At 41.4% G+C, this 66,197-nt stretch overlaps 1 protein-coding gene across 1 annotated transcript; it reads left to right on the top strand.

Moving 5' to 3' along the window:
• Positions 1-493: 493 nt before the first annotated feature.
• On the top strand, positions 494-55,498 carry CNKSR3 (CNKSR family member 3). The gene is made up of 13 exons (XM_058019995.1): positions 494-575; positions 29,603-29,766; positions 36,335-36,537; positions 37,756-37,843; positions 40,353-40,394; positions 42,247-42,366; positions 43,979-44,038; positions 46,766-46,834; positions 47,536-47,682; positions 49,225-49,349; positions 51,759-51,967; positions 52,425-52,514; positions 53,983-55,498. Exons 1-13 carry the CDS (start codon positions 524-526, stop codon positions 54,279-54,281), a joined length of 1,668 nt encoding a protein of 555 aa, XP_057875978.1. The 5' UTR covers positions 494-523; the 3' UTR covers positions 54,282-55,498.
• The last annotated feature ends 10,699 nt before the right edge of the window (positions 55,499-66,197 follow it).

A 66,197-nucleotide genomic window follows, 5' to 3' on the forward strand; every position in this document is an offset into this window, starting at 1 on the left:
AAGTGAGCAAAACAGAAGTAAACTCTTAAGGCGAAACAGCCTCCACACCCAAGGACGCTTTTAGGCGCGGAATTCAGAAACAAAAACCCCAAATGCCAATTCGGGGACAAGCGTGGTCCAAGGCACTCTGCTGCTAAAACTGCCTCAAGGCCGTGACTCACTCTGAGCCACCACCGAAGCAGGGCGCAGCGCCTGGCCGCCGCTCCACCCCATGGCCCGCCCGCCGCTCCCGGGGAATCATCCCGGGAGACTCCCGAATCGCCCTCTCTCCGGACCTGTCGGAGCGGGAACCCCTGGAAGTTTTTTCTCGGCACTTTCCCAAGCACGAGGCCCGGGCGGGACGCGGCACCTGGGGGCGGAGCGGCAGCGGGGCGGGCCCGGCCGCGGCCGGCGGGAGGAGCCGGGCCGGGGAGGGGGCGGCCCGGAGAGGCGCTGCCGGGATGGGAGCGTGAGAGGGGGCGAGTCCGCGGCCGGAGGAGCTGCGGTCTGAGCGGGGGCTGGTGCCGGCGGGCTCGGACCCGCCATGGAGCCGGTGACCAAGTGGAGTCCGAAGCAAGTGGTGGACTGGACTAAGGGTAAGAGGGAGCCGGCCCTGCCGTCTGGGCGCCGGGGGAACTTTCGGGCGGCGCGCCGGGGGTGCTCCGCTGCCGCCGCGGCTCCTCTGCCCGGCGGGACGGCGGCGTGGGCGGCGGGGGAGCGCGGCCTCTGCCAGCGCCGGCCCCGGCCGAGCCCCGGGACTGCCCGGCGTGGTGCTCGGGAGCTGGCGGCTTCCCGCGCCCTCCTGCCGGCGCTCCTCCGCGCCTGCTGGAGCCTGCTTCGCCTTGCGGGATTTTCGGTGTTCTATTGGTTTTTTCTTTTTCTGACGCTGGGGAAGAGAAAGTTTTGCAGCGAGACTGGCTAACTCCAGGTCCGTGTGTGTGTATATATATATATATATTTATATATCTGGATATGTATGTATCTGCCGTGGGGTCTCTACCCGTGGCTCGGTCCCCTTCTCCCTGTGTTCGTCCTGGCCAGCCCTCTTGCATGGAGCGGGGATTTGCCGCGCTCCTTCAGGCAGGTAGGAGGATCGTAGAATCAGAGTAGTTCAGGTTGGAAAAGTCCTGTGAAAGTTAACTTACAGCTTTTCAAGCGAACGCCGTTGACAGTTCGAAAAACTTCAGGTTTGTAAGTTAAGCAAGAAGTTTTTAAACTAGCTCAACTAAGCAAGAACTCTTTATCCTGTTCAGCGGTGATGGGACTGAAGAGAGTCCCATGTCGGAGAGGTGAATAGCGGCCCCTTCGTCCGCCGGTCTGTCCGTCCATCCCTCCCACCCCTCATCTCTCGGGTGCGTGCTTGTGTCTCTCCCTCTCCCGCTAGCAAAAGCGCCCTCCTCTCCTTCGAGGTTTGTTGGCAGTGCTGACAGAGCAGCGAAAGCCTCGGCGGGGCTGCAATGTGCAGCCCGCCCAGGCCCGGGGGGCTCCGGGGGTCAGGATGGCTGCGGGCGCCCCGCTCCTGCCCGGGCATTTCGGCAGCGCTTGGTGTTACCGGGGCTTCCTCGGAGGGCAGGTTCAACCCCGTGCTGTCATATCATACTGCGCTTGGACCCTGCGAGCGCTTTCCGAATGCCGACCGGGGTGTCGCAGTTCCCGCTCTACAGGGAATGAATCAAAAGGGAAGTGGAGCTATGGGCTAGGTGAGGGATTTATGGCTTCTGGAGCGCGCGTGTCTTTTTTTTTTTTTTTTTTTTTTTCTTGCGGCATTAGGTTTTAGTGTGATCCTCTTTGGTTACATAAAGTATTTTCGCAGGCTTAGCTGGAGTTTAATTTGCTGAGAAGTTGGGAATGCTGTGAGGGGTGCAGGTTTGCCCGCGCTGGGAGCGGCGCTCTCTCCCTCCCTGGCTCTCAGCAGCCATTTCTGCCCGCCGTGCCTCGCTCGGCACCAGCGGCCTGCGGTCAGCGCTTGGCGGCAGCGCGGCCCCACACTCACTCCGGCAAGTCTGGAAAGCAGACCCGTGTTTTCAGACAGCCAGAGATGGATACTCCCAGCCCTCCTGAGCGTGAACGTGTGCCTGAAGGGGCCGGTGCCAGTGAGCGACTGTCCAAGCAGGCTTTGTGAGGAGAGGATTCCACACAAACGTGCTGTGAAGTTATGCGTTAACATATAAATAACTTTACCAGAAAGATCTCTCTTTTTTTTTTATGCTTGGAATTGGTTTAAAAGGAGTGCATTGTTCCAATGAAATAAGCCTTTTGCTTTGGCATGTGGGATATTTATATAAAGCTTTTCCCTCATTGTGTTTTTTCTCTTGGGTGCTGAAAGTTTGTTGCCTTGCCAGATTAAAGAGTAAACCTGCTAATCATTTTAAAAGCCTTTATTATTCTTAAGCATGCTTGGCTTCCTTTCTTGCATAATTTATTTTACTTGCAGGTTCCTTGAACAGGTAACTCTTCAGCTGGACCCTCAATTAGTATTATGCAGAATAATTTGAGGGCTGGCTGTAGTTGGGGGGTGGATCTTCTGACTAATGCAAACACGTGTACTTTGAAATGTAAAGGAATAAATTAAAGACTCCTGGTGACTTTTGTTTGTGCTGTTGTTTTTCAGTTTCTAGGTAAGCGTTGGACTTGTTTAGTACACAGAGTCATTTTATGTCACTTCCTGCATGACAAGACTGTAATAAAGAAATGACATGTGGAAAATTCTTCTTTATGGTTATACTTTCATCTCTGAACATGAAAATAGAGGCTTTAATGGCTAGCTAACAGCCTTGTTAGCGCTATGTCTCATAGTTTATTTTCAACCTGAAGTAGTTATTTACTGTGTAGTTCACAACCACTGGGTTTCATGTTTGACCAAGACCAATTTAATTTTACCTTATGAATATTTCATTTGATTCTCAAGGTTAGTTTTATGAACAAGTGTTTGGAGGGGAGCTTAAACTCTTTTTTGTCTTGCACGTGCCTTCTGTGAGAAGTGATGCCATGATCTGGTTGAACTCTGGGCAAAATTATTTGGCTGGTGATATCTGCTGCCAGTAGTCAGTGCTGTGGAGATGTATTTTAGGAGCATGATGTAAAAAACTGCTGGGAGATGCCAGCTCTCACTGGGGAGATTGGTTTTGCAGATAATGATTCTTACTTAATCACACAATGATAAAAAATATCTCGGCAAAAATGTAGAGAATGGTGGAAATAAGTGGTCTGACTCAGTCCATATTAATGTTCAATGTGAAACTGAGCCCCTTCTCGCCCCCCCCCCCCCATCAAACTTTGATAAATTTAATATTTTTTATAACTTTTCCAGACCAAAAGAAATCATGGAAACTTACCCTTTTCCATGAAGCAAACTCCTAAAAAGCAAAATCCCAAAGTAGGCTGTATGACCACTGCTGGATGCTGGACAGCTTATTTGTTCCTGGTCAGCTTACTTTTTTGTTGCTCTTAAATAACTTTTTTTACAAGGTAACTCTTGTTCTGAAGAGTTTTGCTCTGAGATTTTGAGATGTTCAGTCCTTGGAAAATACCGTAAGAAACATTTATCTAGCATTTAAAATGGAACCTATCAAGAAGTAGTAAGCTAAACATAAATATTTTTAGATATTTGTAGTCAGGTTTTAAATAAAAAGGGCTCTGTTCATTGTTACCAAGAGCAGCTGATACAAAACACAGTTGCTTGTCTTCTCTTGCTAATTCAGACTAGAATGCTGCTATTTTTTGTGAACAAGGGTGTTTTTTCTGGCACAGGGTGCTATACTGGCAATTGCAGGCTATGCAGCTAATAAGAGCTGGTCTAGTTAAACTGAAACTGCAGAGGAAGACTTCTGCTTTTATTGCCAACAATTTTCTGTGTACATGAAGCACTTTCAAGTAAGGATGTGATAACTTTTTAACTACAGCATCAATGTTTGAAAGCAATCTGATTTTTTCTATAAGCACCACCTCAATTTCTGTCTGAAAGAAGTGATGGTGTAGTTAAAGGTTTCTCTTAGACCACAATGAATTCAGATAGTATTTAGGGGCCATATTCAGCCATTAAAAGGTATGCATTTTCCTAGGATGCTGTTTTGATTTACTTGTGCCTGGGCTGGTGTGGAGTTTGTGCTCTTTGAACAATATTGTCTGCACTGTTTCCTAACTCTGCTGAGAAGATGTGTTAGGGGTTTGTTTCTCTGGGTTGCTTTGAGTTGATTTTTGTTGTGGTACTGACTAACATCTGGGTAGTGTTGTAGTTGGCCTGTGATCTTGCTTTTGTGCAGTGTAAGATGCTTGGGGGCTCAAAGTCTTCACCTCAAAGTATATCACAGCACTTCCTCGTGTGCCTGAATTTCTTGGGAGTTCCTCAAGAGGTATTCCTAGAGTTGTTCAGCTTCTTGCAGGGCAGGTGAGTGGCCACAGAAGTTGCAGCACATTTGCAGTACACTGTATAAAAGTGACTTAATTTTACTGGCATAATGACAATTGATGGTATGGTAAAACTTTTCCTGGTCTCAGAAGTCCCTGGCTACTGGAAACCCCTCAGTTGAGGTCATTCCTCAAAAGATGTGAGGAAGAGGAGGAGGAAAGCAGCATTTGTCACAGAGCTCCTGTGGGAGAAATGTCATGGCTGTGCCTCCTCTTTGTTTGCTGTAGCCTGATCTGTCTCTTCCCCCTTTCCCCAGGCTTCACATGCTTGTGTGAGTTGTGACTTCAAGCAGAATTTTACACGGTAAAGACAAGTTTGACATGCTTGTGGTTAGAAGCCTCTGTTGTTGTGGGGCTCCATTGCAGCCTGGCCTTTGTCACTGCAGCTGTAGACTCGGCTGGCTGGGGATCACATCTGCTTGGGGCTCATTATTGCACTCCAGGTTCAGTTGTTCCCTTTCTCAGGAGTTCATGGACATTACTTATTCCTGCATATGTCATGAAATACTCAGATTTCCATTCCTGGTAAAACTGTTGGGCAGCTACATTTATAGGTATGTCTGGGAGAAGAGGGAGAAATATGCTAATTTATTAATAGGTAGCAATTAATCGTGAGGGCCTGGTGTTCTTTTTTTAGTGCTATCTTCCTTACCCAGGGAGATTTCAACAAGGTCAGTCCTGTTAACTGTGTGTGCTGGGAGCTGGAAAAGACAGCTGGATTTTAGAACAAGTTATGGGTGATGCCTGGAGTTATTTTTTAGCTTTTCTTTTTAGGCATTCTCAAGTGAATGTCGTTGTGTTCAAGTTATTTGTGAAGATCTAACACCAAGAAACCCCTGGTATTTTGCTTTCAGTGAGGAATAGCAGGGAGAGCTTCCCATGCCTGGGATACAGAACAAGCTCTTTCCTCTTTTCTAATCTTTTCTTGGTTACCTAAAAAATACTCTATATGAGTATTTGTTAATTAGATCAGAGAATGGTATTGCATAACCACTCTTTGCACGTCCAAGCTTGCCCATAATGTTTTACTAGGAAAAGGTGAAATATACTAAATGCATCTATTTATATTTATTTGTGGGCTGAAACAAAGTAAAAACTAGCACAACGAGTTTGTACTACTGCAGTCTTAAAGTTATTCATGCATTGTTGCTGAGTGAATATGTATGAAAACACAAGAACACAGAGGCCAACTTTGATTTGTGTTTAGATCACATTTTCATGGGTTTTTCTGTGTTGCGCTTTCTTGAGCTGCTTGTGGGTGATTTTTTTTCCCCTTGATCTTTTTGTATTCACAGTCCGCTCTGTTTCTTTGCCATTAAATTGCTGTTCAAACTACTATAATAAAACATCGGGACCTCTGAAAGTTGAATGCTCTCAGCATCATGTCTGGAAAAGCAATATTTGAAAAGCTAAAAATCACAATAGGCATTAGTGGAAAGTTGATTGTAACTTCACAGAATGTAGTCTAGTTTAAGGTGCAGGGATTGGCCACTGTGCAGGCTGCTTTTCTCCTTTCTTTAAAACTTGAGGGTCAGGAAGTAATTTGTATCTGTTGTTGGACACTTCTATGGGAAAAGGCTCATTTTTGATGAAATATTGCTTGGGCTCCAGGTTTTCAGAGCTCTTGTTATGTGTTCCTTCCTTGCACTTCTTGCCTGGTACCCTGTGTTTTCAGCATGCAGAACTTCTTAAACGAGAATCATGCCTCTCCTTGTTTTTACACTCATTAGCACATTGCAAGAGCTACAGGAAGACGAAGTACTGGGGCACTGGATAAAAATGTATGTTGAAATTTGCCATGATGATTTATTTTCTGTAGTGAAAGACCCCAACAAAAAGCTGTTACTCAACATGTGCTACAGGATGAATTGCAGTTATGAGTGATGTGTGAATACAGCCTGTTATCAAGTACTCAAGAGTATGTGGGGGTTTTTGGGTGGCGTTTGTTTGTTCTTTTTTGTCTCTTAAATCAAAATTTCTGAATTGCCTGGTTTAAGACCTGGAGCTCCTTCCAGGCATGTCTAACAGATGATGACTGGTCAGGATTAGGGAATTGCAGAAGAGGTGGCAAGACTGCTCCGTGTTTGGTTTACTCCATCGTCTTAGGGCAGGATTTTCACTGATGCTTCACACAGAAGGCATGTTAGTAAGTCTAAACAGTGCCTCTGTGAATTAAGTGAAAGACATTGATTTCTGTTGGATATTTTCCATAGAAGTGATGATATTGTTCTGAATTTGCACCTTGTCTTTGCCTAATGGTATCACACAGTCAAGCCATGCCTTCCTAGAGGAATGGTGTATCTGCAGTGTTTCTCCTTGCTCTGTCCTCCACACATTCCAAATAAATCCTGTCAAAAGGAGGGGGTAGTGAGGTACTGACCAATGACAGGGCACATTTGAGGAGAGGAATGTAAGGGTAGACAGGAGTTAATTGAACTGGGATCTCTATAGCAACCTCTCACACATTTATGGGAGTTCTTCAGGCCCCAGCTGCCTGTGGTGTTGGGGTAGCTCAAGATTTTAGTGTATTTGTACACAGGACTGTTGTGAAATAAAGGAGATTCAAATAAAAATGCTGTTTGACTGTGCGTCTCTGGCTGATGTTAGACCTGGTATAGAGTCCTTGTGTCATTTGGGCTCTCATTACCAGAATGGGATAGCTTTGGAGTCTGAGTCTATCATTCAGGTCCCTGGGCCATGCTTCCTTTGCATGAGGAAATTGTCTGTGGGTTTCCATATGCCTGCCTCCATCTTTGCAGAGTACAAGCAATGACATTTCACAGCTTGTAGGATCTGCAGGAGGTGCACTGAATCAGCCTGATGTGTTTTGCTGGCTTTAAACATTCATTACCTATTAAAATAGATATTTATGGTATTATGAAATGTAGCTAATTTTCATCAAGCATCACACATGCTGGACAAAACCAAGCATCTGTGTTTGATTTGGTGAGATCAGATCACTGACCTCTGTAACTCTGGTCTACAGTCTTGTGTTCAGCACCAGGCTGAATTCTGTTATAATACTGTATCAGTGCTGTCTTAAAGTATGCTCCTTCTCTATACAACGTTTTGAATGAAGAATGTTCTTTGTCACTGTAATGACAAAATGTATTTTTGGACTGTTTCTTAGACTAGTAGTTAGGTGTAGGAAAGCAAAGTTTATGGTGTGTTGTTGCAACCAAAGCTTTGTGGCATAAATGTGATCTTATCTTACTCCTTGATCAAAGCAAAGAACTTAATTGGTGCTCATCAAGGGCTAAGGCTTCTGCTAAGCAAGTGTTGGTACATGCTTCTGGGCTAATCATCCTGATGTCTCTCTCTTGGGTGTGCAAAATGAATGTTGCTTAGGTTGCCATCCTTTTATCATTGTGCTTATTTATCTCATAGTCTTGTTTTAGTGAAATGAAGTTGGCTGGGTGAATGCTTTATTAAAAGCTCTGCAATAAGCCCATTTTATCATTAAATAAAGGAGACCTTCTCTGGTACATGTGCTTTTCAAGCGAGAAGAGAAGGACTCAAAGCTTTGCAGGAGGCTGTACCTGAGCAGGTCTCTTAGCACTGCACTGCTGGCTGTGTGTGCTTGGCCGTGCAGGTGGGGAGGGAGAAGGGATCAAAAAGGGATGAAGACTTATTTCCCCTCCTCTTCCCCCTCCTCACCCTCCCCAATAAGACTTGCCCTATGTAGAGGGCTCTAAGAACAAGTTCAGGCATGCCTGAGGAATGTGGCCTGAAAAACATGTAGAGGATGGAGATGTGCCCAGAGAGTACTGCAGAGGAAAAGTGGGAACCTAGAGAAATGCAGATACCTACTCTGATGTGAAACCCTTTTTTTTCCTCCCTCCCTGTCTTGTTCTAGTCACTGCTTCACTGCGTCTTGTGCAAGGTGTTGGATTCTGTTTGTATTCTGTCAATTTCACCAAACAGAATTATAAAGTATTATGGTGAAAATTACACTTAATATTGACATTCCTAAGGCGAGCTGTAATGGAAACTTTGGAAGAAAGAGGAGACAAAAGATACAAATGCTATAAGTTCTGTGTGTTTGTAGTCTTTTTCATCCAAATTTGTAGTATGTCTTGTGGTATTTGGACTTTGTTTTTACTAGAGGGTGTAATGTTATACTTCTTGTGAAATATAATCCCTGTGTCAACATAAAAGCATTGTAGTTGTTTCCTTGTATTTCAAAATAGTTCATCTTTTCTCTTGGCTATACCTGCTTCACACTATTTCAGACAATAACATTGGATAAATAAATCTATATGTGATTGTGATTGAAACGAGGACTTAGAAATCAAACCTGCCAATAACATTTCTATATCTTGCTGGTTTTTGTTTTGTCTTCTCATAACAAATTAGGCATCATTGCACTAAAAAAAAAAAGGTAAGAACATATTTTGCCCTCGGTTATGATTATAATTTAAAGATAATCTTGGAGGAACATGTAATATTGGAGTTTGGCTGAGGATGAGTTTCATTGCTTATTTGTGGGGGGTAAGTGTGGGTTTGATGCGGCAGTGCCGAGGCTGGAGCATTCAGATGGACTGAGGTGGGTGCTGTCCTTCCATAGCAGGTACTCTCTGCCAGTGGGTGCTCTGAGGGGTGGGGGATCTATTTTTATGGTTGGTCTTATGACAGTTTCATGGTAATTTAATATTTGGGACTAGGCTACACCTAGGCTTTGGGACTGGGTGTACCAGAGTGATGCTGACTGCTAGGATTCTGGCCAATTGTACTTTTATTCAGATTTTAAAACTTCAAGAGAAGATGACTGAAGTAGAGCCTTGAGAAACAAAACCTGTGGGAGCTGATGAAGTGTTCTTTTGTTGCCTTATGCAATTATTGTCTTAATTTAAAATTAACACATTGTTATCACAGTGTCCCTGGTGTTAACCCTTGTTTTATTCTGTTCTATTTCATACAATAACATTGGACAAATAAATCTATATGTGGTTGAAACAAGGGCTTAGAAATCAAAGCTGCCAATAACATTTTTATATCTTGCTGGTTTTGCTTTTATCTCCTCATGACACGTATTTTTAGACCACAGCATGGTGTGTAAGTTCCAAGCTAGTTAGCATCTTTGGTCTATAAAATCATCTCTTCAGACAAGACAATTAATAATAATTATTAATTAATTAATTAATAATCCCATTGGATGTTGCCATGGCACCAGTAACAGCAATATGTGCCATTTTTTATTGTAGTAAGATTATTGCTGCCTTCTCAAGGTGATGTATTTGGAGAGGAATTCTAGCTCTCAGTAGAGTCAGTCATGTGCTAGGCATGTCTGGAGACTTTTGCTGATCTGCCTTTCATGGAAATGATAATTTCCAGGATGGTCAGGTTGTATGCACGCTTGCAGGTTTGTTCAAATTAACATGGCTTGGCTCCTGCAGGATACCGAATGGACTCTGTGGTTTCTAACACATGTATAATTGAGCATAATGCATGTAGATTTTACCGTCCAATATCATCCTTAATTTTCCAAGGGTTAAGAGAGCCTTGAAATGGTAGTTGGAAACTTAATTATCTTTTGCGGCTTTACTGAATTATATTTTGCTCATTATTATTCTACCCTGTCATTGGGTGTTCTCAAAAATGTGTCAACTTGTGAAAACTAATTTTCAGGTAAGGTTTAAACTATTTTCATTCTGCCCCTTATCCCCCTAGCAGCTTTGTTAGTTAGACATGCATGGGTCTTCCCTTGAGATGCTTCTTACACCTAGGAATTATGCACTGTCTGGAAGTTGCACCAAAAAAATTGTATTCTGTAAGAGATTTGAAAATAAAAGAGCCCAAACCAAATTTAGCTGTGAGAAAGAGGCAAATAGCCATCAATCAAATTGCCTGACTTCCCAACAAATACCTGATGGTGCTTAATACCAATGCAAATACCTGTGGCTTAAAAGTATCAGTGACTCTTGTCTGGAGCTTCAGCAGAGGGTCAGAAATATCTTGACACCACCCCCCTAGGAGGGTAGAATATCTGCTCACATTCTTGCCTCTTCACCATCACAAAAAATGAGCATGTCAGATGGACTGACTGAGGTATTTGTAGGACTCTTCCCTGCCCTCTCCTGTTTTACTTTTGGTCTGGGAAGGTGGTAGGTCTCCTGATCAGTTTAATGCTATTTTAGACCTGCCTATGATTCAGAGTCCTCAGCTTTGCCACTGATGATCTTAAGACACCTTTGGCTTTGTTATGGCTGGGGTGTTGCACTTGAACTCTGAGGTCTCTGCTGTTTTAGGGAGTAGCATCACAGCTAGGGCTGAAAGATATAAAATTATGAAAATGGGTCAGGCAGCTAATTGTTTCAAGCAATTGCTTTAGATGTTTAAAGTGATTATAAAATTATGGAGAAGCTCAAAGACTTGGTGTTCGACTGCTCAGTTGATACACCTTGTTTTCTGACCCAGTTGTGACATGCTTTAAAATGCCTGTTTTATTTGGTGCCTCAAGACAGTGTGGCCTGGTTCATGGAAGGCACCCTGAGGGCTGGGTAAAATAATGCAAGGAGTAACTTTTAAGAAGATAGAATTCCTGATGGAAATGTTGCAGAGCTTTTTAAAGTGAAGTCATTTATACATCCAAGTAATGACAGCATCTCCTAGGAGAATCCAGTAGGGACTCCTGGGGATCTGTCCATGATGGAAAACTGTATGCACCATCAGCTTCTTTCTGTTAATGTCGTGTCATTCAGCTTGTCGTTCATCAGCAGGTGCTGATGGCTGGTGATTCTCCTGTGCCTGTGCTTATTCCTCCCTGGTGACTGTCAGACTGTAAGGTGCTGGGCATCCGTGTTTCCTAACCGAGCAGGAGCTTGTCATCCCAAAGCTTGGCTATCTGGCAAGCGCATCAGCTGTTGCCCTGCAGCAGGCTGCTCCCTGACTCGCTCTTGGGTGGAACAGTAATCACAGTGTTTGCGAGGGTGCGCACACAAAGGAGAGGCGCATGTGAGTAATGGACCTTGCTGCAATCAGCCACAACAGCTCCACATGGCGCTGCGAGAAGGCAGCCAAACCAGATTAAAGGGATCACCCCATTTCTTCTTGGGAGATAAGAGGCAGGCAGTTTTGCAATGTTTTTTTTTTTTTTTGTTTCCACTGTGGGAACAGGCAACAGAGTGTTAATTGCCAGAGTTCAAGAAAAGGAGCTCTTGTGACTAATGAACTGTTTCTTCAGCCGCAAAAACCTTGTAACTTTGAAAAGGCAAGCTCTTAATTGTGTGGTGGCTGTAGGGCGGGAGGGGTTGTTGCTTCGCATTAAGCACATAAAGTTATCAGGAACACAAGGTTCATGTGCTACACACACAAGTAATGTAGAGTGTACTGTTGCTGCTTTTGGAAAATGAAATTACTTTGTGCTTGACCTGTTGAAGTATAGTATTTATTTTTAGGGCCAGCAAAGACCAATAATGAGTATAAAGTTTATTCTTGCTGCAAAGATGTTGACTTATTTTCCTCATGGAAGGGTCATAACCTAATACAGCTGACAAGGCAGGGAAACAGCCACCTTAGCAGACATGCTTTGAAGGGGACAGTGCTTTTGTGTTACCTGCAATTATCATGTAAATACTGTGATTAATATTAATATTGCATGTGATTGAATTCTGTACTCTTACTTACTTTCATTTTATTCCTTTGGAAGTGTAATTCTCTATGCTATTGTGAAGTTCTTTAGAACAATAAACCAGATGGGCAGAGGCTTGGTGATGAGATGTATGTATGGGCTGATGGAAGCCCAGCTCTAAATAGAATAGACTGAAGGTTGTTTTTTTTTTTTTTTTCCTCCAGGTGGGATGGGTTTTCTGTTTTACAGGTTGACTTTTCCTTTGCCAGGAAGTTTTGCTGTGCAGCTATCTCTAAAGGCTTCCCTTGCTGGGGGTTTTGGCACGGAGGTGGGTGGGGGTCTGGCCTGTCCCCTCTATCCATAGGCTCTCCAGGCCTGAGCAGTTTGCTGCCTAGGATTGTCAGGGATTGAGGAGCTGCTCTTAGCTCTGGCTTACAAGTATATACATGCTTTTGGTTCCTGTGGCTCCCATTCCAGCATCTTTTCAGCAGGATTAGTGTGTGTGCATGAGATGGGTAGCAGCTGAAGTTTAGTGTCTGTAGACCAAGAGGTTGATGACAGTTTTATATCTCTTAGGGTTGAAAACATTGGGCTAAAAGAAATGTCTTTCATATTTCACATGAGTGGGATGGGATATCTGGAGAGAGTAACTTTGGGATAAGAAGGCTTCTATGTTGCCCTGTTTGTTATATGCTGTAATGTTCTCCCGTGGATTGCTTGCTTTTGAGATACTTCTACTTCTGTTGATTTGAAATCAACATTAAGAGGGAAATAATGCAAAGAAATTTTTTGTGCTTGCTGCAGTTGGAGCAGCATGGCTGTCTAAAGGTTTGTTAAATGGCCGCTTTGGGGTGAATATCTACAATGAAAACTTTCAGTAGTTATTTCTGATCAACATTACTCTTTTGACTGTACTTTCCTTTTTTCCTTGTATTTTCCTGTTAATGTGATCTTTTCTAGATGATATTCTGTTGTGTTGGTCTTACTTGGGTAACTTATCACTTACTTGACATAACTTACTTGTCTCCTATCTGTTTTACAATAATTTTCGGAGGTATTTGGACTTTTTTTTTTCCCCCCATTGTAAAGAAGATGCTTATAGATGTGACAAAAGAAAGCATTTTTTTTTAAAAAATTAATTATTTTAGCCCTTGTGTGGAGAGCCCTTATTCTTTTCCAGCTAATGGTAAGAAGAGGGGAGTGCTTGGTGGCTTCTGTGAGGATAGCTTGCAAATAAGTTGTTCACAATTTTCTGCTTATGGGTCTCTATTACTGGTGCAGAGGGCACTGCTGGAGCTGGTGGGTTTCCTGGTAGTTGTAGTTGAGGGGATGTGGAGAAGGTGTCACTCTCAGCAGTCTCGGTTTGGGGATGCGAAGCCAGGTCTGCATGAACAGAGATTAACGTGTGAGACACTTTCTTTGCTCTTTAATAACTTCTAAATATCGCTAATGCCTTTAATTCAGAAAATAAACCCTCCTCTTTCTGCCTCTGCCCCCCCTTCTCTTCCCTTCCCCCACCACTCCCCAGCCCGTGTAAGGACCTAATGATTAACTCGGGTGTAAGTAAGGTCACTGCAGTGCCTGTAAGAGAAGAATAAAACGTGATCAAACAAGCTTCCATAAATCACAATCTTAAAAGTCCGTTTCCATAAAGTTGACAAATAGGGGCACTCTCAGGGGTTGAAGTGGTACAACCTGGTTGCAGGTTCTGTCTTCCCTTGCAAAGTACTGCACCAAAGTATTGCTTCTGAATTTATGTTTGCAGGTACTTTGGGCCCGGTGAACAATTTCTTATGATTTGGAAGTTTGAAAAGTCAGTCTCTGACTGGAGATTGCTACTCAGCAGTGACCACGTGGCAGATTGACTGCAGAAGTCCAATCTGAGGACTTGAAGAGGTTATTTCATCTCCTAAAGTAGCTTGAAAATAAGGCTTTGTGATACGAGAGATACAGTATGCATCCAGGAGAGAGGCTGCTAAGACAACTTGGAGTTGGTCAAAACAAATAAGTACATTTAAATAAAACTTCTGATATATCTAGATAGGATGTAATATCTTTTTATTACTGGGCAAACATCTGCTTCTAAGTTTTTGCACCTTCCAGTTTTAAACAGCCCTTATATCCAGTAGATGACATTTTTAAAAAACAACATAAATGTTAGGAATAAATGTCCTGGCTTCTTCTAAATCAATATTTCAGGGACCAGAAAAGCATTGAATATTTTACAATGCATGTGAAATATAACCTAATTCTTCTTTCTATCCCATTCTTTAAATGTAATGTTAGTCACAGAGCTATACAAAACACTCAGTTTCACATGAAACCTTGTGTTTACTGCTTCTCATTGCTTATGTTCTTGATACTGATTTACAAAGAAATATGAGCACTAAGAGGATGCTTGTGTGTTCTCCTTTAAACTTAATGCTATTTGAAATGCAAGTGGAGCAGAAAGTAGAAGAAAAATAAGAAAATGTCTAGGTGAACCTAGTAATAGAAATTAGGGAGCAAAGTACATTGCATTGGAAAAACTGGTGTGAAAATTATCACAACCATTGTTTTTAGGACAGCATTTGCATCTGTATGTTTCTAGCCTGTTTTCCACTCGTTTATTGCAGCAGGGGGACAATAGGTTATTTTTGGTGTTTCAAGTAATGTTACAGGTTCCAGCATCAGGGCCTTATTGTGAAAGTTTGCATGCCATCTTCCACATTCATGCACACACACATGTAGGGTGCTCCCAAATTGTGTCAGGCATTGCAAATGCAAACCTTTTATGGGATTTTCATCCCTTCTTGCATCTGTTTTGCAAATACAGAACTTAAAGCTTTAAGGGGAGAGTGTCCATTTAATAATCTCTTGGAAGAGAGGCTGTTTAGTGGTTATGTACCACTTTCACAAATGCTATCCAATCCATTCAGTCTTATTGAAAACCCAATTTAGAAAATCCTTCCCCTTGGTTACTATACAGAAGTAGAGTGGCTGATGTGAAGTTTGGCATAACTGAAATAGAGAATAGTTGTTTTTAGCATGCAGGAGAAGTATGGTGCTTACAAGGTGGATCAACCACTAGAGGAGCACATTTTCTCTGTGAATGGCTTGAGGGTTTTAGGAGGTATCTACCAGTTTGTGCCTCTTGTAAGGGTTTCTATTATCTACCAGTTCATGTTCTTTCAGCTATTGACTTTGTGTACACTGACACAGTCATGGGAATTATGTTTATTTTTTTAAACTTGAATAATTAGTTTGGTATGAAAGCCATCCCTAATAAAAAAAATTAACCTACAGAGAAAATGATATTTTGCTAAAAAAAGTTTTAAGTGTAGCATTGTTTTATAATAAGAAAAACCAAACAGAAAACTCACACAAAATCATACAGGTCAAACACAAAAACCCCCGCCCAACTGTATAGTGGCACAGAAAAATCTCAGTATGAGGAAAACTTGATTATTCATAAGAATTCAGTGATGCCTTGTAGACAAAGAGAATAGTTAAATGCATTAAAATAATGAACTGAAGAAGCACTGCTTTGAAGTGTCAGTAGGTGAAAGATAATATAGGTGGAAATACAGATGACTGTTCTACTGGAGTTACCTCTCTGTGAAGCAGAAACCCTTCCTCTTTCAGACACCTTTGAATTTTTGACACCTTGCAGTTTCATCTTGTGATGGCGCTGGTGTAAGCTTCATCTTACTGTGAATGCATTAACATTACAATTGAAATTCCAAGAGTCTATAAGGGAAAAGGCTCATTAAGTTGTCCATGAGTATTCCTATGTCTGCTGTTGTGAAAATTGTTTGAATTTGATTGTGAATTACTTTATAGAAATAACGAAGTTAGGTAAACTGGAAAAGTACAATGGTAGGAAGATGCCTTTTGTAAGTTTAACTTCAATGTCTGCTGCTTGGAAAACGTGATTAAGGATATGTAAGAGTTGGAGTGAAACCTGCCAAACGTACCCTTTAGTAAGGAGTTAAATGGTTTGGGGTTTTTTTTGCAAGCAGTGCAACCCTACATCCCATACCACACTGGGTTCCTCGCTGTCCTCTCTTTTGTAGCATTCACTGTTGTAGAGGAGTTCTTGGCAGAACAAGGGCATGGTGCACTCCTGCAGGGACTGCACCACCCTGGCCTGCAGATTACAGAGTTACTTTGAAGACCATGTATCGTCCTCAAACACACAGAACAAGGAAGAATGAGCATTGTGCAAGGACAGAGCCGGATGCCAAGCAAGATATGAAAAATTAGCACACCCTAGCCAAAGCGCTTACAGTGTGACAACCCATCAGCAAGTAACGTGTAGGTGTGATTGCAGCCTCTTAACCAATGAGCATTAGGCAGCAGTCACGTCAAGCAGTGTATGGAAGCATAAATATGACAGGATTGCCAAATGAAGTGGAAGGACATGTAGCCATATTGGTGTGGTTGTCGTTACTCAGCTGACTCTCCGCGGAACCCTCTTCACACTGTCTTTTGTCCAATGTCCTATCAATCATTAAAGAGCCGTATATTCTGTTGGTTTCTCGGCTGTTTAGGTGACCTGGAAAGGCTCGGGGTGGTCTTGGGCAGCCTGCGCTCCAAAGGACGAAAAGAGGCTTCAGGTTTTTTCTCGGTCTTCAGTGTTTATTAGTTTTTTATCTAAAAGATTTTCTCTCGGCCCGACAGAGGTCTGCACAGCAAGCCAGCCATGAGCACACTGAGAGCCCCCAGGGAGGTCACCTATCTTATACTCAAAACTACGTATACAATATTTACCTATTTCCCCCAATACCTTTTACCCTTATTGACCAGTGCACTTTTAGTAACAACCAGTCCCAAAGTGCCAACATCACCACAGAAGATGGAGGCCAAGAAGAAGAAGAAGGACAGGACACGCCCCAATTCCTCCATCTTGCTTCTTTAGACCCCCCTGTACAGAAATCCTAAACTCTGTGTTTTACACTAATTAACTTATCCCTTCACCATTTACCCCAGTGAAATCCTCCTATCCTCATACAGGTGTCATCTCCTGGGTAGGATCAAAGTCCAGCCACCAGACACTTCTGGCAACATTCCAGGACTCCCGAGCCCCCCAAGGGTGGTCTCGGTCACTCTGCACATCAGTCCCGAGGTGCTGAGATCCCACAATATTCCTTAAATCCATGGTGCCCAGCGCAGTCCTGCTCTGGTTCCCCCCTGTATGGCACCCATAATTCCCCAAAGCTATGCCTAAACCTGTGCCTTGCATGGTGTAATTTGCTGCCAGGTGGTACACTAGTGTGCCAGGGATGGGGAGTGTTGGTCCAGCCTGCTGTTTGCAGTGTTTCTCTGGTGCCCCGGCATTCCTCCCACAGTATGCTCGGGTACAGCCGGAGAACATGGTGAGACCCCCTCATCACCTCTAGTTCTCCTCTCTTTGCTATGGACCTGGTGGGTTTCTGGCAAGGTGCAGGTAGTGCAGTGCTGGGATGTTGGATCAGGAGACCCCACCGTGGTGCTCTGTCATTCAGAGGTGAGAAAGTAGGGGACCAAGGGTGTTGGAGAGAGGAGTGAGACTGGACAATGGGAAGACTAAAGAGGTGGTCTTTAGCCATACATCATGAACTACAGGCTGAGTCCAAATTTCATAATTTCCACAGCTTCTAGAGTTTTTGCCTCTGGAGATTGAAACAATTTCCTATTCCTGCTATGGATTAAGCCACAATATGTATTCCACTTGAACAATAAAACAAAATTAAATTGTTTCCCTTAAACAAAAAAAGAATCTGGTTCTTGTAATCTTGTGAATGACTCCATATCTAACATTGGAACTATTTTATGTCCAGTGCTATTATATTTCTGTAAGCAAAATGGTGGTGTTTTAAGGACTTGTTTTGAGTAAAAATTCTCCTGTAAGATGTGTGTGTTAGAATAGTGGTATTAAAAAGAAACCACACAACAAATTCAGCATAGTTGTGTGAGCTGGAAAATTCTGGGAAATGTATTTCCTCTGTGGTTGCATTGATTTAGTGAAAACAGCTGTATCTGTTAGTAGCAGCAGTGAGATTTCTTTTGGGCTTCTCTTTGGAGCTGTTAATGGTTGTGAGGAAATGCACGTCTCTGAGTGGGGTCTGCAGCCGGTCTGGTGAGGATTTGTGGGGGGTCTCACAGAGCACGAGCCAGGTTTCAGGTAGAGGAGCTCTCCTGGTCACAGCTGTGCCATTTTCTGCTCTCTGTCCCCCACCCCCTGCATCTTTTGCCCTTGTGTTTTGCAGCAACTCCACAGCAGAGATGGCAGACTGGGTTGTGTCCTCCTGTGTGTTTTTCCAATTTGCAGCCCATTATACTGGCTGAAGCTGCTGCTGCTGAGCTTTTAGAGTCCTATTGCATAGTTGAGGCACAGGCATCCTCATGGATTGTGATATGTTGATGTTACATGGCTGGGCCAAGTCTCTCTGGTGATCTGGGGGAGCTTCACCCCAGGTTTTGGTGAAGGTGAGTCAGCAGCAGCCACCTGTACATCTCTTTGTGCTGTCTGGGATCCAGTGAATCTTTTGAGGTCGTGTTTGGCCTCCTGCATGAGGCCCCCTCACTAAGAGGGTGAGTCAGGGTGCTGACCAGCCTGAAGCTGCCATGGTAGTTGTTCTCCCACCCCTGTTCCTGTTGCCACCGAGCTGCAGAAGGGCACAAATGGGCTGTGGTGTGCCCATGGGCGCTTTGTTTCTGCAGCAGTCATCCTGTGTGCCCTGTGCAGGAGGGAACACATGGTGAAGGGGAGTGATTCCCTATAAAGTCAAGCTCTCTGTGGAGGGAGGGAGAAAGACCTTGTTTGTAGATTTTTCTCAACTTCAGCTTTCAATGGCCAGATAACAGTGTGCTTTCATTCTTGCCAAAACTCTACTGTGCCTAGGCAAAGCTTTATTTGCATCAATGAAGCAAAACAGCTTTTTGGTGAACAGATCTACTGGGACTATAGAAGTTGCAAACTCCTGTCTGAGTGCAATTTAAAATGCCTTGACCAGCATGTCTTAAAGTGTACTTAGTGTGGAAAAAAAGCCTTAGTGGGCTGAGAAAAATGAATACCAGAATCATCTGGTTTTCTCCACTTTTTGATTTTGCTTTTACTGCTTGCTTTTTTTTCTGCTGGAGAAAGACTTAGTGTTTCTTTGAGTTGTTGGGAAACAACTTGGGGGTATCCAAGAGGAGTGTGGTTTTCAAACTCAAGAGTGGAACAGATTCCCCACATTGAAACTGCAATGAAAGTTTCATTGTCAGAGTTTTGGCACAGTACATGAGGATGATATGTTGTGTCACTAGCAGTCCATAGGACATATTAATATATTCTGATGTATGTGGAGCAGTTCAACACTCAGTGTGTGAGTGAAATTGATGTATGCTGGTGTAATAAAGTAACTCACTTCTGGTGGTGCCCTGTTTAAGCAATATCTTTTGTTTAGTCACCATATCAGTTGCAAACCATTTGAGAATTCTTTAGGGTGTAGGAAGAAGCTGGCAGTATTTTAAGTCCTGTTGCATCTCTCTCAGTACAGTTATTTGGTTGTCTTTCTTGCCTCACATAATGTATGCAATTGTAAAGTCACACCAAGTGATTATGCTTCTACTGTGCTGAAAGCTCTGTATTTGCTGACATTGTCAGTCATGTCTTCACCGCAAAACCATTTTATTAGGTTGTGACAAACATAAGGTTTGTTTCACTGGGCATGATAGCTATCAAAAGTTTGCATGAATTAGTTCAAGAACCATCTTTTTTGTTTAAAACCCCCTTATTTTTCATTAAAATGTGCAATTTTTTCTGCCATTGCAGTAGTCTGCTACAATATGCTCTGTGGGTTTAAAATAATTTTTTTGGAGGGGTGTAAGTTGATTGCTAGATGTAATGGTAAAGAATTAGGATGAGAAAGAATAACAAGATCTGGGTCATGCTGGCTGAAGTGCTTGTGTGTCAGCTGGGGGCCATTCTAAACTCATGTAAGTACCACTGTTTCAAATGCAACCAACAGATAAATAGGCACACTTCTCCATTTATATTGGGGAAAAAAAATGATTTCTTGTTTCAGTTTGGAGTTTATAGTCATTCTTAAGTGATACTGGAGCAACAAATGAATGGCCTCATTACAGCTACAGCATACTGCCATTGTATTTGGTTCATATTGCCTTGCTTGTGCTGCACCCAGCAGAGGAATACGAGTTGCACCTTGCCACAAGTAGGATATTGTTTTTACTGTGAGGTGGGGGAGGATGTTGTCACAAGTGTCCCTGATGACATCCTGTGGCATTATTAGCTAGGAATCTCTTTGGGCTTGTCTGCCTAAAGCAGGTGTGTTCTCTGTTTTAATGATGTGTTTGCATGCATTTGCTGAGTGTTGGCTTTTATTGCATGTTCTGTTGCAACTAAGAGTGCCAGGTCTGTGTGCACAGAACATGTGGATATGCTCTGCTTCCACCTCATTCATGTAACGTGCCAAACAAAACCTGTTAAAGGCTGGAAAGATTGATTTTGCAACACGTAGCTGGTCAGTGAGTGATGCGGTTGATTCTTAAAAAGGGAAAACCAAAGAGTGAGTGTGGCTCTGTGTGAAGCTACTGCATCATATGGACCTTAATCCCTGATGCATGCAGAGCATACACCAAAGTCAGCAGGAAAAAAAACAGTTTGCATCGTTTCTCTTATTTTTTCACCCTTCATCTTTCTCTGGTCAGGAGTCCTTTTTCTGGTTGTGTGTGGGATTAGCAAAGAGTTACAGCTGAAATGCTGGCAGCAAGATATCATGCTGCTGGTTTTTTGAGTATGAACTCTTGTTTGTGGTTTCTGTTCTTTCTTGGAAACCCATTTTTCCCCAGGATAGGTATTTGGGGTAGCACCATGGAGTGTGACTGCCTGGGGCTGAGTGGTAACTCCTCAACAAGGGGGTGTCTCATCTCTTCCCTCTCTCTCCCTGGTGAGTGAAGATTTCACCCCTGGAAGCCAAATGATATTTAATGGCTGAATTCTCACAGATGAGTCAGTCTCTTGGGGAAGTGGGTGACACCAGTGAGTGTGATGGCACCAAAGCCCCACGGGGTTGTGGCCTAGGGCCCCACAGCTTTGCACAGATATCCAGGCCAGTTCTGCTAGTGAAAAGCATGACTGCATGTATATTCTGATGCCTGCTTTTTCTGGTTAAACCTTTATGATGTTATACTGTATTCCAGTTGTATTTTCCCTCTTCCTTTTTTATTTAGATACGTGACATGCTATCACTACTCACTTTTCTGTAACATTGCATTTCTATTTTGCCTTTAATTTGAAGTCTCAAAGCTATGTCATAATATGAACCCCCCTATGGAAAATGTTAGAAATAAGTTTCTCTTTCTCCACCCCAATTTTTTCATGAATTACCTGAAAAAGAGCTATTAAAAAAGAAAGAAAAGTCAACTCTACTTTGAATTTTAGTTGAAATTTTGAAATTAAATACCATTAACTTCTCAACTATTACAGAGCTGCCTTTATCACTGCTTATTGTGCTACCATTTCTCCATGTCAAATCTCTTTGGAGTTCTGATGCAAATTCACTCATTGTCAATCAAAGCTGCAATTTATAAATTAATTCACTCTAGCAATTTTCCATTTGCTGTTAATATCTCAATCTAGATTACTAAACCCATGAGAGCAGCTGTGTGATTCACTGTGATCTATTTCCTAGTATTACTAGGGTAAATTTTTGGCTGTATTTTTTTAAACCAGTCTGAAAAAGATTTGGATCTATCTTTGGCTTAAATTGACATCACAGTTCAGTATTATTATGTAGCTTTTTCTTCTTCCTCTCTACCTCCCCAACTCCAATTACTCTATACAGAGTTTTGCCTTTTTGGGAAAATCTTGTGTCACTCTTACAGAAAATGTTAAAACCAAGAGTAGCTTTCACAAGTGAAGAGAGACAGTTTTCTCAAGTCTTAGAATAGGAGCTCACCCTTGCTGTGAGAATGGTGAGGCACTGGAACAGGAAGATGGGTGCCCCATCCCTGGAAATGTGCAGTGCCAGGTTGGATGGGACTTTGAGCCATCCGTGACCAGTGGAAGATGTCCCTGCCCGTACTGGGGGGCTGTGGAGAGAATGATGTGCAAATTGATCATCTTTAAGGTCCCTTCCAACCCAAACAGTTCTATGGTTCTAAAAGTAATTAAAAGGGAAGCTGCCATCTATGTTTTGGTGCTGTGTATGGCACAGCTGTGATAGTCCTGTGTTCTGTGCTGCCTAGCTAAGTGTCCTGTCACGAATGTTTGCCAAAAAGGAGTAAATTAAGCAATATAAGAGGAAAGATGACACACTGTGTTTCCTCGTGCATTTCCCATTCCTCAAGCCTTAAACCATCTCTGTTTGCGTCTGTCAGGATCAGACTTGGCTTCTGTGGCACTTTCTTTCATGAACCTCTTCACCTTTCCCTGAATCTGTGTATGGATGTTGAGCATTCATTGCATACTGCTGTGTGAAGGAAGAGTCACTCCTTTATGACTCGTTTGGACCTGTTATATGCTTGCTTCACTCTGATTCCTGTGTTGGAAGAGATGATGAGCAATCTCTGTTCTTTCTGGCCACTTCTGGCTTTCCAGGCCTTTATCATGTCCTTCTCCCCAAAGTATTTTCTTCTGTAAAACTTGTCTGTTTAGTTTCCTGAAAATATTTTTTGAGGAAAATTTGAGTTAATTTTTCTGGCTTTTGTAGAGAGAAGTCTTGCCTTCTGAAACTTCTGGAGTATTGGAAGGGTTCGAGCTAATTTGACTCTTTCTGAACATACTTTATGATTGTCAAGTGTTAAAGCTTAGAATTGTCCTCAGATTTACTGTCTGGACCAAGGCAATAGGCACTGCCAGAATGGCTGCAGTCAGTGGCTTTGTAGGGAGCACTGATAAAAAGTGTAGAATAACACAAGGGCTGTCAGTCTGAGATTGTATCTATACTGAGCAACTAAAGGTTAAACATAGTCTCTGTTTCCCTTCTGGTCAGGATAGCTTACAACCCAAATTTACCCACGAGTTCTTTTATTACAAGGCAAAGCTTTCAGTTTTGTGCTAAAAAAAATAAATAAAAAGCTAAGGGATTTATGGATGGATTTGAATGGAATGAATGGATTTATTTTGAGGTAACATGAATGCATGAGTATGGAGCCTGTTTTTCCAGGCTAAATATATTAGTTGAAAATACTGAAAATAGAAACATGTTGCAAAAGCCTTTCTGTAGAACTGTCAGTCAGGGGGGATTACAGAGGGGACAGTAAAGCACTCATTATCGAGGCTGGAGGCTTCACCGTTTCCCTCTGTCCTGCTGTGACCTTAGTGAGAGAGCTGCCCTTTGCATCCCCACTGGCAGGCAGGGCCCAGCAATTTGTCTGGGACCATCCCTGTGGATGGGGGAGACTGACAGGAAACTTCTGCCCAGTTCTGGCTGCTCTGGGCAGTGCCTGTGCTCAGCAAAGCTGTACCTGTGCCTGCTGGTGAGGCAGCACGTTGTGCCTGCTTCATCAGGATGCAGGTGCTCAGACAAAACCGTAGAAGAGTTGCTTACAATTGACTACATGAGGAGAGCTTACTTAATAAACAGTCTGGTTAGGCTGGAGACATTTTTCCGTGGTGCTAGTAAGAAGCTCTTGCTCTCTGATTTTGTATTGTTTTGTTTTTTAAGTGATTGATACCTCAGATGGTGTCAGTGTTATGACTGATTTTAAAATTACATGAGAGTAAAAAGTGGAATGAGGAAATTTTTTCACGCTTGTACTAGACAATAATACAAAGATCTCTTGAAGGCATTTTCTTGGAAAGCTAAGACCTTTGAGGTCTTTTCTGGCCCCTAAAAGTGGCTCACACTAGTTGATAACTAAACTTTTCAAAAACTTTTGGAAAGATTTACATGAAAACATTGATGGTAGCTAACAATCAGGCAGCGCATCCTCGGAAGTCAGTTCCTACCTAGGATCAAATTGTTAGTGAAATAAGTTTCTACTGACTGCTCTAGATTTAATTTTTTATCCTCCTTTAAAATAACCTTAAATTCCTCTGTTAAAGTTATCCCTGGTTCTGTTTGTGATACTGCAGGAGGAGAATGGCATCTGTGATGTTATTGTGTAAAACCTTCCCACTGTGTTCTATATTAAAGAAAACCATGTATTTATTTTCTTCTCCTTGAACTTTTCTTACTTCTTTTCACCCCGTATCTGTCCTACTGAGCTGCTTCAGCTTTCAGCTGCCTTGCAGACCCTTTTTCCTTATTTTCATTTGCCATCTCAGATGCTGGTTCATCTGCTTATGAATTAGTTATTTTCTCTTTCTAGTGTGCATTTGCTGCCTTGATTCCCTCCTGCTTTATCTTTGATTAATTTCTTCCAGTTCTGGAAATAGAGGAAATGATTTCTGATGGAGGAAGCTATCACAGTAGCTGTTATAAAATGATGTGGAACGTAAATGACAGTATAATGGCATGTACCATGGGATATGCCAAAGATTCTCATGCAACTGATTATCTTGCAAGGCTTGGGAGGGATGAAGTTGATGTGTGCAGGGAATCTTTAGGTACTAAAAGTGTCAATGATATAGACCCTGAAGATGAGACCAGAATAAGAGTGACTTTTTCAGGTGGGAGGGTCAGTTTAAAGCTGAAGAGGCCAAGATCACTTTGGCAGTCCTATCCTTACAGGCCATCCAAGGTCCCAGGGAGCCCCTTAATGGGATGAGGGTTGTAGTTGAACCTTGGTTCTGTGCTGAGATGCCAGGTGCTGCCTGCTTGTTAGAGTGGCCCAACAGAGGAGAGAACATGATCATAACAATGCTTTATTTCCTTGAGGCAGTGAGCAATGATCCCCATATTCCTGCTTGGTGAAGGAAAAACTTTTGTACTTGTGAATTCTTCCTCTTTTCAAGTGGCTTGAGCTCCTCCCGCTTCCTGCTGTCAACTTTTGGCCTTTTATGAGCTGTCCTGAGAATCTGTTCTTAAATGTGAGGAAATCAATCCCTGTCACATGCCGGCTTCCCCTCCCCTCCTCAGTCCCTTGCCCTGTCCATCTCCTCTTCCTTGCTCTCTGCCCCCCCTACCCTGCTGTGTGGGACAGTTGGCTGTGCTATCACAAGAAAAGAGATCACAGATACCACTGTCTGTTGGCTGTAGTATCACAAGAAAAGAGAGTGAGGGAGGAAAAAAGAGGTGGTAAGTCAGCTGTGCCTGTGATGGATTAGCTAATTGTGGCTTTATGGTAAGTAAATTGTTTTGTAGTGTCCAGCTCACGCTTTTTTAAGGACTTTGCTCACAAAACACACCTCTAGTTTTTGGGGAGTCAGGTATGCCACTGCTCCATGGCTGATATCTCTCAACTATAGAAATGTTAATTCTGTCTGAATAGAAAACCGATAGTTATGGCTGGGACCCAAGCCTCACCCTTAACTCCCTCCAAGTTGTCTCTTTCCTCCCCTCAATTCTTATACAAAATAACTTTCTTAATTGTGGAAACAGACTGAGATTGGTATCAGTGCAAATCCTTAAGTGTAAGCTCTGTCCTAATGTTTTTGCATGAATGCAAGGTATTGAATGTCTTCGGGGGTGCTTTTCTTGGTGGTTATTTTAGACAGAAAAGTCTAGACAGTTCTTAGGATCTATTGCACATCTCTACACCTGCCAAAATTTTGGAGGGAGTTTTGTTCAAATTACACTGCTGTTCATCAGAAAGTGCTATGTGAGTTGTGAAAACCTAACTGAATTTAGTCTGTTTCTTCCACTCTCCCTCCCCCAAATAATGTCTGCTACTAGTGTTCTAAAACTTGAATAATATTCTGCAATTGCTATTTTTATTTATACCTTTCCTCATCCTCTAACAATTACATAAACAGAAAGGACATTCTTTTGTGCACGGTTTTGTTGTATGTGCAATAATGTAAAGATTTCACACGTGATTGAGACAAATGCTTTTTAAACACATTTTGAGTTGAAAATTAATAGGTCAGTTTTGAGAAAGGCTCTTCAGTGGATAAATGAGATAAATATAGATACCTTTTTTCAATGTCAGTCTTAATTGTGTTTTTTTCAGAAATACAGAAAACTACTTTCTTGCTTGAACCTGCTAATATTGCACTGTTGAAAATTGCCGGGCATGTAAGAAAGTGTCTTTCTAAGTAGTGTAAGAATTTTTCCAAGTAATCTCTACTTGCTTTTTATTGTTTTTAATTCATCTAAGTTCTTCAGCAATATCCAGACATTGCAATTGACAGTAGCAAGTCTCCATAAGATTCTGAAGTTCATGGAAAAAAACACATGGAAAGAATATAAATGTGTGGAAGAAGGGAAAAATAATCAGTTCATTTAGACTACTGGTGACATGTGAATGCTGATTTTAAAACTTTGCTTAAATATTATTAAAATTTATTGAATTGGGTTATGAGTCCTTCCTCCCTTCTCCCTTCCCTCTTGGAAGTGTGGTTTGCGCATGATGTGTTTGATTCCCATGTGATGAGACATTTCATTCATACCATGGAAAATTAAACTGTAGGCTATAAAATGTGGTTGCAATCTCAATTAAATTGTTTAATATTTCCCCCTAGGTTTCTTTGTAAAAACAAAAGCAATTTTCCTAATGCTAGTAAGTTCATCTTAAACTATCTACCAGTACATGAGTAGTACATTAGTGGGTCTGTCTTCACTTCCTGCTTTGCATAGTTTTGGTCATTTAATACCAAATACCAGTTTTGGTCATTTAAATACCAGTCTAGCTGAGCATTTGTGCCATTGTGTTGGCTATTTTGAGTCAACGTTTGTGCAATTTTGTAATATCTTATTTTATATAGTCCTACAGTGTTTTTAAGGGCTCTTCATTACAAAAAAAATTTTAAAGTAGCCCTTCATTTTTTTAGTAGACCTTCAAGAATGGGCAAGCATGAGTTTAAAAAAGCACAGGCAAATGAAGACTCGTTGTATTTTTTGGAGAGGGTATATACATTTGAATCTCTATGATTTAGCATAAAATGAAATTCTGGAAAGGATAATAGACAAAATCCAAACTGCATGAAGAGCTTTAAAAATAAAGCTTTGACTGCGTGCTGAATGAAGTGTTTTATTTTAGGTGTTTGTGTAGTTTGTAATGGAAACTATGGCCTTACAAGAGCAAATGATGGGAAACAGTGGTCTGTGAGGCAGCAATAAAAATTGGGAATGCCAAATATGTGCACTGTATGTCATTCATGGTTGTGAATTTGTTTGAAAAAATAAATTGTTAAACAATGAAGGCCAGTTATTTTATTTTATTATTTTTCCTGGGAAAAGAGTTTGTATAGCCTAAGGAGGAATTTGGTGCCTGTGGGAAAGAGAACAGTGGGCTCAATTTTCAAAATTTGTGCAGCTTTGCCAAGACATATGGGAAGAAACAAGAGTGTACCCTGAACAACTGTAGCCCTGGGAGACTGCTAGACTTGCATGCAGGTTTTTCCATTCATAATTACACTTAAAATCAAGCTGTGTGCACTGGTAGCTCTGCACAGGGAGGAGTGGAGCTTGTTCAGCCAGATGTTGATTTACTCTCATAATTAATCTTGCCTGAGTCATGTGAAGGGGTGTCTGTCCTCATGCGCTTGGAAGGGTGAGAGGTGTGTGTTCAGTCGGGCTGTGCCTTTGGAGCCCATCCTCTGCTGTGCCTTTGGAGCCCATCCTCTGCTCCTCTGCTGTGCCTTTGGAGCCCCTCCTCTGCTGTGCTTTTGGAGCCCATTCTCTGCTGTGCCTTTGGAGCCCATCCTCTGAGTATCTGCTGTGCCTTTGGAGCCCATCCTCTGAGTATCTGCTGTGCCTTTGGAGCCCATCCTCTGAGTATCTGCTGTGCCTTTGGAGCCCATCCTCTGAGTATCTGCTGTGCCTTTGGAGCCCATCCTCTGAGTATCTGCTGTGCCTTTGGAGCCCATCCTCTGCACCTCTGCTGTGCCTTTGGAGCCTATCCTCTGCTGTGCCTTTGGAGCCCATCCTCTGCACATCTGCTGTGCCTTTGGAGCCCATCCTCTGAGTATCTGCTGTGCCTTTGGGAGCCCATCCTCTGCTGTGCCTTTGGGAGCCCATCCTCTGCACCTCTGCTGTGCCTTTGGAGCCCATCCTCTGAATATCTGCTGTGCCTTTGGAGCCCATCCTCTGAATATCTGCTGTGCCTTTGGAGCCCATCCTCTGCTGTGCCTTTGGAGCCCATCCTCTGCACATCTGCTGTGCCTTTGGAGCCCATCCTCTGCACATCTGCTGTGCACAGGCACTGTGGGGAAGCAGTGCCTGCTCCTGCCGCTGTTTGGGCGTCAATTTGTTTCATGTGACTCCTCAAACCCCCTTTGTGATTTGAGTCAAGTGTTTTCTTGGTGGTAGAGTGTGCTGGGAGTGCTTGTTTTCCAGGCTGCTGCTGCAGCTCCACGAGTGGAGCTGAGTGCTGGTGCTTTGGCTCTTGTTTCTCTGTAGTTCAGGATGCTGTTCGTGTTTCTCATCTGCTGCGTTTGATATCCTGTCCATCTCAATGGTTTCCTTTTGAACCGGAGTTGTGCATAAACATCCTTTATTCAAGTAAAGGTTCAACCTTTTTTTAAAAAGGAATGGTAAAACAATGTAGCTGTATTGGACAAAACAAAGAAGACGTCAAATGTGTTATTTGAATTTTTGCTCATGTCAACTGTTTTCAGTGAGTGTGGTTTATTCCTGTGAAACAGACCTAATTGGGTCTGTTCCTTTTGCTCCAGCCAAAATATTGAAGGGGAACAGAGTTACAAGAGCACTGAAACATTTAAAAAATAACACAGCCATCCAAATTCTCCCCCAGATTGTTGCTGTTCACAGGCTCTTAAACAACAGAGGAAATAAGGAAAATATACAAGGAAACAGGATTAACACGTGAAGCTTAGAGTAAAATGATATAAAAACCAGAAACACTTTCTGTAATCACTTGGAAAAACCTACTGTAGAGAACAGGATCATAGAATCATTGCTTAAAATGAGGATTTTGGGGATATTGCTGGGACAAAATAGTCTAAACTGTTTTAAAAATACTTCTAGATAGAAAAATGATTTAGATTTCTTATTGGTGTGTGTTGTTGATCCTCAGAAAGGGGAAGCAATGGCTCCTTCAGGAAGCTGAAGGCTCTTATAAATCAAGGTAATAATGAGACTTGAGCCAAACATCCTTTTGATTGCTTTGCCTCTGTGGTTTATTTTATTTTTTTTTTTTTGGTCATTTTCCTTCTCATCAGTTTCTGCTTTTGTTTCTTTGCTTGTTTAACAGGCATTGGGCAAGATCCTTCTTCTTGCCTTGCCCTGGATGGGTTTTTTTTTTTGGACGGTTGTTATTTTTTTGTTGTTGCTCTGGATGCCCCTCAGGGTTTGGGTTACCCTGATGTGTATGTCCCTTGGTCACTTTGCCTGTGCAGACAACAAAGCACATTTTTACTGGCTGAGCTTGATCCACAAGGAGCAGGCAGGCGGTGCCTTGACTTAGGTGACCCAAAGATCCCCATAACTTATGTGCTCTATTTCTGTGCTCCTGTGGCACAACCTCAGCCACTGCAAGTTTCATTCATAATTTTGCATTGTATATTATATGAACTTTAAATTTCTGCCTTTTTCTAGATTTTTTTTTTTTTGGGAGGGGTTTGTTTGTTTGTTTCTAATGTCCCCTTGTCTCTCTTTTGTGTTTTGGCAGGCCTGGATGATTGCCTGCAGCAGTATGTCCATAAATTTGAACGGGAGAAGATAAATGGTGAGCAGCTGTTACAGATTTCTCACCAGGACCTTGAAGACTTGGGGATCTCACGCATTGGACACCAGGAGCTGGTTCTAGAGGCTGTGGATCTCCTGTGTGCACTGGTTAGTTACATTGTGAGCAGATATACAAAGAATTTCTTAAAGGGCTTTTTTTGGTGAATAACCAAAGCAAGATGGGTAAAACCAAAATACATTTGTCTCTTGCTTTCTGTTACATGTCACAATAAAATAAAAAAGTAAGAATTCATTTAATTCTTGCAAGTTTTGTATTAATAGCTCTCTAACTTTTTCCTGATAAGAGACAACTTCAGTTCATTTGCTTGCACTTTCAAAAGAAGTTGTCTGAGTGACGATGTTAGATCTTGTAGCTCCTGTTAGTGAACAGTTTGTCTTAGAAGACAGAAAAGAAACTTGAAATTACAGGTGCTAGAAGTTCCTCACATCAGTTGAAATAGGTCTAGGGTAATTCTGTGGCAAACCTAGGAAGTGAAGAAAAATTAATTCTTGAGATGAGGGATGTTTTGCCAGCTCAGTTACAGTTTAGCTGAACTCTTCACTGGATTCAGAACTTAAGCTGTTCTTTTGTCCTACTCCTGATATATAACTGCAGATACTTTGAAAACAAACATGCTCTGAGAAGCATAAATATATTTTGGATTGTTTTACTTGTGCAGGCTTTATTCAAAAGCCATATTCTGGTCACAGCCTTGAAGGCCTGTTTGATGTAGTGCAGTGTAATGAGCACCAGAGGTGTATATATAATTACATGAGGGAGGAGGGTGGGAAAGCCTGCCTGATGATTCCTTGGCCAGCAATGGCCTGTCTTCCCTACATTAGGCAAGGTTTGGAGCAGCCTGCATATGCTTCTTAAAATGGAGAGTGTTTATTGTCTCTGTGATGTGTGCTTTATTTGCTGCAGAGAGGTGCTACAGGGAGTGTTCCTACTCCACTACCTGGAGCAAACTGTACTGAAAGAAGCATATTTAATGCAATCTCTTCAAACAATCTAAAATGTTTCTCAAAAAAGTTACTCTTATACTTTAAAGAGTGTTTTATTTCCTTTAGGTATTTGAGCTACCAAAAAATTTTAACATTAACTTGAAAACCTAATAGAAGAATGTAGCTGGACTGAAAAACAGCTTGTGGTGTGGGAAGGAACTTGTTGGGCAAGTGTGGGAGTCTGGTGAGTTAGTAAATGTAGTGTGGGCTGTATATGGTCCTGACTGAAGTCATCTACGTGGTAGTCCCCAAAGGCACTTTTTTATTCTCTTAAAAATGTTAGAATAAAGTGAACAAAGCTGGACAGCTGCCAGAACCTAAAGCTGTGTTTTATCTCTTACAATTTCCTTCTAATTTCCTTTGTAGACAAAAGTTTTGACCTCAGACCCATTTCTGGAAATCCTTTGTGAAATGCAGCTCAAGTTAATGCATTAGACAGATATTGCATATAACAGCTGAAGTGTACTTGTTCCCTTTTTAAGAGGTGAAGGAAGAATTCCTGTGTTTTCAGTATGCCCTTTCCCACCTTCTGATGCCTGTTCCCTTGGGTTTTTGGAGCTGCATAGAATCACCACTGATTTTGTTTCCAAGGGGTACTTGGAATGCTAGTGGCAACTAAATTTTTTTATTGTTTCTTCCTTTTGTGCAAGTGAGAGGTTTCCTGATTCCACCTGCATTAGTTCTTTGAAAGTGGGAATGTTTATTGTTTAGTGGATGTTTTGGACATATGCTGACACTTCCTCAACTTTGGAGCCTTGTAAGCAAAGGAACTACTTTTTTTCTTTTTTTAATACTTTTTTTCTTTTTTGTGGCTCCCTTTTTGACCCCACTGCCTCCCCCCACTAAGCTGTCAGCTTACACTGTGGTGATGTAGCATTGGCTGGGCCAGCCTGCTGTCACTCTTTGCAAGGTTGTCATTCTTGGTGGAGAAAGGCTGAGAGGGGTTTTGGTGCTTTCCCAGTCCTGGAGCTCCCAAGAAGAATTTTCCCTTTTACCTAGTTTTGCCTTGGCAGTTCCCCAGCTAAGTTTCCTTCAGATCAATGCTTTGGTTCCCTCACACCACAAGAACACTTGTGGCTCTGCAGGCAGTGAGGAAGCTCTCTTCTCTCTTTGGAACCTCTTTCTCCTGCACTATCTCTTTTCAAGCATTCACCATAGAGACGTTTGTTCCAGCCTCTGTAGATCAGTCGCTAAATAGAGTGTGAACATAGTCCTTGCCTTCAGAGAGGACACCAAATGCACCTGATTTTTTAATTCAGTTTTTCTAGGGACTGAGTACTATTTGGCATCACTGAGCTAAAAATGTGTCTGGAAGTTTCTGGTGTGAAAAGGAAATAATTGGATCTTGCTCTGCTGCTCTGGTGGTGAGGCAGTGTTCCCTCATGTCCTCATGGCAGTGGCTGCTTATGCAGCATCTTGAAGAGCCAGCAGGAGAGTGCAGACTGGAATACAACATTTCTGTTGGTCTTGAATTGGTCTAATAGAGTTTTCTGAACAGGTGTTGGAGACTTATTTGAGGAATTTAGAGGATATATCAAAGGACCTGAATTCCCCTGAAGAGGGGAAAAAATCATCAACTTGAGTATTTCAACTTTTTGTTGACAGTACTGCTTGGTGGGGGGAGGGAAAGGGATGGAAGAAAGATCATGTTTCTTTGTTGATTGAAGTATTTGGGGGAGAAGGGAACAAACATACATAACTGCTTTTCAAACCACAAAAGCAGGGACAGAAAACAAGCTTTTGAGGGCTTAATGAATATAAAACAATGTAAGCAAGAAACTATGCAAATATTTTCACTTGTAATGTGTTCTTTGGATTTGATTTCTGAATCTTTGCCTACACTGTATGATGGGAGAGTTTGGAAACAAAAATGCACTGGATTTTTCTTGAGGTTAGAATAAAAAGATACTAGTTATATACAATTTAAAAAAAACACCCCAAACTCTGAAAAACCCATTAACCAAAAAAGGACATAGTTGTGCCTTTCATAATTTTACTGGTGGTAATGTTCTGCCAGCATGTTTGCAGCATAACAAAATATAACATCATAACATGAAAAAAAAAAGCATTTGTGAACACTTACCCTTTGGGTCCTAATCATGTAAAAATCATCCTAATCATATCTATGCACTGCCACATAAGATTTTAGTTTTTTTAGATGCTTCAAATTTTTTGTTGTTTATTAGGAAGTTTACTACTCCAGAGGATTCTTTAGAATGCATTTTTGGTAGAAAGAAAAGAGCAAGAATGGGTGACTGTGACAGTACCTTGTGTTAATTCTTTATATAGCCTGCAGTGAGTTGGGTCAGCATCTGAGCAAGCATTTGGATTGGTTTTATTCACTTTTTTTCCCAGAGCAGATTTTCAGTTCAGTCAGCCGGTCTGTCTAACTCATCACATTGCAGCATGTGACCCTGGCTGTGAAAGGGAAGAGGATGCTGTCCCTGGGCAGTAGCAGAGCTCTTCATCAGCCCAATTCAGCTCTGACACGACTGCTCTGCTCTTTTGACTTCAGTTAGCCACGTTTGGTTTTTTGTTTTGTTTTTTTTTTATCTTTTTGTTTGTTGGCTGCCTGACCTTGAGCCATTATTTGGTCAGATTACTTTTTCGCATTAAATGAGATGGAGTTTAGAAAGGAGTGAACTCTCTCCTGCACGTGTGGGTGCTGCCTCTCCTCCAGCCCTGCATGTGGCTCCCCAGGTTAATGAGTAATAGCCTGGGAATGTTTGACATCAGGTGCTCTTGACCGCTGGCTTCAGCCTGTGTTTAGGTCAAAACAACTTTCATGTTTAAAATCAGGAGTACTAGTAAAGTGCAACCTTCTTTTTTTTTGGTTCATGAGCAACATCTAACAATTACTTAAGCAACCAAAACCTTTTGGTTGCTTAAGTAATGATTTGTTAACTCTTGTAGCCTTAATCCTGTGGAAATATTTCAAGAAAAGCTTGCTAAGCTTTGCACTTTGACTGTGTATCACTGTGAAGGTTGTTTGGTGTGCTGCCACAATATCAGCATTCCTATCTGTCGTGGACTGGGGCTACAGTTCTATGACAAGTTCAATTAATCCAAGTCAGCTGCTGTCTCCACCCCCTCCTGTCCTCTGATTAGTGATCCTTTGTGCTTGCACTCACCTGACCCTGAAGTGAGCTACTTCAGGGAGCTAAACCAAGGGATTAGATTTCTTTGTATTGTTTAGATCCCCAAGCCAACCCTCCCAACAGACTGGACATTGCAAGTGAAGGAGAAAGAATAGTTGGTGATGTGAGAGCTGGTCAAGAGAGTTTCAGCTTGGATAAAGGCATTGCTGTACCCGGTGAAGGGGCAAAATGCTTTTTGTATATTAAAGCAGAAAGTGAGGGGACTGGTGGAGCAAAGGTGGCTTGGGTTGGGATGACTCCTGTTTCTGAGGTAGTTCATCCACTAGGGCTGATCCACAGTTGTCCAGTTTGGGACTGGTACTCAAGAGCTGCATACCCTGTGTTGTGCTGGGTGGGTGTGGTGCTCGGTCAGGACCTTTCCTGAAGCACAAACTGCTGGTTTAGCAGTGGAGGTGCACTCTGTAGAGCCCTTGGGGGAAACTGTAGGAGGGAACTTCTTAGAGCAGTGACTTGGAGCTTGGCTGTGATGGGCTCTTGAGAATCTTTTGGAGACACCAGTTGCAGTTATCAGCTGGAGCCCCTGCATCCCTAGAGGCTGCACATGTGTTGCTGAAGTCACCCTCAAAACTGAGAACAACTTGACAGAATTATTGAAAATCTACCTGAACTGGAAGAGTCACGCCAGACTCACCTGTGGTATAAATAAGGTGAAAGGTGTGATAAGGGGTATGTGAATGTTTTAAGGCCAAGCCCAAAAGCTTACCTGGTACATTAACAACACATATCCTCTTAAATGCTGGTGCCACCTCTAATCTCAAGTACCCACAGGTGCTTGGCTGAGTTTCTGCATCTGAATGACAGAAAGAAAGATCTGGAGATACTTAATTACATGAAAACTCTCAAGTTCTGATCAGGGTGAGTGGGTTGTACCTCTGCACAGAAAAAGTATTTTCTGTTTTCTGTCCCTTTATGAAAGCAGAGGATCAGCATCCTCTAGTTCCCCTCTGTAAGGGCAGGGTTTCTGATATGTGGCTACTTTCTTGTCATTATAGGGACTTGCCCCACATCCAGACCTGTTTGTGAAAAAGTATTCCCTCAACAATAGACTAATATTCAATCTTCTAAGAGAAGGATAAAACTAACTGCAAGAAATGCATCAAAATAATGCTCTTGGGGTGCTGGGGTTTTTGTGTGTGTTTTTTGGTGTTGTTTTTTCTTTTTTTTTTCTTTTCTGTTAAAATTAAAAGGTGATAAGTTCACACATCACAGTGTGCAAGTACTTTAAAGTTGTTTAGTAATCCAGATCTTTCCCTTTCTGTAATCCTGGAAAATTTAAGGATATCCTTTGCTGTTGCAACAGTGGCATTTTTTAAAATTGGACATATCCTTTCAACCCTTACTCCTGGCTGCACATTAAGGGTATTTCCTTGCCAAGAGCCCTGAGGTGGAGGAGGGAGGCACTTGTGTAACTCAAACCCACTGGGATCTTATCCATAGGAGGCAGTAGGATTTTAAAGGTAGCTGTGTAGCTGACACCTCTCCATACACTGGAGACATGTGTTTCTTTGGGTCAAAGATTCTTACATTTTGTAAATTACTTAATCTGAAATGTTCCAGCCTGCTTTAGAGATGCTTCACTCTGGACGCAATGGAGCTACAAGCCAGCAACTAGGATTTAAATGTAATTAAAATTTGCCTTAGTTGGTTTAAGTTTTTGAGTAGGAAAGTAGGAGTATAGAATATATCTGACTGAACTATGGAAGTTGGAGTTAGGTTGCAAGAATCTGCAGCAGCAAAAGAAAAGTGAAGAGCAGGACTCTCTTGTATTTTTGTGTGTTTGTTTTGTTCTGGTGGGAGTGGTTCTTTTGTTGTTGTTTGGCACTCTTTTGTTTTTGGGTTTTTTTCTCAAGGAAAGTAGGAATTTGAGTCTCTAAAGTTGAAGTTGTAGGCAAGGCTCTCAGATCTTTGTTTTGTAAATGAATGAAAAATTTGATGCCTAAAAATGGGTTTAATTACCATGTACGATGTTAACACTCTCCTCAAACTTGCAAATAATTGCCCTGTTGTAGTCAAGGAGCACAGTTACTGAAAACTGGTGATTCAAATATTTATTTAAGCTTTTGATTGCAAAACTGCATTTGCTTCCTGTTGATGTTTTAATCTCTTACCAGATTTAACTTATCTTTAGTTGTGAATAAAATGTTACTTCAGTGTTTATTTACCACATGATAGAAAATGTTTTAAGAAAAACAAAATGCTTGCTTTTCTTTAACACAAAGAAAAACAACACATTTAACAAGTAAATGATATCTATTAGGACATTGGGACTTGATTCTGATGAAAAAGTGTCCTTAAATCTCATTAATGACAGAAACTGAGGTTTGGCACTTAGAAAAGTATTCTTTACTGGCTACAGCATAGAACTAATCTTTCAAGGCATTTTTGCCAAAAAGCCATGAGAAAGTTGTGCAAATCATCAAGACTTCTCATCCCATGTGAGCTTTTAACTTGTTTTATAATAAATAGGAGAACTCAACAAGGATAATTATCAAGCCTCATAATGTTCCTTGCAGAACTATGGCCTTGAAACAGACAACATGAAGAACCTGGTTCTCAAGCTGCGAGGGTCATCCAACAATCTGCAGAACTACATCAGCAGCCGTAGGAAAAGTTCCAGTTACGATGGAAATACCTCTCGCAAGCCCCCCAATGAATTCCTTACTTCTGTCGTGGAGCTTATTGGTGCTGCTAAAGCCTTGCTTGCGTGGTTGGACAGGTAAGAATGAAATGGTTGAATTTTAATTTGCTGCTCTAAAGAATCTAAAGATTGCTTCTCTTTGTAGGGCCTTTCCTAGATGCTTGGGTGTAAAGATCTTGTTGTTGCTAACCCCTTTTTTTTTGGTGTTGCTAGAAGACCCCTAGTGGATAAATTTAACCTATAGTATCTATTCTTGCCACTTCCACTCTTGCTAAAAGCAATGAAACTGTTAACGTTGCACTCAAAATGGTATTTGTAAAAGTATGGGTGTTCCCTTTTAGGTTAGTTTCTCATACACATGGTTTTCCCAGCTTCTAGATTACTTGTCATTGGCAGATCCCTTCCTGGAAGATTTTTTAAATGTTCTGCTGAAATCATGGCCTTAGCTACGTTATTTGAAAACTGAGCAGTGGAAGAGATTATCCTTCTGCTGTTTCCTTTTCTCTTTTGTTTGGTCTTATTAAATTTTTTTTGGCCTGGAAAGAGCCGAAGTTATTTTGTTACAACTGCAGCAGGTCAGGTGCTGGCAGGGGTGCCGTCCATGATAAGAGCTGAGCACAAATTCTCAAAGCCCTTGCTAGCTTGCCTGAGAAGGAGAGTTAGGAGAATGACTGCACAGGGACTGGCAGCAAGGTGCACTTTTATCCTTTTTCCTGCTCTCAAGTGAGGACTTTATCTGTGTCCAGGCAGTGATGTTAACCCTTTGTGCCTCTCACCTGGTCCTCTCCTCTCACTCTGTTGCTGGCAGCTCAACCCTAGATTTTTTTCTGTAACTCACAGTTATCAAAACTGCTGGCTTGTCCATTTCCAGACCTGCTATGGTTATTTCTCAACCCTTCTTCTAAACTTTGAAATTGAAAGGTCAGAGGTAGGACTCTTCAGGTCCTAAAGCTGCCCTACCTGTAATGGTTCTTCTCTAAGTCTCATTGGACCTCTGTGTGTAAAATGTGAAAATCTATTTTTCTTCTTTTAGAGAACTGTTTTTCCCTTGTCCGGTCAGGAAGTTGAAGGTTCTCTCGCTGGTAAACCCAAGGACAGGGCTAGAAAATTCCCAGTTTTGGTGCAAAAGTGGAGCCATGACTATGCAGTCAGGAATATTTACATTGTAAATCTATCCTCACACCTGTGTCAGTGTCAGAGTTGCAGCATTTGCTCTCATATGCTCTTCCTCACTGGTAAAGTAGGAATGGAGAAGGCTGGTCCCTCCAATCTAAGGGGAATTTTCTCTTGTTGTAGGACCCCATTTACAGGTATTGCTGACTTTTCATCAATGAAGAACAGAATCATTCAGCTCTGCTTGGACCTCACTACTACTGTTCAAAAGGTCAGCTGATTTCTTTTCCTCTCTGCTTTCCAAAAGGGAAGGAAATGAGATGTTGGGGAAGTAATGTGATTGCTTTGTGCTGAGTGCTAATGAAAGGCAGTTCTGGGAATGAGAGCTTACTTTTAATTTTGAACATCCATGAAGGTCAGTTTCAGTTGTCCGTGTTTCTGAGTTGTGGGGTTTTTCTGTTGTTCCCCCTGCCTTTCAATTTAATTATCAATTTTGGTATTGCTGTCTCTGTCTTAAGCTGACTGCAGCTTAAAGACTACTCTTATTTTCTTGAGCTTACTGGAAAGAGAAAAAAATCTTTGAAATAGTTGATCTGCATTTGAAGATTTTCACATTCCAAGCAGCATGTTGAAAAACAGTTATCAGTGCTAACTCTAAACAAAAATATGGCTCCATTGTTTTTTGTACCTATGTTTGCAGACTCCATAGATCTTGTCTCATGCAGGATGTTGTAGCTATCAAATGGGAAATGCTTCATGTAATGGAAGGAGCTGCCACCTTTATGATACAGATCCCACTAGCCAGACTGCTTCTGCCACTATTGCAAGACCAGAATATTTTTCAAAACTTTAATTTACCAGCTGTATGATGACTGCTTCTGTAAATAATAGCTAAAAGGACATGTAGCAGCCGTGGTAATCTTGGTAGCTGACATAAAATTTTGCTCTCTGAATAACGCTGCCTGCTTTTCAGCCTGTTCTGAGAGCATGGCACTGCTGTGGCTGTGAAACACTGTGTGCACACTTCAGTGAGTGCCAAACTTGCTCATAACCATTATTCTGTGCCCATGTAATGTTTGAACTCTGGAGGACCATGCCCTGTGACATGGGTGATTTCCTCTCCGTGCTGAAGGGATGATGTCAAAGGACAGAAACATCCTGAGTTGTCAAGCTGTGATGCCACCCAGTGATGTCAGTTGTCATTGTGAAAGGATGGTGTCTGGCTACCCCAAGGTGTGCATGCCTGCTGCTCAGTGCCCTTCTTGCTGGGGCACTCTGTGTGCAATTGCACAAACTCAGTGATTTACAGCTACAGATGTGCAGATTGTGCAGTGGAACAGTTCATGTTTCTAGCAGCAGATGGTGTTCACCCAAGGGTGCTATAGGAACTGAGATAGGAGATTGCTGAATGTGTGAATAGAGCTGCTAAAAAGTGTGCCTGATCTTTCTCTTAGGTCAGCCCTTGATAGCAGGGGAATCAAAGTTGTGAACAGCAACTTTTAAAAAATGTCAGACTACTTCTGACAATTTGATATGAGCCATCATAAAAGATGGGCTTGGTGCATATGAGAAAAGCATTAATGGGGGAAGAACCAACAAAGATGATTTTGTCCTGGGACAGGGCACATGTGCTAGAATAGTCTGAAGGAGTCTGCAGATATGGAAAAAAGACACAGTGGAAAAGTCTTTAGGAGGGTTTTTAGACTTCAGAAGTATTCCTTATTAAGGCATAGACTACAGGTGGTCAGTTCTAGTGGTGAAGAGGCCAAAGTGGCTCTCGTGGAACCAATGCTGCTCTGCATAATCATAAATGATGCATAAAAGCATATCATAATAAAGCATGGCAGGAATGTGAGAAGATTCTAGTTACCTTTGATGATAGCTATATAGATTCAAGGAGAGAATTTTACTCCACTTAAAGTTCCATGTCAAACTTTAGGGCTGAAATGATAAACAGGATAAACAGAAATCAGTGGGAGCAGAAGGACTTTGAAATATTGAGCATTTTGGCTGCATGATGGCATTTGCTATTGATTTGTGCAGATGTATTTAGCAGAGAAAAGCAGGGGAAAGGCCTCTACAAACTTCTCCAACACAACTCCTCCTTCAGGCTAATAAAATGCTTGGGGGTTGTCTCCTTGTAGATATTGTAAATCTTGGTCTATTATTTACTTGCTGTTTTAAGTTTTTAATCTGAGCATAATATCATTCTCCACTCTTCAGCACTTCTTGCAGAAAACAGTGATGACTTCTGTAGATTTTTACATTAACTTGTTTCAGGACAAAAACTTTTATACCTGTGTAAATAATGCCTTGTGTGCAGTCCTCTGCCCTTCAGGAATGTCACTGATAGCATATTTTTTAGAAAATCACTTTCCCTTCTATTTTGAACAGAATGCTTTAGATCCATTTTGGTGCCTGGGACAGAGGAGTACCTGAGTTGGGGTTTATCAGTGTAAGACAAGCACCTCTGCCTGGCCTTCTGAGAATCTGATTTAATTGTGCAAGGTTCTGCTTTGCTGGAAAAGTCAGCTGCTGTAATTGAATCCCACATTCTCTTAGTTTTCAAGGTTTATTATTGCTTTCTGCCAGGGCCAGAAAATAGTTGCTTAATAGTCCTTTTGAGCCCTACTGGGTGAAACTAATCTGACTAATCCCTGCAGCATGAATAACTCTATTTCTATTTGAGGTTAAAATGGAAGTTTTGTAGAGTTTTCAGAGATGATTTGTTTCCATGTTTATTGGTTAATGTAGGGGTTTTGTTCTTGTTTTATTTTTAGGATTGCACTGTGGCTGACATGGAAGATAAAGTCCAGACTGTGGTAAGTTTATGTTTCTGTTGAAACTCAGCTGTCTGCATTCACATTTGGTTGCTTCTATGCTGACTATTGACAACAGCTTTTCAGTCCCAAATGCACAAGCATATCATGCAAGTAAACATTACTATGACTTGTTTTGTGAATGTTCTTTCCTGGAGAGGAAATCACTGAAATTTCAGCAGATGGATAGTGTGCAGTGAGAGCATAGTCAAGTATTCCTTAAAGTTTCATTACACAGCTATATTTCCAAGAGGATTTAACCTCAGATTTTCAAGGGAGGACTAGTCCTGTAAAATGATCACAGGCTAAATAAACCAATTATGCCTGTGACGTTCATTTAGCACCTTAATAAGCAGAGGCTCTGCCTTATTATGCTTCTTCATGTAAAAGAACTGCCCTGCCACAGAAATGAAGCTCTGGCTCTGTACTTGAGCTTGAAGTTTTTAGGGCTGTTTGAAGGAGCCTTGTGACCAAATGCAGAGTGTAATGGAATGCTTTTTATATTTTGTAACACTTAATCATCGCTTCCTGCTTTTGACATGAGCCAGGCTGTGCTCTTTGATAAGGCCTTCCGGTAGCTCATAGATGCTTAGGAATTTAGTAGCACAATAACTAAAAATAATTTTGTTCATAAATAACGAGACCATGTAAAAGGCAGTTCTCTGTATCTTTCTTTTTCCATTTGTGCACACCCACACTGGAAGTAGGTATTGTTGTTTGGAATTCCCTTGTTTGAGCAGTTCCTCGCATTCACACTTAAACATTGTTTTGATTTATTTTATTGCTGTTCTATAAATCTGACGTAAAACGAAACAGAAAACGTTGGAGCTATTGTTTCCAGGGACCATTGTAATCCAAAGCTATGTCTTCCTATGACACAGCTCCCCCCTGTTCTGTAGTTACATGTGTCTACTTTGACTGAAGGATCCAAGCCCCTTGTGAAAGGTGACTTACCTTGCAGGTTCCCAAACTGTTTATAGCTAACTACTGTACTGTGTAGTAAACTTCTCTCCCCTCTCCTTTAAGATTTTGTAACCTACTTGGAGTGTCAGCTTTGCTTCAGTTGATATCAAAGCAGAAAACACAGTAGGACATAATGAAATTTGTGAGTGTAGAGAGGGAATAGATTTTTTTGACTGTTTTTTCTTCTTTTTTCATGTTTGATTAGACATTCTGATAGTTACGTGTTCCGCAAGGCAAAGCCATTCTGCCTCCAACTTTACTGACACACACCCCAAGGTCAGAATTGGCCTGTATTTATAATGTTGGCTTAGGATCAGTTATATTTTGGTCAAAAGGAAATATGAACCTTGCCTGTGTAAGCATTCCAGAAGAGGTCAGTTCAGAGGCACAATTGAGAGAAGTACTGCAGAAGCACTTGAGTGCTGGATGGTCCTACCTTATACTGCAAGGTTTTGTGCAGATAAGTCAATGGCCAGCACATCACTTTTTGTGACATGTGTCTAGTTGTATTCTTATAGAAAAAATACAGAACAACATGAAAAATGTCAATTGTTCCCACAAGGAATCACCAAAATGCTTCAATATTTTAGTGACTTCTATTTTGGTTAGAGCAGACAAACCCCAAACCCAATTTTTTGTTATATTTTGTGTGTTTGTTTTTTCAGACAGAGGCTGTGTCAGCATCTCTTAGTGATGGTAAGGTGGCACTAATGTAAACAGGTTGTTTCTGTGTTACAGTAAGGATGTAAACATGCTGTAGAATAGATCTGTACAAATGAATCTTCTATTTCAGTGATTTTAGAACTCAATTTCCTTTATGTATTTGAAAACTAAAAGAGGAAGAAGCCAGGAGAAAATTTTCCTAACTGCTTTTTGTGTGTTCTCATTACAGGCCAAGACTTTAAATGGCATTTGTGACAAAGCCATCCGATCAACCACAGACCCACTGATGAGCCAGTGTGCCTGTCTGGAGGAGGTCCATTTAACCAACATTAAACCTGGGGAAGGCCTGGTAAGAAGCAATGCTGGAGTGTTGTGATGTTCCCAGTATTTAATAGGTAGCCCTGTGAGCCTATGCAAGTGTGTTTTTATAATAAGGTATTTCAAATCCAGTAGTAATCTGTGGGGAAAACAAAGAGGCACAAGAAGGAACCCTAAAAGGTCAGTTGTCAGGTGTGCTGGAGCGGCTGCCAGGCACAGATATGCACATTAATAGGCTTGATCCCAAATATAATTTCTGAGGGAGGAGGCAATGAGAAATTATGTTTGTATTTTGAAAGATGCTTTTTTTATGTTTTTTATAGCAAGATAGAGATGAATGGGAGAATTTTGGAGGTTTGCTGTTAGCAGGAAAATGAGAATTTTTGAACTCTTTGGTGGCCATGTCTTATTACTGACTCCTGTTTGTTCAATGGATTCTGCTTAGCTGAGTGCTGGTTATGAGAAACTTAATTTGAAATCTCGGTGGATTTTCTGTCTAGGGAACAGATGTGTTAGAATGAGTTGGAGGGAATTTAAATTGTTACATGCATTTGTATTCACTCCTAGCCCTGAAGGCAGGAGAGATGAGCATTTTTAGAGAAAGCTGCACAGTCTTACCTAGACCAGTGGATTAGACTGAATCAGTCATGCATTTTTGAAATTATGGGAACCTCTTTGTTAATACACAAGCTACATCAAAGCAGAGCCAGTCTAGCTTGGCCTAAATAAGAAATAAGGAGGTTGGTACCCCCAATTGGATACTGACAGGAAAACAGGCATAGAATTGGCTGGAGAGGAAAGGTCAAAAAGATCATCTAATTTTCTACCTATTTTTCAAGTAAGTGTGGTAACTTTAAAAGCTGAGCTGCTTTCAGCTCCTGAGTAACATCCAGTTCTGTACTTCTCAGTGCTAGTGTTTCTAACAACAGATGTAGAAAGGAAAAGTAGTTATGTATTTGTTCATAAATGATGAAATCAATGTGCTGGTCACCTCTTGTGGGAAATCTGTGTAATTATTAGTTAATAGCCTGTTCATGATTTTTAATTTGATGTTCTTATAGTCAACACCCACTTCATCCAGTTTGTCCTTGTGTTCACACTCAGCATTAACATACAGAGCCACAAATACTCTGCTGGAACTTTAGTGCTTATGTAAGCATTGTGGTTATGGTGCTGTCTGTGTACTGACTTACCAAGAGAAGCTGTAAAAGAACATGTCAGCAGTACTTGTAGCCCACCTGTGTGGGTCCGCTCTGTTTGGAGAGAACTGATGGCCTCCTAGTAAAACCTGCCATCCTCTAAAGCAGGCTGGGTAGTAAGGAAATAAAATTCTGTTCAAGGCCAAAGTCTGACAAGGCAGAAAAATCAGCAGTGTTTGTTATGACCAACCAGAGAGTGTTTCTGAGTGTTATTCCATACACTAGGTGTTTTAAATCATTATAAATATTGTAATAAATTACACTAAAAGTGATCTGTGAAGAAGTTTAGAGTGTTGTAATATTAGACTACACACTTTTTAAGGAAGAATATACAAATTGTTAACTGGTTTTAATAATGCTTTAAGTCTGTTGCCAACAGTGTTTTAATCAGATAAGTTATGTGGTTTGTTTTGCCTTTAAACTTGTTTTTCATTTTTTCTTTAGGGAATGTACATCAAATCAACTTATGATGGATTGCATGTAATTACTGGAACTACAGAAAATGTAAGTGAAGCAAATGTAGATTATCTCAGACAGCAGCTTGATTGAGTTAGTTTGACTTACTCCTTTTTGTTGTTTTAGACATGACTTGCATGGCATTACTGCTTTAAGTACTGCGTGATCCATTGTTTGTTTTTCCACAGTTTGTAAATATTTTGTGCCTGCATGTTTCACTGTTAGTCTGATTAAACCAGTTTCTGCAAGTACACAAATTAGTTCGAATGCTTGGCATTAAATTGCTTTAATAAGTTACTGTATCTGCTGTTCTGAGCTCTTATGGTATCTTGCTTAACAAAGTCTTGGGTGTATTTGCTCTCTGCTGGCAAAGGCAATCTCCCCTAATGGGAGCATTTAGGTGGTGGTGTGCTAAATTCGGTAATGAGTAATTAAATCAATGAGCTGTCCCGTGACAAAATTACCTTGCAGACTAAAACAACCATGAACAAGTAAGACTTTAAGAGTGGTCAGCTGGAAGAAAGTAGTTGGCAAGAGAGGCAACTAGTTTTTTACTGCAGGTGGTTCCTTGTTTTATTTGTACACTGAGTCCTTTGCACTGAGAATTTATTGAAGGCTTCTGGGCAGCCCTTGAAGGAGTAGACCTCTAGCCAGCAGCTGAGGCTGGCAGGTGATGCTGTGGTGTTTTCAAACAGGCTACTACTGTCCAGGAGCAGTGACTGAAAGAAAAAAAGAGCAGAGAAAGTTGGCTTTTGCTGCAATGCTTTTTTGTTTTTTTTGTTTGTTTTTTTTTTTTTTTTTTTTTTGTGAATAGGAAAGAACCAGTGGTTCTAATTGTTCCCCTGCCAGGTCCAGGGACCAGGCAGGAGAGTGTGGAAATCTGTGCTTGCAGAGTGTAAGCTTCTATAGCTTTGATGCTGTTGTCCTGGCATAACTCTTTATAAGTTCTGCCAGAGAGACTGTGTCCACTTCTGCAGCAATTTTAACATCTGATAAATGCAAAAGAACGTAATGTTGACTGCTGACAAGCTGCCTCTGCATGTAGGTCTTGGGTCTGTATTCCTTCTGTAGCTTTCAGTGTTGACCTAAGTGTCTGCTTTTTGTTATCAACACTGGCTCTTCCTTTGGGGAATATCCTTCCTTGGGGGAAGCTCCTTCCTTTGGAGCATCAGAACTGGACAAGTGACTGAGAGATCTACGATCAACTGATGGCTTTATGGTGGTGTGGTATCATTTAGATGACCCAGGCTGGATCTTAGCTCAGTTTTCTTGTTAGATTTGGAATGGTATTTTAGTAGCTATCCCCAGGAGCTGGTGTATGGGATTGCAATGGAATTGCATCCCTGAATTGAACAATGGAAGAACTGGGGAAGTCCATTTGGTGTGAGTCAGCCAAGAGGATCCCTGAGTTATGTCATCCTACGTGAGACTTTGCATGTTGAGTTCTAGAGCTAAACTCTGCTCTTTCCTCTGCTCTCACGATGTGATGCCAGTGCTGTCACCTGTCACTTGCTGCAGGAGTTCTCTGTGCAAGGATCCCCCACCCTCCCTCAGATGAGCTGTTGGTCACCCAAAGGACAGCTTGAAAGGAGCTTTGTTTTTCACAAACTTGACTCTGGCCCAGCATTTTTTCATGATCTTGGTTGACTCCTATATATGCAGCTTTCCACAGAGGCATTTCCTCTCAGAGGAAGCAAGAAGACAATGAAGAAATGGGGTTACTCATGATAGCTGAAGCCTCCCACAAATTTCCCATGTTTTCTTCCTTTGTTGCACTGTTTATTCTCACAGTTCTTTCTCATAACAAGGTTACATGAGGTCTAAAGGTGTGATGAGGTGGAGAAGGGAGTCCTTAATTCCAGTGCTTAGTTCTGGAGTCACTAGGAAGGGCTGGCCTGCTGCCTGGTGGTTACTCATGGGGTGGAGGGAATGGGAGGAGTTCTCTCCTGTGACCAGTGTGCAGCATGTACCAAGGTAGCATGTGTGTGTGCTTTGGGTGTTGTCAAGGCTGGTAGGAGTTGGTGTGTTACAGCAGTGAGAGTGTTTTTAATAACTGCAGTGCAGCAAAGGCTGGTGCATTGCACCAGCTGTTGATAAATCTAAATATTGACATACTTATCTGTTTCTTGCTAACGGCTCCCCAGAGCTTAGGTTTTGTTCCAAGAAAATTGTATTTTAAAGTGTATTATTCTTAGATAGGTATTTGAAAAATACCTGTCTGTGCAAGTATTTTTATCTGCTGACGTTGGTGATTCAGGCAGGCAGTTTCACATTAAAGTCAGAAGCTTCTAGTTACATTGGAAAACAAAAAGAGTAAGTGCAAAGGATCTGTCTTGTGGATTGGAAGGGTTTTGATCCTTTGTTCTGTACATTCAAAGTCTTGAAGTATTTTTTAACATAAGTACACATTTGTTTAAAATTTCTTTAAGATGGTTGTTGTTAGGGCAGAAATCCTCCTCCTGCCTCTTCCATTACTGTCTAAAACTATAGTACAAACTGGAGGGAAAAGGAGAGTGGAGACTGTCCCATGGCTTAAATGCAATTTGGTCTTTAACAGATGGGGGCTATGCCGTCTCTCTTTCCGTTTAGTCCCCCCAGCATAAAAATAAATAATTCAATTAATTAATTTACATTTCTCAAGTCATCAGCAGAGGTGAAAATTACATATAGCGAAAAATCATTGCTGATGCAGCCTTTGACTTAGATTGGTGGGGGGTTGTTTTGGGGCAGAGGGAGACCTGATGCAGCACATGACTCTTGGTTTCCTCTTTGCAGTCCCCTGCTGATCGCTCCCAGAAGATTCACGCTGGTGATGAAGTGATCCAGGTTAATAGGCAAACTGTGGTGAGTAACTCCCCTTATGCTTGCTCTGCACCACAGGGGCTGAATGGATGGGGTCAGGAGGCAGTTCTGATGTTTGAGGCTTTTTAACATTTTATTTTCAAGATAAATTTTATTATTTGCAATATTTTGATAAAAATACAGTATTTCATGTTAAAATGCTTTATGCATAATATTAAAATAATTCATGTTTCATTTAAGACCTGTTTAAAATGTCTCATTACAATCCACTGAAATGCAGATAAAGAGCTTTAAAATGCCCCCCAATAATTTGCAAATGATTGTCCAATCATTTGCGTCTGGGAACCTGGATATAATGATTGCAGTTTTGCTTAGCACATTAGGCAATGCCTTTCAATGTGAGAAGAAACATGACAAAAGTAGTTCACTGTGAATCCCTGTGTTAGTCAATTTGAGCATATCCATGTGTCCTTCTAGGATTGGAACTGAGGTATAAAGAGCACTGCTTGATATCTTAGTATTTAGTTTACAGCTTAAATACAGAACTTGTAAAGGAAATGAAGAACCTTGCAAAAAAAGAGCTTTCCATTTTTTTTTTTTAATAAGATGGCTTGTGTGGAATCCCTTATTTCTTCTAGGTTCATGCCAAAACAAGCTGTCTAAGTCGGTAGATTTGGGTTTTTCTTGTTTGTTTGCTTTCAGAAAACAAATGCTGAATAAAAGGTGTCTTTATTCTCTTCCAGGTTGGATGGCAACTAAAAAATCTGGTGGCAAAGTTGCGAGAGAATCCTGCTGGAGTTAGGCTGCTGCTTAAGAAACGTCCTACTGGCTCTTTTCATTTCACTCCTGCTCCTCTGAAGAACCTGCGCTGGAAACCACCCTTGGTGCAGGTGAGAGCCTGCCATCTCCACTCTCATCTCAGGATGGCAATGCCTTGGTTGCAGCTGGAAAAAAAAAAGAAAAATCTTAGAAATGCCCCAAAGTGCTTGAGTATATGTCAAGGCAGGTTAGGTGAAATGGCTGTCCTCCTATGGAATAAAAAGGAAAATGTGGTTTGTTTTTTTTAGTGTGTTTTTTTTTTTTTTTTCTGTTTCCTTGCTACCACATAATGCCCTCTTGGTACACAAAGGGACTAGGTGTGCTGAATATTTGAATCAGTCTGTGTGCCACTGGGAGAACTTATCTGAGGCGAAACTGCTGATATGTATGAAATTCATCAGCGTGGAGCAATAAATAAATGCTTTCTCTGTTTATCACAGTAGTGTTTTTGCTGAAATAGCTTAAGACTATTCCATATATTTGTCCTCTTTTTAGGCTAGTGAAGGGGGAGAAAGTGCTTTTTTTCAAAAAATTATTTAAACTGCTTGATTAAATAAGATTTGGTTGTTGGGCAATTCACAGATTGGGTACTGAGCAGACAGAGAAAGTGATGCTAATAATTCTTAAATAACCATGTTGAGGAATGGCGTGTTGTATTAGGAAACTTAGGGCTTAATGCTTGCAGGAGTGAGCAACCTAACTGAATTTGTACTAATTATCTGAAATTAATAAAACCGGGGAGAGTTCCCCTTCCTCCTCCTGTTGTGATACAGGTCTTCCTACAGCCATGGGGGTAATTTAAACCTGTAAAATGCTGGTGGCTATCACAAATCTCCATGAAGGCAGATTTCTCTCAAAATGGGTAGATGTATGCTTGACTACTTGTTCACCCTTCTTATCAACAACACGTGTCCTGTTTTTGTGGCATTGTGCCTGACATGTGCTTCAGTGTGAAGAGCTGAGGTGGGCTGGCTTATAGGCTGTGCCCAGCAGTGTTTCCTTAGGGGGGGAATGATTGGAGAAGAAAGGTCTTTGAAACCTTTTCTCTCCTATAGGCAGACAGGAACCTAGAAAAGTGCTGAGAATTTATAGAAGTGAGGTGCAAAGATGAGCAATGCCAAATGTATTTTTAATTTGCTTCCCTGGTCCTTATATCCATTGATTCAATCTATGGTGAACTTTACTATATTCCTGTCTGTGCTCCAGGCATTGGAGTGTATGGAATAAAGGTAGCATATGCCAGCTTCTCAAGGCTTGCTAATCATAGCTGTATTAAACAAATTGCTTTCTTTTAACACATCTAAATATAGAAGAGGGGGATTTGTCTCAGTTGCTTTTTTTGTCTGTGGAATTTACATGAAAAATAGAACTGGAAAGAGCAAAATATGCTTGAGCAATGCATTACCCATGATAGGACTTCTGTGGGAGGGCCTGTAAAGCTAGCCAAGACTGGGGGTGGAGGAAAATGTGAACTCTAAGAGTTTTTGAAGTGTCCATATATCACAGAGATAGTAGTTCACTAGGGGATGAAAATGGTGCTATTGATTATTAAGTTATCTTTTTGTGAATGATAAATGAATGTTCAGGTGTTTGACAGCTGTTTAACATTTCAGACCAGTCCCTCCCCAGCTTCAACTCAGTCACCAGAAAGCACCGTGGATACCTCACTGAAGAAGGAGAAGCCAGCCATTTTGGATCTGTACATACCCCCTCCACCAGCTGTTCCGTATTCTCCTCGGTATGCAAACAAACCTGCACCACTCACACAAACCTCCTTCACTGCACTTGTTTCTGAGCTGGCTTGCTGTTAGAGCTCTGTGCAGATTAGCTTGAGGAAGCTGCAAATCTCAAACTTTCTTCTAGCTGCCTAAATGCGTTGGATTGCTTGAACTTATGCTTAAATGTGTATACTACCAGGATTGTAATAGATTTTATTAGTGGAAGGTTGTGTGCCACAGAGAGCAGAGTTGTTCCCAGAACATGACACCAATGTCTTCTCTGGTTTTGTTGTGGAGTTATGTTTCTGACTCTGTTTAAATCCAACTGCACACAGCAAGAAGTAATTTTTGGCCCCTAACATTTTTCACTGTTAGATTTTTTCTTTTTTAGCAAGTTGAGTAACTGTTGTGGGAGTTAGGATAGAAAAGAATGTCACATTAAATGTCGCCTATCACGTTAAATTTTTAAACTTGCAAGTTGTTTAAAACAAATATATTCCCACTGAAGGGAAGGGAGAGGCAATACATCAACCCTTATTTTTTTTATCCTGTGGTGTAAGCTATAAAAATGCAGACCTGTATACGCAGTGGGAGGGAGAGTGGTGTATATGGTAAGGCTGACTGTTGTTTCTTCTCAAGTCCATGTTGACTCATGCCAGAACGCAGCCAGCTGATCTGGGAATGTGATGGGAAAAAAAGTGTTTCCAGGCAAGATATGAAAGGCTGGCATGCTACCTGGCCTTCCATGACATTTTAGGTTACATGTAGGTAGCCCAGCACAGAAACTGTGACCTTTTGCTGCAGGCCTTGTGGGAGGGCACTTGCCTCCTGCCATGTAAGGACTGATAGAGAGACAGAGGTGGTATTACTGCAGTTTTTGGGGCAGGACTGGTGGGGGAGGGGGGGCTTGCTTAGGTAGGCTCTCTTTACTGAAGTTGGACCCACCTTGACCTGCTCTTGCCTTGCTTTTATGGTTACACATGCTCAGTTCTTATTAAAAAACCCTCAAATCTTTAAATCTTTTGGCACAATAACAAGCATATAGATTTAGCGGATGAATGCCTTAGTTGTTTCTTCAAATCATTAAATATCTCAAGCGCATTGCTGAATTATGTCCATGTGCTCAATTTGTTTATCTTTCCTAAAGAGACACAAAATTATATCAAGCTTCGAATGCCTTTAGACCTGCATCCCTGTTGAAAAGGACAGAAATCGCAATATGAGATTTAAAATTCATCCTGGATGATGGGTGGAAAAGGAAAGGCATCTTGACTTTAACTTTTCAAGACAGTAAATGTGAGAAGCTATAGCAGGCAGGAAGAGGAGAAAGGTTTCTGCCTTCTGTTTTGTCATTTATTTTGACCTCTGCATGTTTTGCTTTTCTCTTGAAATTGTGGTCCATTTGTGTGATGGTTGCTTTTTCTCCCCCCTCTACATCCTGCTCTTTTCCCTTCCTGGCACAGATCTCCTCTGCACCACACTGGGAGTCAGACAGCAGTGTTTGGTTTCCCTGCCCATGGCACAGTCTCCACATGGTGGTGGTGTAGGAGAGCTCTCCACATACACACATTTCTGGCGCAACTTGAGTGCAATTTTTGGTCTTTGCATCTCCATAAAAATTGCTCCTTCCTGTTCACTGAGCTTGTAGCATAGTTCTTGCTGGAGAGCTGGACAAGTGGAATGTACTGTCCAGGAACTGCTATGAACACTGGGGTCTATGTGTGCTTAGGCAGTCAGCTATGTGTTTTCATGCCTGACTTGGCTAATGGTTGTTCACGCAATAAGATTGTAGCATGTAGAAAGGGTAAAAACTTCCAGGCAAATTTTAACTTGAAGGGTAGCCTCTCTTCCAAAAGTACTTGCAGAATTTCATCAAAATCATATATGTGTATATATATGCACACATATATGCACACTGAATCTGTTACTGAAACCCTCGAGGAGGGACAGGGGTGGTGGTAAATATTTAGTGACAGGTATTGGACTCCTATAATAAGATTCTCAGATGGAGGTAATAGCTGTTACCATTACATATACAGAGATGGATAAATTTATGTAACACTCCTGAGTCAAAGCTATGTATTTGAGCAGGCAGCAAATCAGGGGCTTTGATGCCCTCAGGACAGTAGGGTCTCATTTATCAAAATCTTTTGGATTTTGGAGGAATGGAGCCTCTGAATTTCTCAGTGTGTTAAACTGCTGGCTCATTAAGAGTGATTTAGCATGAGGAGGGTAGCTTTCTTTTCTCCTTGTTAAATATAATGAAGTCTTCTATCACCTGACTTTCTTGGGGGTTTCTTCCAGCTTGTTTGCAGCACAATGCCAGTTGTCACGAGCATGACTTGCTGCTAGAAGCATCTTTCAGACCTATTCATCTCTGTAGCTTTAAACTCTTTCAGGGCACTAACTGCAGTGACATGTCCTTTCAGAGATGAAAAGGGGAGCTTTGTGTATGGAGGAGGCAGCAAACGCAGTCAGCCCCTGCCTGGGTCCAAGGGCGCCGAGTCTCCCAATTCTTTCCTGGATCAGGAGAGCCGGAGGCGGAGGTTCACTATTGCTGATTCTGATCAGCTGCCTGGGTATCCCATGGAAGTAAATGTCCTACCAGCCAAAATGAGAGAAAAAACCCAGTCCTACGGTGAGTTCATTCCTCTCTTGTTATCACTGTTGTGATAAGGGCTTTGATCAGTCTGAAATTATTTGTCTTAGAAAACTGCTTGTTGGACTTGATTGATATTAAGGCCATTTGTACAAATTGTGAATCTGAAATTCTGTATCTGAAATAATGTCTCTTAAAACTCTGTTATTTCTCTAATGAATGTCATTCAGCTGGGGTCTGCTGCTACAGAACACCATTTCCACATGTATTTTGCTTATAACATTATGTCTACTGCTCTAAATGAGCAAGGCTGTTTAATCTCAGCACCTGATTTCTTATATGTCACTGGTGGAATTATCTTCAGATATTCTTTTTTTTCTGCAATTTGAGCTCCTTATTGCTTATCTCTCCTTTGCTTAACTGGGAAAAGTAAAACTTTAAAAATTGGTCTCCTCAACTTTATGTAACTCCTCATAACCTTCTATGTTGTCTCTAGGAAAACCTCGTCCTTTGTCAATGCCTGCTGATGGAAGCTGGATAGGAGCTGCAGAACCCTTCTCTAGGCCACGAGGATCAGGGAGAAAAGGCAAGGTTTTAGGTTTTATCCCTCATTCTCTTCCTCTCCAAAACTTCCTTGGGGTGAACCACATGAAAGTGTTTAAATTAAGAATGGAGGATTGTGGTTTGCATATTGCTGAAGTGATGCAAGGTGATCATTGTTGGGTTTGGCAGAAATGCCAGACGGTAAGTGAAATTTCTGAGGCTATTCAGTGACAGGACTCAAATCTTCTGCCTCAGAGTTGTAGTGAGCATTAAAAGTTAGCTAGAATGACTAGGGCAGATCTGTACTTGTGATTTTATCGCACATTTTGCTCTTGCACACAGCCCCTTCCCTTTTTACTGCATTTAATATTGATCATGAAACTACTTTTGTGCAAAGTCTTTGTTTAGCTCACTGTGGAGGCTGTTGAAGAAGCAAGCTTGTTCACAAATTGTAAAATGTAGGGCCTTTTAGGAGCTGCTTTTTACTGCTACTGCTGTTAGAAAGGAACATATTCTGCAGGCATCACTGAATGGGAGAGAGACAGAAGCTCATAACGTTTTGTGTTCAGTTGGATGGCTTTTATTACTTCCCACACTGTCCTCTTCCCACCTTCTGCATCTGAAAGACTATTTGAGTCCTGCTAGAGTGGGAAATAAGGATGACTAGTTTATTCTTGGAATCAGTTATGAAAGCTAATGTCTAATTGTAGGTAAAATCAAAGCTGGATTCTATTATTTTTATGTAAAAGTAGAAGTTGATAACAAGAAGCATCAACCTGGGGGGATACTAAGAGAGCGATCACCAGGTGGCAGGGCTGGGTTTTCTGTGTGTGGTTTTTTGGTTGGTTTTGCCTTTGGTTTTGTGTTGCCTTTTTTTAATGCTTGAAATGTACTTAAGTGCTGCAGGCTTGGACTTAAGCTGTGTTGGATCAGAACCAAAGGCCTGCCTAGTCCAGCAGGATTTCTTTAGCAGCAGCTGCCTTGGTCAGGTGTCTGGGGAAGAGTTAAAACAGAGAAAGCATCATGAATCACTGGTCAAAATCAGGGAGGGAAGTGCTTATATCTTCACCTGCAAAATTAATTTCTCTTGTCCAAAGTAATGTTAGTAGCTTTTAAGTTACCCATGAGAAGTTTATGGATTCAACTCTGGTCTCTTCAGCATTTTGAATAACACATTAGAAGAAGATTTGTTAAATATCACCTATGATAATGATTTGCATGAAAGTAGTCTGTATCATCATTTTTGGTGTGTGTGAATCTGGAATATAACAGTCAAATGGTATCTATCTCCTCTGTGTATGGATTTATTTCATCATTGTGTCACTTAAAAAACATTAAAGATGCAAAAAGCTGTGAATCTATTGATAGCTGCTTATGTCCAGGTGTTTTATGAACAAAACCCCAGATCTGGGTATTTGAAGTGTAACCAGAATACTTTTATAAAAATAGAAAATGTTAATGGAGGGTTTTGAAGTCAGCAATAATTGTTTTTTCTCCTCCTGTTTGTACAGGTGAAGATGTCCTCTGCAGGTACTTCAGCAATGAAAGGATACCCCCCATCATTGAGGAGAGCCCCTGCATGCAGCACCCTCTCTCCAGGCCGGTGTCTGACAAGCAGTTAGTGAGGGGGACGGATTATATTCGAGGCAGCAGGTGCTTTATGAACACAGACCTCCACAACAGTGCAACAATTCCCTTCCAGGAGGAAGGTGCTAAAAAATCATCGGTCACATCATCCACGAAATCCTCCTCGGCAGAGCCCTCGCTGCTGGTCAATTGGTTCACGAGACTGAAGCTGTTGACTCACTGACTTGTCCCCAGCGCTGTCACCAAGTGCCTTTGCTCGTCGGTCACACTTCTCTGCTCTGCAGCTTAACTGACACACACTGACTAATGCAGTATTCTGTTCCTGGAGAATCTCACACTTTAGCCTCTTTTTTTTGTCATTTTTGATGGATCAGAGGGTTTCATAGTGCAAGGAGGGAGGACAGATCAAGTTCCTCTTCCTGGCCAAAAACTGAAGGCGTTTATTCCCATGGAAATGAGTAAAATTTCAGTGAGGTAGAGGCCACAAGTGACCTAACCCTAACGACTCAGAGGAAGGCATTGCATTACTGTGAAGTCCAGTGGCACTTTAGTTGTCTGAAAGCTCAGAGGCTGGTGCAACTGGCAGGGTGTCAGAGTATGAAGAGCTCACAGAAGTTGTCACTCTCCTGACTGGGAAAATAAGCAGGGAAACAGCAGTTTCATGCAACTTGGTGATGCTGTTTCAAGTACTGCATGAGATCAACCTTGTAAGGAAGAATTAGTGGTGTTACCACTCTTTCTCTGATATCCAGAGTTCCTATGAAGTCTTAGGAAGAGAGTTCTCTTATTCAGAGATTTTAGGAAGTTGGACTAATTTAATTATAAATCAATCCAACCTTATATATATAATCTATTTTATTTGAAATCACAGTACAAATAAGGAGCACTGAACAACTGCAGTGCTCATCTGTAAAGGTATATGGATTGCTACAACAAGCCAAGGAAATGCATCTGTAGAGGTGGTGAAAGAAAATATATTTTTTCCTTAGTTGTTTAAGAATGACTTGCTGTTAACCAAAGTAACCTTGAAAGACAGTCCTGTTGGACTTATGAGAACTTTTACAGTGGTTCAGTTTTTGAATGATGTGTTGTTTTTATGAAAAATATGTGCTATCATACACTACAATTGTAAGACATCTTGCTATTTTCTATATAGCTCTAATTTTTACCCCTCCAGAATTTTAAAGTAGCCTTGGGTATTTTGGGAGGAAAATAAAACTTGTTTAACAAAAGAGGAGAATATTAAAGAGGTGTTGTTTAAGAAGGAATGTACATAAGATTGTTAGTATGCAAACAGTTTTGTTTAAAGTTATTTAAATGTCAAATATAGTTGTATATATTTTTACATTTAAACAGATAGAGTTTGTACCTTCCTGTATTGAAGTATTGGGCACAGCTTAGTCAAATGAAAAGAAAATAAGATTTTGTATTACCTTCTAATTATAAGACTAACTATTTTTGTAGATGATACATTGCTGACAGCCTCTACTCCTTTGGTCTTGCTGAAAAGAAGGATTTGTATTTAATGATTGGTGGGGAAGGAGGGGAGTTAAATGCTAGTTTGCACTCAGGACTGGGGCAGGAATCACATGTGATAACAGGATGTGAAAAACACACTGTAATTCTGTCTGTGAAGATGTCACCATTCTGCTGCAACGAGCTGATGAAGTTGTGCTACAGCCCCACAAAGAGAGACAGGGTGTTTCATTCACTTCTCAATTAATTGTGCGTGATTGTGACTCACTGATAACTGGAGAGGCTGGTTTGGCCCTTTCTGATGGAAGCAGACATGTCTGTCTTGTGCCACTCTCCTCCACTCCCCGAGATGGCAGTCTGCACTAGACACGAACTGCTGCTGTGCAGCCGAACCCTGACACAGGTTGCTCCTGCCTCCGAGAAAAGGGCTGAAGCTGCCATGTTGTGGCCTCTGTGGTGTAGTGTAGTCCAGCCTCAAAAAGGCTGAACTGTTCTAAAGGTGTTGTCCAAACAAGACTTTTAAAATGGAAGTTCTGCTCATCTTCAGTGTTGTGTTTTCTGTACTTAAGAAATGAATGGGGGCCATTATGCTTAACCTCTTATTGTATGTAGAGAATATAGAGGATGCTCTACAGTTTAGGGGTAAAAAAAACCTCCCACAGATCTAGGAATAAATCGCAGCTGATATCCTTCTGGTCTAACCTGCAAAAAATTCTGCTATTATACAGAAACTTGGCTCATCTCTTGATGTTGAAGGTACGTGTATCTATCCAGTCAAAAACTGTACCTAGGCTGACTTCCCTAATAGGTACCATGTACATTTCCAGATGTCCTGCCATGGTACAGTACTCCACAATACTCTGAAAACACTGTCATGGTGGAAAAACAATGCAGTTAATTGGAAAAGATCATAAACCCCACAAAAACGTAAAATAATATTTAGTACTGTTGCATATATGTATAGTGGGGATCGTGCACTTTTGGAATGTTGAGCAGGCTTCTGTTGAAGTCTGTAGAATACATGAAAGCCAATACCTTTGGTTTCTCTTACATAACCATTGCAAAAAAAAGTCCTTTTTTGGATGGTAATGCATGAGAGGAAACAGGACATAAAAATGAGCACTAATGGCTTGTAGAGACAGAGTGCAGGGAAATTCTCCAAGCCATATGTTTCCTCTAGTATTCATGGACAATTAAATTAATCAGTGTTTGAATTCTGGATGACCAACAGAGGTGAACACAGTACTGAGAGTATTATACTAATTTTGTGCTAATCAATGAGCCAACAGCTTTTCCTTCCTCATAAGCAGGGCTTGTTTTACAAGCAATGTGCTCCATAGTCTTGGTGCTAGATGAACAGAAAGGAGAGAGAGTAAAAATCCAAAACTTAACCAAGCCAGGAAACAGATGGTAAAGACTAGCTTTAGAGTTGGAGAGCAAAAGAATTTTCTTCTTGCATAAATGTTTCTTTAGTCCAAATCTTGCATCCTGTTTTATTACACTGCCTCCAGGCAGTCTCCACAAATTGCTCTATATCTGCAATCACATCCTGAATAGACCAAGTTAAACCCCTCATCAGGCTTTAACTTAGATCTTGATGAATTCAGCTCAAACCATTTTTTTGCAGGTTTTACTTCCTTAGGAGCTTTCCTGCATTCATCATTCAATTTTTGGAATATCTTACACATGATCCGAGCAGAAAGGCTTTTGTGCTCATGCATTCTCAGAAATGCCTTTGCCAGCAGGATTGGTAGCTCAGAGGAGTGTGAATGTTGGCTTCTGCTTGAGTTTTCTGCACTAAAATATTCATCCCCCAATTTTCACCATATATCCTAGTGCACCATCTGAAAAGTGTGAGATAGAAATGCTCGTGGGTAATTGGAAAGAAGTGTTGTGTCCTTTGTCCTGCTGTACAACTGTGGCTTCTTTCTTTGCTGCAGCCTGAGCCTTACTTTGCACATGCTGTGGTTATGCAGCACGTGCTCTTTGTGGCTATCACATAGGAATGCTTTTGTCTCCTTGCAGGCTGTAAGGTTTTTGTAATGGACAAGAGCTCTTGAGGAAGCCACTGACTTAACTCAGCATATTCTGTGATTCACTTAAAATGTAGAAAGAGCACTCCAAAAAACCTCAGTTTGGAGAATGAAAAAAGAGGGGTCAGGCTAAGCTAAATGTATGGGTCTGTGTTGTGTTGAATGCTGCTGCAGCTGAGTGGCAGCAACTCTGCAAAGAAAGCACCCCACACAACTGCAGCATGCACACTTGTTTCTATCACTACATTTGTATGATGCTGGAATATGAAACAAGGGCAGTCTTTCAAAGCAGTTATATATAGTTCCACACACCACACTTGAGCTGTAAGATATATTGACAAAAGCAGTCAAGAGCTGCTGTCATTGTGTAATTTCACCAAATTCTGCTGCATTGGTTTAAAATAGTAACCTCTCTTTATCCTGTTGCCTGCACAATGCAAGTCCCTAACCATCAGTTTTGTCTTCCTTTATGATAGCAACTGCTGGTAAGATTGTGTCATTCCCAAGGGATGACGTGCAGTGGTCCGAAAACTTAGTTAGTTTGGGTTATTCTGGACTTTGTCCAAAAGTGGAAAGTCAAATTTAAAAACTATTACTGCTCCAACATCACTTAGAGTTGGGATTTTTTTTTAAATACATACTAGATATTAAACAGGCAGGAGTTGTCTGTTGCATTCTTTGCCAGTAGAAGAAAAAATAAGGATTACAAACTCAGTGGAGGAAAAAACCCCAGACCTTTGGGTGTCCTCCAGTTCCTGCCAGTGGGAGAAATGTGTTTGTTTTAGCATGACATAGAATAGATGTAAACATTTCTTTTTAAACCTCCCTGTGTGGTCACCTCAGTTATTCAGGATGATGTAAGCCACTGACTTTCTCCCTTAAGTGGTTATGGAGTTATCCAATATATTTTTTTGGGAGACAGTAAAGATATCTTAGACAATTATGTGATTGATTAAGAGAGTATGGAGATGGAGTAATTAGGCATAAAGTAAGTGCCAGAGAGTGCTGAGTTATAGGGGAAATCCTTGGGGGTCAGTTTATGATTGCAGTTGCTGTTTGTTCTCTGGTGAGGGTGAATGGTCTCCATCCCAGACAGCAGCCAGGGAATCAGAGCACAAGAAGTTCAGTTTACTGTGCCATCTTCAGCTGAGAGGGGTAGTTGCTCTGGCTTTTTTGGTTGTTTCTGACACCCCACACCCTCCTTGGTAAGTGTAGCAGGAGTAGGAAGTGTTGAAATGTACCTGTGGAGCAAACCTGACCAGATTCTGATGGATCACTGGGCTGTGCTGACTGATGGTGCTCAGCCACCACATGTTCAGATGTACTCTGGGAGTGCCTTTGCAGGTGAGGAGCCTCAGATTCTTCTGACCTTTACTTAGAGCTTTTTTTGTTTGGGCAATATTTACTGAGAGGCATACAAGATGCCACAGTCTAAACTGAGATTCATTGTTTTGACAGTGTATTTAATGCTTTGGGGTTTTTTTTCCCAAGTAACTGCATGCTTCTCAGTGCTACTTATTAATGTGTTTTCCTCTTTCATCCCCCATTAGCTGTTTTCAGTACCAATGTTTCTAATAAAATCCTCACATATTTCCAGTGAAAATGTTCATAATGCCAAGTAGTCACAAATGAGCCATAAAATCTTAATCTGTAAACTGTAAAAGAGCCCCAACCAAACAAAACTCCATTAGTAAAACACAAGGAAAAAAACCACATTTTCTGCCTTGGGAATAACAACTTCATGAATAATAATGAAACTAAGGGTTTTCATCCAGGTAAAAGATCAGCCAAACTTAAGTGGCTGCATCTTGGGTGATTTGTTTGATTTTATTACGTGATAGTAGAAAGTGAGGGCTGTAGTTCAGGTATTGTAGATTCTTGCAGCACAACTGTGGTGTTTAAATGTGTCTCCACAGAATGTGACCAAAGGCTTTCTTGGGTGTAACACAGTTTTAACTGAAACTCTCCCACTTTACTGAATGTCCCATTGAACATGCAGAAGTCTTAATATTGTCTGGCATATTTCTTGACCACTGGTTTCTGAGGGGAAGTTGGTATAAGTTCCTATAAGTGAGTAGGATGAGAGCAAAATAAATTATGTCCTAAATTAATTATTTCCCTTTTCCTATGTCTTTCCTCTCTGACCTTTTCCTCCTTACATTAAGGCTAAGGGACTTTCCAAGAATTTATTTCACAAACAAACAGCTATAAAGTCTTTAATATTTATAGCATAATCAGTTTGTTTTGATGTCCGAGATAGTTTTGATCAGAGCCTTCCAGCAAAAATAGTGCTGCCCACAAGACAACATTTCCAAGTTCTTGATTCGTGTAAGAATTCCTCTCTGCTTAATAAACTGTTGGCTTAGACTCTGCTTTGAAGTTACTTAGACCACCCCAAGCAGTCCTTCGTCCTTTAGGTCCAGACACATCAGCTTCTTATCACTGGATAGGAAGAAAGGTCTGGTTTTTTTCTCCTCTTTCTGAGTTTTGTAACACTGGATTCATAGTTTGCATTGGAGAGATGGGGGTAGACATCCTGCCCTTCCCTGCCTGCCCTCTCCTGCTGTCTGTGCAGTGGCTGTGTGGGGTGGAGGGACAAGAAGGCAAGGGGAAACTCATCATCTAAAGCAGCAGCCCCTCTCTTCCCTCTCTCATGCTCAGGATAGGAGTGACAGGCCTCCAAATAAAAGGCTAATGGGACAAGGTACATGATTTGCAAAGCTGGTTTTCCTGTGTAAGTGTGGGAACATTGAGGAGTGACATGATGTGTCTCACAGAGGTAAAATGAGGGGAGCCATTATCTAAGAACCCAAAAGGTTTGGCAGCATGTGAGCTCCCTGCATGGCACAGGCATGTTCCACCTCGGGCTGCACAGAGAGCCTTTACTAAAGCAAGGGGACAAGAGAGCTGGGGCTGTCTGGGAGAGGCAGTCAGGCAGATCCCCCAGGGTGCTCACACGTGGGTCAGTCTGGTCACAAGAAGTGCATTTGACCTGTACTGACCATGGCTGGCTGCTGTGCGTGGAATGGATGTGGTCTGTGTGGGAAACAGGGCTTTGAGAGGGATGTGGAAGAGGCTCAGGTTTCAGCATTGTGACTCATTTTCCCAGTGGTTGACCAAAGCGAGGGGGAGGTGTGATGGGAAGCTGTGATGAGAAGTACTCCTGCTATCTTTCTCCCTATCAAGAAATGTCAAGGAGTGAAAACAAACATCACCAGAAGTCTGAAGTTCAAAAAACCTGAATCACAGCACGGTTACCAAAGCATATGACTTCTCCCACAGGTCATTCTTGCAAATATGGATTTTTCATCTAGTTTGCAATGAAGCATTTGGTGTGTTTTCAAAACGCAGAAGATTTTGGACACCGTCTGGTCTCACACAGTATTTGTTGTTCATGTAGCTGGCTGTGAAGAGAGACATCTTGGCTAGTGAGGCTGGCTCTGGCAGCGTTGTCTCAGGGCAGGAGCTGTGAGAATTGCATCACCCTGCCTAGTTTGATACAAGCTTTTTGGCTTGGATGTGCACAATATGCCTACATTTTAAAATGAAGTGAAAGTCAGTTATAAAATCAAAAAAACATACAAAAGCCATTAGTGGGAGAAGAGATGCTGCCAAAACGTTGTGCTCTGGTTTCTCTCCAGTATTCTTGCCTCATTTGCACCCCCAAGACAAAATTCCAGGTGCTTCCCTAGTGGAAGGAGGCACACTACATGACCCCAAAGGCTCGTTTCCATTGTTGAAAGCACAGACCAAGCAACATTTCTGTTGTTTTTCTCTAGGTCTTCAGGTATTTCCAGTGATGACTAGTCTGCTCAGTCTGTTGCTACCTCCTCCCTTTGCTCAAGGTGCCCTTGCTGACAGTTTTGGCATTGTCACGCTTGCGTGCCTGCAGAAGGCAGTGTTGTGTTCAACATGCTTGTGCTGCTTTTGTACTTGAGCATAAATAAGAAATTCTCCCACTAAATAAACAGGGTTTGTCAGGCAAAATGGTTTGTTCTCAGCACTAGGTCTGAGTACTAGGTTCCTTCTACTCTTTGTGTCAAACCTGATCAGTTGATTAGAGCTGTTTCTGATTTATGATTGAAAGGGTGAAATGAAAATAGGATCTTGTTGATGAAGAAGATTCAAATGAACATTTGAACAAATTAATAAAGGCCAAAGAAACTAGAGAAGCAAAACCAGGCACTAATTCTTTATATGAGCAGTGCTAAACAAAAAATACACAAAGTAAATGTGTATGTGTTTTGTATTTTTGTGGGGTTTCATATCTCAGCCTACTGTCTGGAAACTTTTAATATTATTCTCCTACAAGTTTCTTGACAATGAAAGGTAACTGTGGGATGCTTATGATCAAGCTGCTGCTGTATTATTGTGCTGTTGTATTTTGGGAGAGCAGATTGCTTGCTACACCTGGGTTTTCTGTTCCTTCCCAGCCCTCCCACTCTAAAACCAATGCACATCACATCAAGTGGCTTTCAAAATTATAAGCTCATCACTAGATCCTCTTTTCACTGTCCTACTCAGTTCAACTTTTGAGAACAATAGCAAATGTATTTTTAAAGGCTGAAGATGCTGCAGTACCATAAGCACAGGCAGAAGTAATTATTGATTGGTTTGAGAACTGGAGCCATTGTAAGGTAACAAATATGCTGCTGTATTTAAGATGAAAAGTTTTTCTTCAAGTAGAAATTGTGTTATGTTCTTGGACTATTAAATACACTCTTGATTCAGAAATGCACAAAGCACTATTTGTGCCACTTAAAGTTCACATGGAAAAGCTGAATCATCCAAGCCATCTGAATGATGCACACTCTTTGGTAGTTGTTTTCTTCATCAGGCAGCTGGTGATCTCTCTTCCTGTATTCAGGGCTTGGGTGGGGGAGGAAAAAAGGAAGAAAGGAGTCTCCAGGGTGGGGGGAGAAGCTATTGCTTCATGTGTGCAAACTTTATGGTTTTCCTGAGAGCTCTCTAAATTTGTGGTAAGTTAAAACTATATTTAGAGGATCGAAGAGGCAATATATATTGCAATTAGGTTATAAAGTGTTTTTATTTTAAAGTAATAATGCTTTATGAACATTTTAGGCATTATTTGTTTTATTTTAGGCATTATAAGTTATACTTCAAGAAGTTCATGGGAGAAGACATGAGATATGTGCTAGGGCGGGGGTCCTTCAGACTTGGTAGCTTCTGTGTCTCCTGCTCCCCTCTTGAAATAAGGAGGTGAACTGTGAGATTTGTTTCCTCAGTCACCAGCCAAAAAATGGTAACTCAATTTCTCTTGTGCTGGTCATGTTACCCAATTTACGTTTGCCTGCTGAAACTCAGTGGTAATGAAGGGCTGTTTAGTGCTGAAAAATCTCCCAGGTCAGGAGTGGGACAGGCATGTGACAGGGTTGGGGGGAACAGTAGTTTTGCAGAAAACCCCACACATACTCCCTGCAGCTACATCCTTAGTTTTCTAATTTAGGATGTGTCTATTTTTTTGTGGATATTTTTGTTTATATTGACATTGGTGAGGAAGCTTTTTTCCTCTTTTTTAATGATCTACCTCTTTATTGCAGTCTGTCTTACCTAGTTAGATGGTAAGATTTTTTTTTATCAGGCCTTGTCTTCTAGTTTTAACTTCCTGAGTGTAATGGGCTGGGGATTTAATTGTTCTGTATTGTATTTATTAGTATAGTTGAAAAGGTCTAAAGAACAGCAGAATGGAAAAAGCAGTGCAGAAAGGCTTTGCTCAGATCTTAATTGTCTGACTTTCCTTTGGGTTTTTCTTTTTTCCAAAAGCTGAAGAGGGACACAACCAGCAGGCATTCAAATCTTCTTTTGAGTCTGAACCAAACTCTGTGTGACTCTGTCAGTGTGAGTAATGAACTGCCTGGGAATTGATGGCAAATTACTTGTATTTCTAACCAACACAGAGCAGGAAAAAAGAGCTGGGGCTCTGATTCTTGGCAGATTCTTCAAGAGAACCTCTCATTAACTGTGCAAGGGGGGCACTTCCATTCCTTTTGGTGACTGTCATTTTAGGGCTGGCAGTGCCTGCAAAAACCTGAAGTACTTACCACAGCAGGTAGTTTCAGAGAGGGGGCAACAGCCCCTCTTGCTTAGAAAACACTGGCTTTGGAGAAAATACCAAATCAAACTATGTTACATAGTTTTAAGAAAACATGACTGCATTGGTGTCATAAGAACAAACATTAAAGATTTATGTAAGAAATTTATAGGACAAGAGATAATAAGGTCGAATTACAGCAGAGAGCTTGAATTTGGTTGAAAAACCTGATGTCAAGGAGAGTTAAGCACTGGTTTAAGATGCTGAAGGGAGCTGTGGAACCTCCATTATTTGAAGTCTTACAGAACGGGTTAGGTGGCCTCTGTCAGAAACAGCCCAAGTATAATTGATCCTGCTGGGAGGGACGGACTTAATGATCTCTTGATGTCTCTACAACCTTTTGGATTTGCAGAGCTGTGAGTAGGCTGTGTGTGATTGCATCCTGCTAGAGTTCATCAAGTGCTTTCAGGCCCTTCTGGATAAAAGCCATCATGCACACTTCACCGTAACCCTGGTGAAATTTGGAGGTTTAAAGGACCCTGAAGCAATCAAATGAATGCATGAGGAGATGCAGTGCAAGGCTGCCACAGAGAAAAGAGGGATGGGGAGCACTAACATTCCGATTCAGTAATTTTGTACTTATCTAGAGTAAAAGAATAATCAAAAATTACCATTATTATTCCTTCAATTGTTGAGGCACTTGCAGAACATTTCAAAACCACCACTTTTTGTTTTGAAGAACTGTGGGGGTTTTCCTTTTAATAGAAGGAAGGTATTAGTAATGGTGCTACACTTCTGACAAGGGAAAGCATATTAATAGCTCTAAAATATAGTTTGGCCTTTTGAAATCAAGACAATAGACCTACAAAACCTGCTCTTTTATACTGCTTCCTGATAGAGTTGAGAGACACATACCCACATCCCTGCCATTTCGAATGTAATTTTTAATTTTTAAAAAGGAAAATAACTTGCAGACAGGTAGAGCAGCTCTGTGCTTATGGAAGTAGCTTGTTTCTGTATATAAGTTCCTTGTTAGAACAAGCTGTGAAGCAAAAAAGTACCCACCTTCATTTTCTTTCAACCAGTGGGTGGCCCAGGGGTATGAACTTTATGGGGAGACACACGTGCGTCATGGTACCAAGAAATTAATTTCTCATGCAGTGAAAATCATCAGTGACCAGAGTCTCCAGAAAGCAGTACCAGATGTCCTGAATATTTTGACATTCAAATCTGCAGAAAGCTCCAAAAAGGAGGAAGTGAAAGAATGGTGGGAAGTCTCTTGCAAGAAATTTTAGGGATGTGGGACTTCATTTGCACATGAGTGTGACAGCTCTTTTAAGCAAAAAGCATGGTGGGAAGTGGGACAGGCTTTGTCTTTACTACCACTCAGAGGACTGAGCCATCTGCTTTTCCATGTCATCAAGGAACACTGTCTGGTCTGCTGCCTTGATCTCTTCTGTGGAATATTTACTCTTTCCATAAGTAACACGTGTGCTTCTGCAGACCTGCCAGTACTGCCCTCTCTATGATTCACAGTGCACGTAAAGCCAGTAGTTATTTTAGGAAGCAATAGCTGAGTCTCTGCATCAGATTTCAAGATGCATTTTTGGCCAAGTTTTCAGATAATCCATTTATATGCAGTTGAAGTGCTTTGAAGATATAAAGTGCCATGTTACAGATAAGTACTGATTAGTCACGCAAATAAATAGAGATATTTTAATTAGGGCAATTTCAACATGACTCATACTGTGGAAAAGAGCCCATGTAAACATATTAAACAGGTAATTTATTAGGGGGAGCAACCTGTGATTAAGAGTGTCTTGTTTTAATTTTTGGGGGAGAATAACATACTTTGCAATGTAACAATGCAAGAGAGTAACAGCCTGATAAGCTAAAAAACAATAACAGCCTCTGTTTTTCAAAGTATTTATAAAATTATAACTGAGATATTTATGTCTCTTCATGTCTGCTTGAGCCCCAGTACAACTCCAAGTGAGCTGGGCATGCTCATGTATGTACTGCCTGAAATGTGGCAGTCTTGCCAGCTGGTCAGTCTGAGACTACTTATATATCCTGTGGTGCTATAGTAGCTCTGTTCTGGGATTTGCCATCACTTTTCTGCCAGGACCTTTTCTTGCAGTAGCTTTTTGTGTGTGTGTGATCGGTCAGCATCCTGACTGGGAGAGAGACAGCAAGTGAGTGGGGTGTTTGCCACGAGGCCTTCTGGTGTCATGTAGGAGGTGTGGTGAAGTGCTGCTGGGTCATTCCGTATCTAGTTCCGAGTCACTTTTGTATGTGTGTGCAATTATATGGAAGGAGAGCAGAAATGGAGGCCAGGATCAAGGTGCTGTTTTGCTCAACTTGCTCAGGAGTGCTTCTGAGAGTTAGAGCCAGACCTTTCACGTTCTTGGATATGGTTGCATACTGCTCTGTTGCTTCCCTTGGAATCAGGATTGGGTACCTCTGTGATGAGGCACGGAGCAGAATATCAGACTGTTGTTACTGATATGTGTGTGTTTATCACCTTTGACAATATATCTGGGCAATGTAAGTGATGAATACTTGATGAACTACAGGA

This window comes from Melospiza georgiana, chromosome 3 (assembly GCF_028018845.1).
Source record: "Melospiza georgiana isolate bMelGeo1 chromosome 3, bMelGeo1.pri, whole genome shotgun sequence".
NCBI classification, from domain to species: Eukaryota; Metazoa; Chordata; class Aves; order Passeriformes; family Passerellidae; genus Melospiza; species Melospiza georgiana.

Bases quoted from the DNA above. Each gene is read 5' to 3' on its own strand.
- CNKSR3 (XM_058019995.1), top strand. From the start codon at position 524: ATGGAGCCGGTGACCAAGTGGAGTCCGAAGCAAGTGGTGGACTGGACT. The intron at 29,767-36,334 runs GTTAGTTACATT...TGTTCCTTGCAG, and splicing joins TGGATCTCCTGTGTGCACTG to AACTATGGCCTTGAAACAGA. The intron at 44,039-46,765 runs GTAAGTGAAGCA...TCCTCTTTGCAG, and splicing joins TTACTGGAACTACAGAAAAT to TCCCCTGCTGATCGCTCCCA.